This window comes from Nuphar pumila, chromosome 3 (genome assembly GCF_984573655.1).
Source record: "Nuphar pumila chromosome 3, dmNupPumi1.hap1.1, whole genome shotgun sequence".
Taxonomy (NCBI): domain Eukaryota; kingdom Viridiplantae; phylum Streptophyta; class Magnoliopsida; order Nymphaeales; family Nymphaeaceae; genus Nuphar; species Nuphar pumila.
The window spans coordinates 21,925,632-21,997,720 of NC_143251.1; the positions used below are offsets into that span (position 1 = coordinate 21,925,632).

Here is a 72,089-nt window from a genome sequence, read left to right on the forward strand (position 1 = left end):
TAATTAATTATTTTTATTTTTCAAGGTAATAAAAATTAATTTTTTGTTTAATACAAAGTTTTCTCCCGTTCCCTAAGTTCGACCCAGATTCACTACTAGTGTGAGTCAGTTTTTATCATTTGGTGTTTGGCTTGCATAAACCGTTTTCATTAAAAATATCTTTTTAAAATCCATTTCATAAAACTTACACCACTTACTAACATAGTTGTGATTCTCTATTCCAAGTTATGATCATGTTATTGCATAACTGAGATTATGATTATGTTATTCATATTGTTATTGTATAATTGAGATTATGATCATGCTATTCATATTGATATTGCATAATTTAAACTATGATCATGTTATTTCATATTGTTTACTTGATATTCCATTATATGATGCTAAAGCTACATGATGATATGATTGTCCTGATGCATGTTATGATAGATATTTTGATTACTTATCATGATGCATCTTGTGTAAGTTCGTTTACCAGCTCGCAAGAGTTTTGACCCTGTTTCATGGGGCGCAGGTGACGAACAATGATGGGGTATACGGCGAGACCATGATCCAACCTTCCCTAACTAAGTTGCCGATGTTGAAACCAGTTGTTGAGTGTTTCATTTTAATGAGATATTTTATGAAATATTTGGGGATGTGTAATATTTAAAACTATTTGAGACTCATAGAATGATATTTATTTCCTCTGGTTTGTGAGATGGATCTCTATTTCAAATTCATAACTCAGTTCTATAACCCGTCAAAATTATCTGACTTTTAAAACCTAAATTATTTCCACTGTGCTATTTAAAAAAAATTAGGGTTATTAAAATTTTTGAGGCATTAGAGGGTTCCTCCTTGGCCACACCGGTGACCTTCTAATGGCTTTCTTAGTTCATTTATGAGGGTAAAAATGGTTTCACAAGCATCGTACCATGAAAGTGAGGAATCCCTAATGGATTTCAAAGTGTGCCTCCAAATGACCCAAAGGATTTGCAAATTTCCTAAATGTTGTGAAATCTACTTTTACAACCCTAAAAGTCATTTTCAAAAAAGAGCCTTTAGGGGTTCTTTTGTTTCACCCAATTTACACATGAAAATGAGGGTTCACCTATGAAACCCTTCATTTTCACACGCAAATGAAACAAATTTGCCAACATTTTTCTATAGTGCCTACAGTCATCAGGGGTTTCTTTTCACGGTGACCTTGCTTTTACTATGTAAATTGATACATACCACTTCCCCCTTAAGTATGCATTTTTCACATATGGGATGACTTTTCTATCATGGAATGCCTTTCTCGTGGAGTCTTTTCTTATTCTTATTGGTGAAAATGAAACAAATGAGCCTTTAGTATTTTGCCTTAACCATTACCCATGTTGGACATTTAATACCTGATAATTACTACATTGTCTTGAAATTATGGGAAAGATTGAAGGTGGAAGACGAGAAATAAAGAGATTGTCTAGGAATGCTGAAAAAATGAGAAATAAAGAGATTGTCAAATATGGTAGCTGGATTATTCCTATGGTGGCACTTTCCCATCCCACTAGATGTTATTCATCCAGTCAGCTCATCAAAAAGGGCAAAATAAAAGAATACCAATAATTCATCTGAAGACTAAAAAAAATACAAAAGGGAAAGAATTTTTTTTTTCTCCTCTTCTTACTTAACAGACAAACAGACAGCCCCTGGTTTTATAGGCTATGTCACAATAACACGACACGTACAGAGGCATCTCATCACGCCACGTAACATGATAAGTGTCTAATGCTATTTTATGGATTTTAATCAATTGACTAGTTTTACTATTGGTACATGAATATTTATATATTAAACCTATTAAAATTATTTTTGTCCTGTCTGTCTGACCATTGGTAAAAGTGACACATTTGTGTCTCCAGTCCGTATTGCATCCATGTCCGTATCCATCCATACCCACGTGACATAGGCCAAAGGTGATCCAAAACTTAGCAATACAGCCATCAGTGCAAAAGCCACGTTGCATGGTGCATGTGGAGAGCAGATCAAGTGATTTGTACACAAGGACTTCTTGTGGGATGAAGCAATGGTGACACATCATTGCTTCATCCCAAAAGTAAAGTGATTTAGCATCTCCACCGTCTATTGCTTGGCTTCATCCCAAAAGTAAAGTGATTTAGCATCTCCACCGTCTATTGCTTGGACGGTAAGGATGCCAAGTTGACATCTTCACCGTCCATTGCTTCATCACCTGATCTGCTCTCTCGCTTGTGGGCTATGAACGGGTCAAGTTGGGTCGGATCAGGGCAGGTCCAAATCTGGATGTGAACCACATGTTAAGTTGCCTACTGGGAGCTTATCAGGGGGTCTAAACCCAGACATAACTCTGTGTTAGTGGTCAGATGGATGTGCTTAAGTTCTACTTCGGCCTCAGCTGAAACCACCAAATCGTTCTCGGGATAATTAATTACACAGTCGCCATCCGGATCCAAAAACTCAAAAAATATGTCGCCATGTAAAAAGGTAGAATTGGATCGGGACAAAGCCAAGCACTGCATGTTGGGTTCTCATGTTTCCAACTAGGGGTGGCAAAATCTGACCCGACCTGCCAACCCGCTTCTTAGCCGGGTTAGAGTTTGGCTTAAACGGGTTCGTGTTGTAAACGGGTCGACCCGCCTAACCCGTTTATTAAACGGGTCGTGTTCGTGTTAAGGGTATGCCAACCCACCAACCCATTTGACCCGTTTAATAAATGGGTTAGGCGGGCACGTCAACCCGTTTACACGAACCCGTCAACCTTCAACCCGTTTATATATATATTTATCTAACCCTAACTCCTAACTTTACACTTTAGTCACCCACCTAACTCCTTCCTACCCAGCCGCAGCCAAGAGCCTGAGACCTCTCCTCTCCATCTCATTGCCATCACCGCACAGGCGCACACCACCACCCTCTTCTCTCCTCCCTCTTGTTCCTCCTCTTGGTTTGGCACCCAAGAAAAGTAAGTCCAACATTTCGTCTCTCCTATTGAAAGCACCTTGTTTTTTGATCTTGAAGAAGGGGTTGGAATAAGTAATGGGTACTTATTCTCGTTTTCTTCTATGTTTTCGTGTCATGTCGACCCGACCCGTTTATTAAACAGGTTAACCGTGTCGTGTCGGGTTACCCTTTAATAAATGGGTTGTGTTCGTGTTTTGCCACATCCGACCTGTTTAATAAATGGGTCATGTTCGTGTTGAGGTATTCTGACCTGCCAACTCGTTAACCCGACCCGATTGCCACCCCTATTTCCAACACACACACACATATATATATCACCGGACTTGATTGTGCTGCTGCACGCGAACAGCAGCAGAAATGGCTTTTGTGCTCAAAAGATCTTTAACAGCAATCACAACCGCAGCTAAAGGCCGTAGAGGCTACCGCGAAAAAACTTGTATGGCATTTAACAGAAGTCACAGTCACAACCACTACTAAAGATCTTTTTTGAAAAAAAAAAAAATTGGCCGAGGTTTGGCCGACCTTCCTGTCTCACAAAAGGGTGTTGGACGATAAGACCTTCCCTGTATATGTGCGTGCTACTTAATCTTCAACTATAGACGCATTCATCATTACTTACTAAAAAACAGAGTTTTTGATTGAATAGATTTGGTGAGAAACCTTGATTTCTATCTAAGTTTTCATGCAATTTTTTTTATGACTACAAATATGTATTTAAACATGAAAAATACCTAATCTAATATATGTTTTTACTAAGTAGGCTGCAGAGAATATGTCAAAGTTAGAATTAAGCAAATACCCAAAACTTTGTCTTTTAAAGCTGTTTGGGATACTTTACCAGATAAGACTATTTCACTAAAATTTGTTTGCCAGAGTGTGAATTAGGTATTTTTGAAGTTTTTTTTACAAATCTGACCCTACAGATTCATTTGGCATTGTCCATTTTGCTAGGAATCGACTGTTAAAATTGCCCACAAAAGCTCGAAAATTCGAAGCCATCGATTTTCAAGCCTTAAAAGATCTTGTTTGTGTCGCAATTGGCAGATCCAAGAGCTGGTCCCCATAAAACCAAGTATGTAAATAGCATCTGTACCGTGAGAGTTAAGAAAAAAATTACAGAAAAACTACCTTTGATAGTAGGTTTTCAACATTTTAAGGTATCTTTAATGCCGACACCCTCCATGTTAGAGAGATGGCCTGGTTCTTAACGGACTCAGGTTTGAAGAGCAGCCCATGACCCTGTCCATTAGCCCAATGGACCAATGTGAAGCAGGTCGGGTTGGGTCGGGCTCGACCCGGCCCAAACCCAATTAATTAGTACAACTAATTAGGTAAATAATAAATAATTAACAAATTTTCATGTAATCAACTAATTATTTTTGTAGTTTTCATAAAATTAATGCAACTAATTAGGTAAATAATAATAGTTATCAAGTTACATACAAGTAATTAATTTTTAAAAATTTTATATTATTAATAATTAATAAATAATAAATAACTCAGACCCATAGGGCCGGTAGCCCGCAGGTTGATCCAAACCCGGCCTATGTGTATAACAGGCTGGGTTTCGGTCCGGTAGCTAACGGGTTCAGGCCTAAATCCTTGACCTAAACCTGGCCCATGGTGGGCCAGGTCGACTTGGCCCATCGGGCTGCCCCGACCTGTTGCCCACCCCTACTTCCTACTTTGCATCTCCCCTCTTCTAGCGCTGCCATTAAAGTCTTTCACCTGGGTACGCTTTAATTAACTTTAACATTTCCTCATTTGAGGATATGGCTAACCATTAATCTCCATTACTACCCTAAACTAGATTGAATCCACAAAATACATGGATTAACATATTTAGGTTCAGATCCAGAACCAATTGACAGATTAATGGCTATGTCACGATGACATGCTATTTTGGGGCGTGTCATGGGTGACACGTGACACGCGTTGGATAAGGTCCATGACACATACAAATACTAATTTAATATTTTAAAATATTATTTTATCACTTTCTAATAATATTTGAGTAAAATATGTTTCTTATATGTTAAAAATATCAAAAAAATAGCTTCCTACTGATTAAAAATTCAAAAAATCCATGTCGCAGTATCTTATTTTTGAAAAAAAAAAATTGAACATGCACGTTGAACTCGACTATCTTTGTGACATAGTTTATTAATACAAACTTGTTTATACATCTTATAATAGTTTGTTTCATAATTATTTTTTAAGTTTTTTAAAAGAAAATAATTATTACCAACATATTCATCAGGCTGTAATGGCAAGAACATTTTGCCAATAAAAAAAGGTTGTAATAACAAGAAAAGAAAAAAAATGAGAATCATACAACTAATTATTGACCTATTTGTTTTGGATCTTTGAGACTGACTGGGTCCAACATATGTTTCAATTAAACTCAAGTCTAATCCAGATTTTTTTTTTTATTTACATAGAGAAACCACTTCAAGATCATAGACCTAGCCGTGCTGGCTGTGTCTGCCATACTTATGGTCACTGTCCTAGAAGCATAAAAACTTTGGTGGGCTTACCCCTCGCTCCCCAGAGAGTCGCCACACTTTTGCTTGTGCAAGGGGTGATGCCCATGAGATTTGAATCTAGTCTACCCGCGTAACGGCCTAGGCCTCATCCCAATATGCAAAATCCCTTTGGGGCAGTCTAATCCAGATATGAATTTGAAGATAATCCAACATAGCAAACCTAAATTCTAGCTGGATACAGGTTTCATTACTATAACATCCAACCCATATGCCCATTTAAAATAAGTGAGGTTAAACTGGCTTCAAGCTAGGCGTATACACTTACCCAACTCCTACCCAGATCCAGTTACACCGAACCATATTTGTTTCAATCCCACTTGATTTAGGCATCATTAATTTTTCGGAACACACAACATGGTTTAGATCAAGTTCAAAAACCAAGTTAATTTTTACTCTCTCTTTTTTATATTTACACAGAGAAACCTCCCCAGGCATAGTGACAAACATTTTAAACCGCAATTTCTCGTTTTTCAAAAACTCGCGAGAAATTGAAATTTTTTCATAAATCTTGCATTTTTTGGGCAAAATCTCGGCAATAAAAAAATAAATTTAAAATATAAAATTTATTTTTTATAAGAAAATATTAATAAAAATTATTTAAAAAATAAAAATACACAATTTTTTGCGATAAATAGCCGTTTAAAACGGAAATATCACATTTAAATCACGGTATTTATGTTTTTTCATTAATCTCATGATATTTTGAAAATCTCAGAGAAATTGCTGTTTTAAACTTTCAGGCAATTTCTCGCGATATTATTGCGAGATTTTCATAAATCTCGCGATATTTGTCACTATGCCCCCAGGATCAGGATCAGAGACCCAAACGCGCTTTCTTTGCCTGCCTTACTTATAGTCGCTGTCCTGACAGCGTAAACTGTATGGGCTTACCCTTGCTCCCAAGGAATCGTCACGAGACTTTTTTTTACTCAGTCAACTTTTTTGTTATTACATGGAGAAACTAGAATCGGGCTGGGAGATAAGCTGCTTCAGCTTTCTGGCAAGGGATGTATACTCCGAGTATCGAACTCTTGATATTCTTCAACTTGAATGTCTTAAATGGAGCCACCTAGCCAGGTGTACAGAGCTCTTGTGAGCAAATTTAACACCCACTTAAACATCATTATATATTCATGAGAATGAATTTATTACGAACATGTCATAAAAAGATCTTTCATATTTTACATCTGCTTTATTTTTTATCATTTTACTTCTATCTTTTAAAAATTTGTGGCAATCCACTTTGATCAGACCGATCTATAACTCACTTTATCAGCCGATTAGCTTGGCATGTTTTATTATATTTTGTACATTTTTTTAGTAATGGAGCCCACAAATATTTAAAAAATAAAAACTAAATGGTTTTAAAATGGTAAATATTCAAAAACTAAAGCCGTAAGTGATTTGGCATTAAGAATAATGAATAGTTCAGAAATTAAAAAGTGAACTGCTTGTCATTAAATGGCAAGTGATAGCAATTTAACAAGTAATTCAAAAATAAAAATTGAATTAAAGTGGCAAGTAATTTAAAACATTAAAAATAATTAATTAAAAAACAAAAAATTTGAATTACTTTATACATGAAGAGTTGTTCAAAAAATTAAAAATAAAAACATAAAAGTGATTTGAAATATTAAAATAATAAATAATTTAATTAATAAAGAAATGAATATTCATTTGAAATTGGAAAACTAAAAGCATCAAGTGATTTAAAAATATGAATACCATACATTAAAAATTAAGTCACTTTTCATTAAGTGATTTAGCAAAAATAACGAGAAATTTGAAAATTAAAAATTGAATTGTTTGCCTTTAAATTGTCAATGTTTTAAAAACTGAAAATCGAAAATGCCACCTATATAAAAAAATGTAACATTTTTGCAATTAGTTAAAATTTTTAAAATTATATTGCTTGCCATTAAGGGTGAAGTGACTTAAAAAATAAAAAATATAAAAGTGATGAATTATGTAAAATATTAAAGAATGCCAAGTATTTGAAAATTACATTGAATAAAAAATAAAAAAGTTAAACTAACATCCATCATAAGCAAATAGTACTGTGTGCTCTTGTGCACGCACACTTTGTTAGTACGTATAGGGTCACTAGAATATGTGAACCTGAGCATGAACTAGGCATTTTTGACACATTTTTTGCAAATCCAACCCTGCGTACGTGTATTAGGCATGGTTAATTTGCTACAAATCTACTGTTGGATCATGTATTTTTGATGAAAACATATAATTTTTAGATGCTTGAATATTTATGAAAAACCTGAGCCATTGGTTTTTAAGCCTTAAAAGAACCATCTTATACATCATAATCGGATAATCCAAGAGTCTGTTTCTATAAAACCTAGCATCTAGATCACACCTGTATAGTGAAATTCAAGAAAAAATTAAATAAAAAACCATAAAAATATTGGTTCACACACACACACACACACACACATATGTGTGTGTGTGTGTGTGTCAGAATCAGATTATCCAAGAATTTATCCTTATACAATCAAGTGCATGGATCACATATGTACATTCGAAATTAAAAATAAAATGAAAAAAAACTTGAAAACCCATGTATCATGCTTTCATTATATATATATATATATATATATATATATATATATATATATATATATATAGAGAGAGAGAGAGAGAGAGAGAGAGAGATTTGTTCCTCCTACCATCCATTACGGTTTGGGCAGTGCTGATTTTCAATATTCCAAACTACATTTTGCAAATCAAACCCACAGGTGTGCTCAACATGATTTATTTGCTAGGAATCATTTATTGGATCATGTATCTTCAATAAAAAATATAATTTTATAAGCTTCAAAATTTATAAAAAATCTAAATTGTTGATTTTTAAAGTCTTATGGAGACTTATTTACATGTCATAATTAGATGATTTAAAATCTGAATCCTACTAAACAAATCATATAGATCACATCTATAAGGTCATATTTTGAAAGAAGAACTGAAAAATAAAAATTAAAACTATCCACACCCTTACTTTGTAGGAAGAACCATCATTATATATATATATATATATATATATATATATATATATATATATATATATATATATATATATATATATATATATATATATATATATATATAAAAGGAGGTGTTAAGCTTTTTATCATCCCATTGACGAGTTTTTTTTTATCAGGACCACCCCTACAGTATCACTGTCACAGTAGAATTTAACTACCAAATTTGGGTAAGATTGGTATATATAATTCATCAATGCAAAAATATTGAACAATAAATGAAGAAACACATTAAAGAAAAGTATTATTATATTATCTACTGATTATGAAGCCCCAATTCTTGACTAGAAAGAACACAAAGAAACCTCCAGCCATTGGATAGAGCTTTTGGTTCTTGACCCAAGAGATGAGTTCAATATAGTTCATTTACTAGATAATATAGTTCATTTACTAGATAATGCGCTTCTAATCAAGTGGTATAAACACATGATTTTCTCTATAATGAAATTTTAACACATTGTGAACTATTGAATTTTGAAACCTTAAAAAGATCTGATTATATAATGCAATCAGACAAAAATCAAGAAAACATGATGGAAGAGGTGTTTCTAGTAGAGGGTACATAGATCAGGGTGGCCAATATTTTCACACACATTTATTTATTTATTCATGTATTTACTACAGTTGTGGACCAGAAGACCCTTGCTGAAACTCAGTGGGAGGTGGTTCGACCAAATCTGACCTCATGGATGTGTAGCCCATATAGTAGGAATCGACCTTTGAATTGTACTTATTTCATGTAAAAATATGATTTCCTTTTCGGTGTGAAATTTTGGTATATTGAAGGTTATTGATTTTTTTACTAAGTAAAATCTGATATATACATTGGAAAAACAAGGATCGAAGGGTTGGTTTATACTAAACCAAACATATAAATCACATCCTTATATGTGAAAAATACTAACAAATATAAAATAACAATTTTTTCACTAAGGGATTCCGTACATATGAGAATTGCATATATATATATATATATAGGGTCAGACTTTTAAAAAAAACCTGAAAACCACTAAACAAGCTTAGTAGGTACAAAAAGCATAGGCATTTCTCTCTCTCTCTCTCTCTCTCTCTATATATATATATATATATATATATATATAGGATCAGACTTATAAAAAAGAACCTGAAAACCCCTAAACAAGCTTAGTAGGTACAAAAAGCATAGGCATTTCTCTCTCTCTCTCTCTCTCTCTCTCTCTATATATATATATATATATATATATATATATATATATATATATATATATATATATATATATATATATAGTGATGGGTAGGTGCGACCACACATATGTGATCTACATGCTTGATTTTGTGGGAATGGAGGTTTTACGTTGAGTAACAGTAAGATAGAATATATGAAATGTTGGTTTAGTAAGCAACGAAGTAGTGATGAGAGTGTAGTGAAGCTTGGTGAGCAAGAAATAGCGGTGGATGACTGTTTCAAATATTTGGGATCTATCATTCAAAAGAATGTAGAAATTGATGGAGATGTAAATCATAGGATTAAGGTTGGGTGATTAATGAAATGGAAAAGTGCAACTAGAGTGTTGTGAGATCGTAGAATGCCATTGCGGTTGAAGGAAAAGTTTTATAGGACGACAATTAGACCTGCTTTACTATATGGTACAGAATGTTGGGCTGCCAAGAGACATCATTTTCAAAAAATGAGTGTAACTGAGATGCATATGCTTTGATGGATGTGTGGAAAGACACTAAAAGATAACATTCGGAACGAGAAAATACGTAAGAAGGTAGGCATTGCACCCATTGAAAATAAGATGAGTGAGAATCTTTTACGATGGTTTGGGCATATTCGGCGAAGGCCTAATGATGCTCCAGTTAGAAGGATGGAGAAATGGAAAAATATATTAGCTAAAAGAGGTCGGGGTTGGACTAAAAAGACTTGGATGGAGATGATAAGAAAGGATATGAAGGCTTTGAACCTCATCGAGGATATGACATTGGATAGAAATGATTGGAGGAGAAGGATTCATGTGGAGGACCCAAAATGATTTTCTTTTTGGTTCATATCGCCGACCCCAATTGTTTGAGATGAAGGCGTTGTTGTTGTTGTTGCTGTGGATTTTTGGATTGTACGATTCTAACAACAAGTTAGATTTTTATAAGATTCAAAAATCAATGGTCTAAAATTTTTAAAAATATTCAATGCTTAAAAAATCATTTTTTTTCTCAAAAAAACATTATCCAAGTCTGATTTTTTAGCAAATCGATGTGGAACACATGTGTAAGGTTAGATTTTTGAAAAACAACCTGAAAACCCTATCCAAGCTTGGTAGGCATGTTGTAGGCACAAAAAGCGTCGGGCACCTACCCATTTCTGTATAATATATATATATATATATATATATATATATATATATATATATATATATATATATATATATTCCTACTAATTGGTAAAAATCATGCTAAACACGTCTTTGGTCACATCCAACATAAGGCGGTATCATGGTTTATAATCATACAATGATTATGAGTATGATTATAAACCATTATACCTTATGTTGGATGTGACCATAAAGACGTGTTTAGCATGATTTTTACCAAATACGCAGCTTAATCAAATGATAAAATCAATTATGTTTTTGAACCATGATACCACATGGTGGTACATACTCCTGCTTGCATGAATTTAGATTCCAAATGTCAGATCTGACCATACAGGTGTGTTTAGGATTATGTATTAAACATATTAGTAGGCTTAATCATCTTTAGTACATTATTCGATTAATTTTCATGGTGGTAAAAAATTGATGGTTCACAATTCACGAAGATGAGGATGCTTTAAAAATGACTCAAAAGGCATCATAAAAAGAACTTTAGGACATGAAAATAGTAAATAAATCCTTCTAATCAAGATCCAAAGGTTAGTTTTTACTTTTGGATGTTACATCTATGTAAGTCAAGGGTGAACGATCAGTTATGGTGGTTACCAAAATATACATACCCAATATATATATATATATATATATATATATATATATATATATATATATATATATATATATATATATAGAGAGAGAGAGAGAGAGAGAGAGAGAGAGAGAGAGAGAGACGACCATATCATCAAACACAAAGTGTTTAATGACGATCGGATGATTTTCCGCCGCTGATCCTGCATGATCAGCAACGGAATACCTTTTTTTAGCAGCAATCACAACTATCATTGAAGCACAAAATTGCACAAAAAAATACAATGGACGCGCTGCGTGCATTCGACGATATGGGCTACTATATATATGGGGCTTTATTTGCTAATGTCACCATTACCTACAAAATGTTTTTTTGTTTTCATTTTTTTATTTTTGTTTGTTTTTCATAAAACCAACCTTACAAATGTGATCTACATATTTCTCTCTCTCTCTCTCTCTCTCTATATATATATATATATATATAGAGAGAGAGAGAGACGACCATATCATCAAACACAAAGTGTTTAATGACGATCGGATGATTTTCCGCCGCTGATCCTGCATGATCAGCAACGGAATACCTTTTTTTAGCAGCAATCACAACTATCATTGAAGCACAAAATTGCACAAAAAAATACAATGGACGCGCTGCGTGCATTCGACGATATGGGCTACTATATATATGGGGCTTTATTTGCTAATGTCACCATTACCTACAAAATGTTTTTTTGTTTTCATTTTTTTATTTTTGATTGTTTTTCATAAAACCAACCTTACAAATGTGATCTACATATTTCACTTAGTATGAATAAGCTTTTGAATCATTTGATTACAACATGTAGGTAAAATGTCATAGGGCTTAAAAAATCAGAGGCTAACAATGTGCAATACTTTCTCGGGTTATAAAATCATGTTTTTTCATCGAAAAAACATTATCTCAAAGCCGATTTCCACTATTTTGAACATGTTGAATCCATCCATATGAGGTTGGTTTGGATCAAAACAACTTGTGCATAATAGATCCAAATTTGTTTTTATGTAATGGTGTCATTACTGAAACATTATGATGTATATAGGAAAAATATTTGCAACTAATGAAGGTAAGGAACTAATGAACTATAAATCATAGGTGCAACCGTGCAAGTTATATCTACTGAATCTAACTACATAGATGTGTTTAGCATGATTTGTTTGCTAGGGATCAAGCCTTGAAGTGTTTTTCTGATGTAAAAATGTGATAGTTTGAGTGAAACTAATTTTGGCAGATTGTGTGCCCTTGATTTTTGAACCTCTTTAAAAACCTAGTTACTTGTCATAATTACATGATTCAAAACAAGTTTTCTACTAAACAAACCATGCATATCACATAAGTAACATTTGATCTACAAAAATTTGGAAATTTTTGGAGAAAAAATATTTTTACTCGTTAGTTCTTTAACTTCAATAGTAGCCTATATATATATATATACTGTAGACCAGCTACTTTTCCAGCAAACATGAGCATTATGCTATCTTTCCAGCGAGGTATGTGGAGCACTACTTTTAATCTATTGATTAAAAAAAAAAAACGATCATGCAAATCTTTAGCTCAATCGTGGATGATAAGGACAAGGAGGGTGTGATGATTAAGGAGGGTGTGACGATGATAATCATCATAAAAGTTAAAGCTTAGCTGCAACCTGATTCACCTAACACACTTTTTTCCTCTCTCTCTTGATAATCATCATCAAAGTTAAAGCTTAGCTGCACCCTGATTCACCTAACACACTTTTCCCCTCTCTCTTGATCTCTCTCCCTCCCTGCGAGGCGTGACACCAAGGGAATCCGGCACATGGCAGTTGAGTGTGCTTGGCCCACTACTATTGTTTCTTGTTGAGTGCCAAGGCCATCTCATTTCATTTAAGGCCAGTTGAAAATCCAGAAAGAAAGCAATCCAAATTGCCTGTTGAAGATCAGCCTGGCTTTTTATCCAAACCAAACACAACCTAATCTTCCCATTGTAAAGGTCACTGTCACAAGTATAAACAGGAGTTTTTAAAAGCATGTGGATGATGCTAGCAATGCTTGTTAGTGGACCCACGTTTCATGTGAAAACATGGGCCCCTCAGTGATCACAAAGCAGTTTTTAAAACATAATAGGTCCAATTCAGTGGATACATATCAGATTTTCCCGAACTTTGCTTTTTAACATGGTGTGTAAATATATGCTAAATAATATCTGTATAAAACCTCCTATTATTAGGATAATTATCTGGTGCCCACACCCACACAGTGTCAATGATCCAAAACTCATAGGTGTGGGTTATTGACTCAATTTGACACCATAGATGTGTTCAATATAGTCGATCAACTTGCCAAGGATTGGCCCTTTGGATCGTGTTATATATATATATATATATATATATATAGTGTGTGTGTGTGTGTGTGAAAACACTTTTGGCAGTTGATTTTTTAATTGCCAGAAAAACCTGTTCACACATTGGAATCCTGTAGGGGTGCCAATGGTCGGGTTTGACCCGAAACCAGCCCGTACCAAACCCTATAGGGACAGGGTTTGGTAATAAATAAGAAGGTCCGATTAATATATGAATTGCGTTATGGTTTGTGAAATTTCATGCTGGACCCATGTTCCGACTAAAATCCGCAATTTTTCAATGTAAAATGATTAAAATTTTTTTATTTTACTGGGTATGGTCCGGTCTGGTTCATGTAATCCTTATAGGATCCAGGTACTATTTCTCTTATATTGGTTCCAATTGGACAGGGTTGAGGTCTGGGTTTGGTTCGAGTTCTGAACCAAACCCCGACCCATTGACACCTCTAGAATCCACCGATCTAACAGCCGTTTCTCACAGAATATGCAAATCGCATCTACTGTGACACATCGAGTCGAAACAATTTGCACCTGTGAATTTTCGACTCATTGGCACTGCAAGCCCGTGCACACCAGAGACTTATCCCTATTATTAAAGCTTGAAATCATGTGCCGGGGGATCCTGTTAACGCTTATGTGGCCATTCAAAGATCAGATCATTCCAAAGCGTAAGAACTACACTTGATCAAGTGATGATGCACCTGGAATGAATTGGATGGTATGTTTTGCACTGCATCTGATGTTCAAAGGCATTAAGCAAGACCGGGAATGCATAAATAATCAGTTACATACAATACAAGCTCTCCTAGTTCGTAGACCATGCATGTTTAGTAAAAAAAAAAAAAAGAACATGGAACGTCTAGCTCATTGTGTCCTGGACGACTTAGGAAATTATTGGTACCCCACCCACATGGCTGTCAATGAAATGTGGGTCCAAGAAGTTCCCTTCTGATCACGTGACGTGATGACTTCTGTAGATAAAAACAGCGAATCGAAAAGCAGCATGTCAGAGAGTCAGGAGTAACGCAAATGTAAATTTTGATTAGTAATTTAGTATTTGATCTGGAATTCAACGGAAAATCTCTAGGGAACGTAAAAGCTCTGAATTTTCACTTCGCTATATACATCTCATATCACGAGTAAAACAAAAAAGCAACTCTCTTTTCTCAACTCGGGGTGAACAAGATTCTCAGCAGCACGGTGCTTCTCATTTTATTACAGAAAGTCCATATACGGCAGTCATTCCAAGCGTTTCAAACCAAACATCAAAGATTCGATTCATTCTCCCATCATTGTAACTCAACAACCACTGGGTAAAGAGTAGAGAATGAATCAGAGCCCCCTTTCTTTTTATCTGGCTGGTCTATCTTGCTTACTACAGAACCATGTTTCTCTCTCCTCTAGCCACCAGCTCAGTAGAAATGCATCACCTTCTATGATGGCAGGAAACTCATCAAAAGCCAAAGGGAGAGAAAGACTAGAGAGGATAAGGAAGAGGAAGTACAAAAGGAAAGGTCAAGCATGGAGGACATGAGCGGCGGTGGGGACCAAGGTCTTGAACTGGGGAGGGCCCTCCACGACCTGCCACTCGAGTCGCAGCCCGGACTTGTCCCTACTCAGCGTGCCCACCGCGACGGTCAGCCCGCTCCCAACGACGTAGAGCCTCCCCTGGGCGGCGGCCAGCGCTAGCGGACGCCTCACCTCCAGCGGCACCCCACCCCCTCCAACGTACTCCCAATCGTCCCTCTCCTCCACGTACGCCTTCACCCTCGTCCCCCTGTGCTCCGAAACCACCAGCAGCCTCCCGTCAGCCACCACGCTCGATCCCGTCCACCCTTCCCTCATCCCCACCCTCATCTCCTCCCACTCGTCCCTCTCCGCGTTGTACACTCCGCCCCTCGGCAGGAAGTCGAACGGCCACGCCCACCCCTCCGTCACGTACATCTTCCTCCCCACCACCGCCACGTCGTACGGCGAGAGCCTCGACACCGCCGCGCGCGTCCACCGGTCGGTCGACGGGTCGTAGGCGTCGGCGCCGGGGTCGTCCCCGACGACGACGATCCTCCCGGCGACGGTTGCGGCGGAGAAGAAGGACCGGGCGGTAGGCATGGGGGCGGAGGGGGACCACGAATTGGTGGCGGTGGTGTACTTGAAGAGGGTTGGGACGGGGGAGTCGGTGTCGGCGCGGGCACCGCCGAGGACGAAGAGTGCGCCACGGTCGATGAGGGAGGCGGAGGCAGAGGAGGGAGGGGAGAGGTGGGAGCAAGGCGGTGCGGGGAGTTGTAGCCAGAGGGAGGAGCGGGGGTTGAAGGCGTGGCAATGGAGGGCGGCGGTGGTGGAGGAAGGGTCGAAGCCGAGGACGAAGAGGTAAGGGAGGGAGAGGTCGAGGGTCTGCTTGGAGAGGGAGAAGGAAGGGTGGGAGATGGCCCTGTTCCACGAGGAGGAGACTGAGCGGGCGGCGGTGTGGTGGGGGAAGGGCAGGCGGAGCAGGCAGAGCTCCGCCACGTCGTCGGGGAGCCCCGGGATGAGGGATGGCGCCTCCAGGGGGACGTCGGCTTTGGCGTTTGGGAAGTCCGAGAGAGGGAGCGTCATCTCTTCTCTTCTTCTTCCTCCCCCTTTCTTCTTCGGAATCCCGACCTCACCTTTTTCTTTCTTTATTCTTCCTTTCTGCAATTGAGCAAACGGAAAGCAAAGGATGGTTAGAATTGCGGAATTGGTGCGCTTTAAAAGAAGAAAATGAGATGAGAGAGGGCTCTCTCCCACACATCAAAAAGCAAATTAAGCAACGGAAAGTGATAGGTAACCGCTATTTGGCGTCAAGTTATGAACCGGTTCGATTCGGAGACGCTTGACTCCGGTTAGCTTTGAGGCTTAACTGGTTGCTGGGGTACGGGAAAAGGCTCTTCTCTTACGCATGAGAAAAGAGTTTCTTGGGAAAGCTTTTCAATTGAATTGTTGCGTTTTCTAACACATTAAGATGAGAAAAACAGTAAAAAAAGTAGGGGAAACGAAATTCCGAACCAAACATAAAAAAAAGAGATGAAAGCACATGGCTAACCCAGTTTATTTAGCGATCATTCTTTATTTGGCTTCTTGGATTTGGTTTTGAGACTTTACTGCCGCCGTGAAAAAAACTGATTTAAAAAACCGAACAAGACCAATCGAATTTTTCTTTTTTCAAACCGACTCGCTGTGTTTGATATCATGGAGGAGAGGAGCTCGAGGCGGAAACGAAATACTAATGCCTCGAAATCTCTGAGAAGAAATGATTAAAGAAGCCACGAAGAAGATAGAAGCTCCACAATATTTTAATCCAAAGGAAGGCAGATCTACAAGAATGCTCCCCTGCCCTTTATTAAATTAACTTAAAGAAGATTTAAAAAAAATATACTTTACAGTCATCTTCTAATTTTCCTTTACACTCTTCCCCCTTTTCACTATTCATAAAGTAGGAAACTCTCTCTCTCTCTCTCTCTCTCTCTGCCTACGCGTGTGATTCATTCAACGAAAGAAAAACTAGAAGAGAAAGAGTTGAAGGAAAGCCTACTGTTTTGGGCCAAAGATAGGGAGAAAGAGCAGCTCTCCCTTCAACTCTCTGCGGCCTGCGCGTCTACCTCCACGCCCTCCTCTCCTTGTAGAAACCGCATCTACTCTCTCAGGGAATTAAGGCGGGTGAGGATGGGCTTAAAATGGAAAAAGATGGGAGAATTAGGAGCAACGCGACAAGAGCATCCGCAGTCGCCGGTGGATCTGATGTAGCTTCGCGGGTTTCCCGCCTCGATTCCCTAGATCCGGGCTCTGGCCCAGCTAGTGGGGGAGAGGGAAAGAGAGAGTTGCCCTTGGGCAAAAAAATATATAACAATAAAGAAAACGGTCTAAGAACAAGGAGCAACGCGACGACAAGGGGGATGGGCCGTTGATCTGAGGTCTGTTGGCCGGTTTCCGGCTGGGAATCCCAAGATCCTAACTCTGGCCGAGCTGGGATTTCGTTTTCACAGAGAGATATCTAGAGAGAGAGATTCTGGTTGGGGAGACGATGAAGGGGTTAGGGGGTAGGGGAGTGTTACTGGTGGGTTGCTGGTTGGGTTTTTGTAGGCGACTTGTTGGGCGGGGATTCCGTCCCCCGATTCACCTCTCTCTTTCTCTCTCTCTCTCTCTCTCTCTCTCTCACAGACCCAGTGCAGGCTGCGTCTGCGATGAGAAAAGGCGGCCGCGATAGTTACCCTTTTGTTTGTTTTGTGGTTGTGGTTGCTCTCTCTCTCTCTCCTCGAGTTTTTTTTAAAGAAAAATTTACGTATAAGAGCCTCATTTGTGGTGAAATTACGTCTAACCGCTTAAGATTTTAAACTTTTAATATAAACACCTAACTTATTAAGCAAAATGGGTCTGAATCAGCTCATTTCAGATCGGGTCGACTTTTAGCCGATTCAAAACAAGGGTCAATTCGAACACCCCCCCCCCCCCGAAAATCAACCAAAATTGATTGATTTTTCATTGAATTAGTTTTAATTTTAAATGGGTAATGTGTTTTATTTAATGGGTTGTGATGCTACTTTTTTTCTTGAAGAATGGGAAAACCACTTTCAGGATCAGGGACTTGGTCGCACTGGCTAAGTCTGTCATACCTATGGTTGTTTTCTCGACCGTGTAAACCCATGGCTCAGGGAGGTTTATCCCTTGACTTTTATAGCTTGCTCTCATTAATGCAAGGAGTTTGATACTTATGAGAATGAAACCTAACCACCAAGCTAGTGGCCAAGGCCCTTCCACCTCACCAAACTTTTTTGGGGATGGTTGTGATGATGCTTTTAAAGTATCATCTTTATGAATGTTGTCAATATTGCCATCTATTATTTTTATTAATTTTTCATTTATTTTCTTTATAATATTTTATTTTTGTATTTTCTTGAGTTTTGAATAAAAATCAAATTTTAAATGCTCCAATTAAAAAACGATTTGATTCTTTCATTTTTCTTAAGAAACTGATTTACCTAGTAAACCGATTTTAACAACAATGCTTTCCATTAACACCTTGAAATAGCAACAAGCTCTACTCGTCAACCCATTTGAGAAACATTCAATGTGAAATTGTAGAGGATTACAACAACTTCATGGGTGTTAATGGGGGCCTACTACTTTGGGAAAACTCCATAACTCATCATATCCTCCATCAAATGGAGAGAGAGAATCAAAGGGACACGTACATCCATTATTTTAATATTTGTAATAATATTAATGTTTTTGAAATATTATTTTAATTATTAAAAATATTTTATTATTAAAATATCAAAAAATAGTTTTTATTGAATTTTTTTTTAAAAAACTTCAAGCCCTCTTGTCCTATTTTCTAAAAAAAAATCAAACTTGGGAGTCGAACCCATATAGGGATGGCAGTGGACTGGGGGAAAATGGGACCCCGCCGGTATGGACCGGGGATGAAGGGCATGAAATGGGGATGGAGGCGGGGATGAAGGTCTAAATTCATCCCCGTGCAGGGATGGATTTACACTCCCCCCCCCCCCCCCCCCCACACACACACACACACACACACACACACACACACCACACCCCATCCCATCCCATCCCCGTTAATAATATTACTAAAATACCTAAACCTAACTAATAAAATTACAAAAAAACCACAATAATATATACTAACTTACTAACCCTAAATCGTGTTGCACCATGTTCGTCGGCCCTCAACTCTCTCTCTCTCTGTCCACCATCGACGACCATCATCATCGGTGACAGATTTGTCCACCAACGACGATGAAGGTTTTCCATCACCGTTGGTGACCATCATCGCCGGCCCTCTCTCCGTCTACCATCGATGCCAAACACATCCATCGCACTCGTCTCAGAGAATAGATCGGGACCAGCCATCACCTCCATCGCACTCGTCCACCATCGGCGCCATCACCTTCTAATGACATCAGAGTGGGGTAAAGGTTACAAAGGTCTGACTGCATAAACACGTTTGGTAAAAACCTTTCTCTTATTTCCTTATTTTTCTTATCCCATGTTCCCTTTTCTAAATTTGTCTTTCCTTCCACCAAAGTATTTTTCTTCATGCCATCAGTCTTCTTTTTTTCATCACCCTCACTCTTTCTATGCAGATACACTGCCCTTCTTTCATCCATGTATTGACATTTCCTATTGCCCTTTATAAATGCAACTCGTTCCTACCTTTCTGTACTACCATTTTTTTTTCATAGTTTTTTTGAAATTCTGTTATTCTTAAAACTTTTTGTGTTTCTGCTACTTGAAAATAATAACAGTAAGCCTAATATCATTCCTGAAATCACTGGGCAGTGCCGGGGTGGGGACGGAGATAGGACAGGGCAGAGGCGGGGATGGGGATAATTAGTTTGAGACGAGGCGGGGGTGGAGGTCCAAAGTCCCCCCCACCACGGGGATGGACTGGGGATGAAGGTTAACTTTTTGAGACGGGGATGGATACCTTGTAACCCTCCCCCCCCCCCCCCCCCCCCCCCGGTGCACTGCCATCCCTAAACCCATATCACTTGTCCAGTATGTTAGTGACATAGTAGGTCCAGGGATATTAACTTTTCGGGTTCAGGTAGGATATCTGTATGAATCCAAATCCGTTTAATCTGATTTTCGTAATGACGCCATGGAGATAATCACCCCCACTAATATTTGGATTCATATTCAGCTCAGGCTTGGGCTCCTCGTCATCAAAATACAGTGATAGTGATAGACTGGAACTTGGAAGTAGCTAGGTGGGATTTTAAAGATCTCGTGAGACTATTGAGATTTTTCATGGCATGTGAAAATCTTACCAACAAATCACGTGATTTCAAAAAGTTTTTAGAAATTTTTGAAGCAGCTTTGCTTTGGGCTCTAACAGTCGGACTCAAATGAATTAAGGTTCCTTTTTCAAATCATGATAACGGAATAAAAATTGTTTTGCACGTGTCTTTGAAAATATGAAATTATGTTTTGGAATTATATAAAATAAAAATCAATTGAACGTGTTTTTAACCTGTTTGTAACGTGCCGACTGATGCACAGTTTGACAAAATATATATCGTGCCAAGTCCCCTTCGCAACGTCATGATAGAAGATAACGGTTCCGATGAGGCATATTTTTGGAAAAATAACTTGTTTTTTACGACGTGATCTTGTTGGACTCGGACAGTTATGGACTGCCCTGAGTTTTGGAGAGGCCTAACTCACTAGATCTGACCTGTTTCTCATGAAATTAACCATCTTCTTGCATCATCATAATTAATGTCAAAGATCAGGGCCCTGGAGTTTTCTCGGCAATAGAAATCCAAGTGATAAGCACATGAAAATAAAACAAAAAATAACCGTATTGTACAGCAAAAATGACTTGTTTCCTGAAATACCTTGCAATTTCTGAAATCCGTTGACTGCCTAAAATCGTAAATATTGTTATTTTTAGTACCTTTTTAGCTTCTGCAATTATCGTTTTCGGTGTAAATTTTCTCTATATGCACATTTCTTCCATCTTCACCAAAAACGCCTTAGTCATCACCTCAGCCGATGCTTAATCTTCATCACCCTGTCAAAAACCAATCTTTGATGGATCCTCCGATGGTGCATGTATGGCGAATTATGTCGCGATTAGAGAATCCACCACTTGGCAGCGAAAAATGATCTTGGTTTTCTGATGAAAACTCAAACCTCGAAACCTCGCAAATACCTGAGTTACCGCACATTAAAAATTTGTCAAATTCGCATAAAATAAGTATGAGCAAACTTTTTTTAAAACTCGAACCGACAAATATCGCAAATACTTAAGTTACCTCGCATAAAAAATATAATAACATTGCATAAAAAATCTGTACATTTTTCATTTAACTTGAATTGACAAACCTCGCAAATACTTAAGTTAACTCACATAAAAAAATATAATAAAATCACATAAAAAATCTGTGAAATTATTTTTAACTCGAACTGACAAACCTCACAAACACTTGAGTTACTTCGCATAATAAATGAAATAACGTTAGATAAAAAATCTATAATTTTTTTAACTCAAACCGATAAAACTTGCAAATACTTGAGTTATCTCGCATAAAAAATATAATAACGTCACATAAAAAATCTGCAAATTCTTTTTTAACTCAAACTGACAAACCTCACAAGCATTTAAGTTACATTGCATAAACAATTTACAAAAATTACATTGAATAAGTATGAGAGAACCTTTTTTTAAACTCTCAAACCTCCAAACATCGTAAATACTCGAGTACTTCACATAAAAAATGTTTAATTTGGCATAAAAAAAATTATGAAATTTCTTTTAAACTCGAACTGACAAACTGCGCAAATACCTGAGTTACTTCGCATAAAAAAATCTAATAACATTACATAAAAATCCATAAAATTTCTTTCAAACTTGAACCTCCAAACTGTGTAAATACCTGAGTTACTTCGCATAAAAATTTAAAAATACACATAAAAAAGTTGTGCTTTTTTTTTAAAACTCGAACCTCCAAACCTCGCAAATGGTTGAGTTACCTCACATAAATTTTTTTACTAAATTTACATAAACTATGTGTGAATGAACTTTCTTTTAAACTTGAACCTCCGAACATCGCAAATACCTGACTTACTTCGCATAAAAAACTATAGGCAATTCACATAAAAAGTATGTGAACTGTCTTTTAAACTCAAACCGACCCTTGGTCTCTTTTATGCTATATAAATAGTAGTAGCCAAGACATCACATATTCTAGGGCTCGCATTCTAGTGTTATTTTCGCATAATCTAGGGTTTTCTTTGTGGTCTCCAAAATAATTTGGCAACTATTTTTGGCGTTTCGATGACCTTTTTTTGGCGTTATGGCAATTGAAAATCCTGTGTCCATGAATTATGTTGTCCTTCTTCCATTGTACCATGAAGTATGTGAATGTCTTGAAACTTGGAGAGAAAAGGTCATACCCTCACCGTCTTTGTGTTAATAGTGCCTGAAACAAAAGTTTCTAGATGTTTACCACAGAAAATGCAAGACAAAAGTTATGCCTCTATAAGAAGCAACCGCAAACACCATCCGAAAAAATGGATGAAGGGGTTGTTGTCATAATGATGTCTCTTATTCCCGAAGCATTTAAGGAGGGGGACTAAGTGAATGAGCATTTGTTTGGGCCATGCACTCACTTGGATGCTGAAGATGTAGTTGAGTTGCATTCTCCCCTTATTGAGAATGTAGATGATAAAAGAGTAGAGGATGAACCTAAGCAAGGGGAGGATCAAATTGCACAATGGTCAGATGCTTCTCAGTCAGGGTTGGAGGTAGTTGTGCAACGGGAGGACGCTTCTCAATAAGGAGAGAAGGCAGCTCAGCAAGGGTCAAAGATATTGCAACAAGGGGCAAATGTCGAGAAGAAAGTGCAAGCTCCAAGGATTTTCTCGAAGAGGGAAAGGTCTGATGCTTCTGAACAGGTGTTACAAGCCGATGACAATTGCATGTACCACTTCTATTAGTTTGAAGCACGACAATGGTTTCAAGCTCTCTCGGAGGACAAGAAGAAAATACTTGATGGTATACATTTATAAAGTTTCTTCAAGATCTCACCAAGGAAGATTAGTCACCCCCTCTTAAAGGTCGTGGTGAATATTTGAAATCTAAAAATTAATACCTTCTTATTTGGAGATATGCATATGACCATCACGTTGGATGATGTGGTACGAATCACTGAATTGAAGCATCACGGGGTGACAATGAGTGGTCAGTGGTGGGAAAATCTAGGGATGGCAGTGGACTGGGGCAGGGTGAGGGGGTACAAGATCTCCACCCCCGCCCCTCTAAAAATTCTGCCCTTTATCCCCTCCTCCATCCCCACACGGGTTTTGATTTTAACCTCCATCCCTGTTTCATGTCCTCCATCCCCGGTGCAAACGGGACGAGGCGGGGCAGGGCCCCATTTTCCTCAATCCACTGCCATCCCTAAAGACTATTTTAGCATTTTACTAACTGGGATCGAGGATGAGGATGGGGACAGGGACGGGGACAGGGTGGGGCAGGGCAAGGCAGGGTGGGGAAAAGCATAAGTCCATCCCCACCTCCATCCCTGCACGGGTTTTGATTTTAACCTTCATCCCGGCCTCCATCCTCGTTTTATGTCCTTCATCCCTGGTCCAAATGGGGCGAGGTGGAGCAGCCCCCATTTCCCCTCGGTCCACTATCATCCCTAGGAAAATCATAAGCAGTTGACTACCATGGTTTTAGGAGCGAAGTATGGTGCCTTTGAAGAAAAAAGGCTAAAGTTAGCATGGTTAAGGAATTACCATGACCCCACAATGGCGAGAAAGATGAAGGACAAACTACTGTGTGCTAGAGGAAAGGCTGGTAGTACCTAGGAGAAGGATATGAGAGCATTCTTGCTCTACTTCTTTGGCACAAGTTTATTCATTGACAACTGTGGACGTCAATCCATTGTTTCTATGTTAATTTGGTGGCGATCTTGGATCGCATCGAGGAATACGCATGGAGGCAGCTACTCTTGCACACCTTTATACCTCTTTGAATAGCGTGAAGGTCAAAAAAGTAAAATTTGCCAACATGTTGGTCTTATTGGAGGTAGTTACTCTTTTATTTACTTAAACTGTTGTTGTAAGCTAAAATATTAGTTATTTAGTTGCATTTTATATTTTTTAATGTAATTTACTATGTTGGTATGTGATAATCCTTATATGAATCTTTGTAGGTTTGGTTATGGGAGAACATATATGTTGGAAGGCCCCTGAGAGGTCAGATTGCCCATAAATTTCTACGTCTCGCAATGTGGAGACAAAATATCAACGAAGATGCACCTTGTTGAAGGAAGTCTTATTATCATATGGTTGTGACCAGTACTTCAAGAAATTACAAAAACTGATGAGGATGGATGTAAGTATATTTTTTGTTAAAATGTCATACATGTTTTTAAATAATGCAATATATGATTAACCATGAATGAAATTTCATTAGGAAGGTAAAGTGGTGCCCCTATGAAGATGTGGGTAAGGAGGAGGAAAACTAAGATGTCATTATGCAATCAAAGGCTATGGTGAGAAAAGATATTTCGTTGCACAATATGAATGAAGTGGAGCACCAAATGGCCAACCGAGTGGTTTGGTAATTTGGCTATGTTCAGCAACGAACCGATGGTCCTGGTGCAGTTAGCAAAATTGTCCCGATAACAATCAAGGATAAGTCAAACGATTACCCTACCCTATTTCAATTGAAACTTACAGACTAGTACGAGAGCGACCAAGACATCCGTTTGTCTTCTATCATAGTTGCTGGTGATAACGAAGACGTAGCTTCTCATCATGATGAAGGTAGTATCTCTGAAAGGAGAGCCGAGGAGGAGAAAAAGGAGGAGGAGGAGTGTGGCCAAAAGCGCAGAAAAAATGCAAGTGGAGCAAACACTCAATTGGCTCTTGCGATGGTAGAGATCAGGCAATTAAAGGATATGCTTGCTGCAAATGATGCTGAAATCAGTGTGCTGAAAGAAACACCTGTTGTAATCTCTTCAGCCATTATACAACATCAAGTTGTGGTCATAGAAAACTACGCTAAGGTGAATGAGCAACTATAACCACGACTGAGGGATCTAAAGTAGTGATTTTTATTTTTGATTGTTTTGTAAATCATTGAAATGAAGTTGTAAATACTTGAGTTACCTTGCATAAAAAATGAAATAACATTGCATAAAAAATCTAAATCTGCAAAAAAAAAATTAACTTCAACCGACAAACCTCGCAAGTACTTGAGTTACCTCGCATAAACAATTTACAAAATTCGCATAAAAAAAGTATGGGAGAACTTTCTTTTAAATTGTCGAACCTCCAAACATTGCAAATACCTGAGTTATAGCATAAAAAAATCTTAAATTTGCATAAAAACTTTGCAAAAAATTTTTCAAACTCGAACCGACAAACTTCGCAAATGCCTGAGTTACTTTGCATAAAAAATGTAATAACATCGCATAAAAAATCTGTGAAATTTCTTTTAAACTTGAACCTCCAAACTATGCAAATACCTGAATTACTTCACTAAAAAAATATAATAACTTCACATAAAAAAGTCTATATTTTTTTTTAAACTTGAACCGACAAACCTTGCAAATACTTGAGTTACCTCACATAAAAAAATTATAAAAATTGCATAAAATAAGTGTGCGTGAACTTTCTTTTAAACTCGAACCTCTAAATATCGCAAATACCTGACTTACTTCACATAAAAAATATAATAATGTCGCACAAAAAATAGTGATTTTTTTTTAAAACTTGAACATCTAAACCTCGCAAATACTTGAGTTACTTCGCATAAAAAATGTTATAATATCATATAAAAAAGCTACAATTTTTTTTTAACTGTAACCTCTAAGTTGCGAACAATAACCATTATTTGCGAGGATGAGTAAGTCTGCAAAAAACATTTGCAAACAATGATGAGGAAGTTTGCAAAAAAATTATGATTAATGACCAATATTTGCGATTTTCTTCTTAACATGCTAATTTTCTACATTTTGCTCATGTTCTTATTACGAAACATTAAACCTAGAATGAAGTTAAATATACAAACCTAAAAACATCCAGAATTTCAAAACGTCACAAAATCAGTCAAAATTATATCTAAAACATAATCCAGAATTTAAAATGCATTCATTATTTATCTCTTCTTAAATTTTATTTTATAGTTGTTTCTGATCACATGATCTTTCAGAAATTCACGGTAATGCTCGACATCATTAAACCTTTTTCCAATAGCAACCTCTCAATCATTGGACTCTATTGATAGCCACTAAAATTATTCGCAATCGTTAAGTCTTTCCATATGCAACTATTCATACAACTGAGATGCCTTCACATCAAAGATTGTCAACTGCTCTTTTGTGAAAGAGAACTCATCTATCGAGAACATAGTAAACCTAAAACATTTCTAAAGCCCAACAAATGTTCATAAAACTCACACAACATACCAACATTTAGGCTTCCCATATATCATTTGAACATCATTGATGGGATGCAGATCACTAGAATTGAGATGCTCACGTGGTTTCACATCCTCTCTAGTGATCCAATGTTGATGTACACCCTCAATTGTTCGTGGAAGTTCTTCATTGTATATAGGTCCAACATTTATATTCCTAACTAGTTTGAGCAACTGCATGTTCTTGACATGTATGACATTATTATCATTTATTATTTGAGACAGTTACTTGTTTGGTTCATCAACATCATTTACTGTTTGGGACAATTTGATGTTCGATAACACACTGACCTCAATAGATTGTTCTACATCCCTTCTAACTACTTCTTGTTACACAATGTGAACCACTAAGTAAATGTTGCCAATAAATAGCATCACTTCTACATCATCGTCATCAAAAACATATACCAAGCCTAGTTCATCGCCTATAAACACAACAAATATATATACTAGAGGCTCATTACACTACAAGAAAAATGTGTATTAGCGATAGATGCTATCCATCGCTAATCCATTACAAAATTCGTCGCTAATGTGTTGAGCGATGGATAGCGTCCGTCGCATAACCCTAGTCGCTAAACTGCGGCAAAATTTATCTGTCGTCAATCCATCGCTACTTAGCGACGGATTCACAGCGGATCATGTCCGTCGTGAATCCGTTGCTAAATAGAGACTGATTTGGTTATGTGATGGAATTTAATCTGTCGCTAATCTGTAACGAGGGATACGTATATATTGCCAATTTAGTGACGGACATTAGCGATGGCTTAAATTCCATCGCAAACCAATGACTGATTTAAATTGGAGATGGAGTAACGACGGATAATATCTGTCGCTAATCCATCGCTAATTTAAAAAAAAAAATTGAAATATTCTGAAACTCGAGAAAAATTTATTGTTATACAATTCATATAACCTGCTTATAAAAAACAAAGTACACATAAAAAATACATATACAGGTGAAACAAAATTAACACAAGTTCTAAGTTAAACAACCAAATACAGTCCTTGCCAAGTTATAATGAGTTACAAGTACGTCAAACAAATTAAACACATGAATCTAATCCTCGCCAAGATTCTGGGCGTCATCCTCTTCATTTTCTCGATCTGCCCCTCCCTTCATGCCTCCATCAGCTCCTCTATGCTGATCATCTCTAGCATCCTATAAGAGAACCAAAATGTTAGTATTTATAAACAAAATATAATAAAATAAATTATATGCAATGAACCTAATCTAATGCAACAAAGTAAATGGCTGAATGACACGTAGACTAGCAATAAACTAAATGACATTAACAAAATTCAGATATGTGTTCTAAGACTGGAAAAAAATGTATAGTGATTCAATCATGCAGATATGTGTTCTAAGGTTGTCAAAGAACGTCACAGTGATTCAAGCATGCATATATGGTTTATAAGGTTGTCAAATAAATGTGTTATGTATCACAATCATGCATATATGTGTTACAAGGCAGTCAAAAAACTTTCATAGTGATGAAATCATCCTTATATGTGTTCTAATGTTGTCAAAAAACTTTCATAGTGATTCAATCATGCTCATATGTGTTCTAAGGCAGTAAAAAATATATATATTGATTCAATCATGCATATATGTGTTTTAAAGAAAATTTTATTGTAATTCAATCATGCATATGTGTGTTCTAAGGCAGTAAAACAATTTCATAGTGATGAAAGCATACTTGTATGTGTTCTAAGGTTGTCAAAAAACTTTCATAGTGATTCAATCATGCATATATGTGTTCTAAGGTTGTCAAAAAACTTCATATTGATTCAATCATGCATATATGTGTTCTAAGGTTGTCAAAAAACTTTCATAGTGATTCAATGATATGTATATGTGTTATAAGGGTGTCATAAAAATTGTATAGTGAATTAATCATGCATATATGTGCTCTAAAGGTGTCAAAAAAATTCATAGTGAGGCAATCATACATATATGTATTTAATCATGTATATACTAGCTTAAAATCTAACGACATAAAATAAATGACATAAATTTTTATACCTGACGGGCACCAGAACTCATGTTGAATGCAGACGAAGTTTCCCTGTCCCAAAAAAAGTTGCACAACTTACTATGGACAATGTTGGGAATGACTTCATTTAAAAAGTACTGCATTTTTTTCTCAAGACGTTCACAGACACCATCTCAAGACATAGAAGGGTCAATCGGACGTTGGGAGTTGATGCGGGTGGGAGAACTCTGAGAGCCATGGCTGCAAAAGGCAATGACTGTTGTGGTGTTAATGTTACTCCCAAACTCAAACACATGACCCTTTTTGGGTTCATTGGTTGCAGTCACCCATGCTGCAGGATCAAAAGGCAGATGCTTAGCAGAGTCATCACCATATCGCTCTACCATTTGTTGCTCGTATGACTCCTACAAAATAATGAATAAAATATGAATTAAGAATTAAGAATTACAATGTTTATTAATACAATAAATACATACCGATGTCGCTCTCGCCTTCTCTGATATAAAATCTCTCGTGCTCTTATGTTTATGTGTTTCAACAAACACATCCTTGTAAGGCACATTGTCTCCTTTTTCTGCTTCCTGCAATGTTAAATGATAAAAAAAATAATTAATAAGTATGCATAAATACTTGTAAATTTGATTATATATATATATATTGATGAGTTATCATTTTCTACTGGTGGCTCCCAAAAGTCTTAGATTCACCTGTGTGTAGATGGGCATCGGGCATCTTCGCTCGATTTTGTGCAGCCTTTGTTGAGCAATTTCAAAATTCATTGATTGCCCACTTGTCGCACATGCCCTCCCAATAATCTCTCCTGATAGTAGAAGGCCCATGGCTCTTCCACTGCAATGGATCATCTATCCCACCAGCTATTTTTTTTGTTGCAGTCTTCACATTGTGCAGTATGTCAGCAAATTGATTGGCAGCCACCTTCTGCCACACTACCCTCATGTCTTTCTCCTTGTTCACAATCGCGAAGCGATGGGAAGCCTACAAATACTTTCAGAAAGTTAGCACACATGAGTATAACAAAAAATTAAGTATGCAACACATTAGTTATGATAAACGATTGTATACCATGAATAAAGACATTTAATTTGTCCAACACCTCTATCGAGTACTCTTTCCATTGCGCGATCGGTCCTAAAAGATGGTGCAGTAGTGACTTCTTAATTTCTCATATTGCTTCTTGTCATATCATTTGTTTAGCTGTCCTCGAAGACATATACAGTCGTTGCAATCTAGGGGTGAGAGGAAAGTAGCGGAGTGACTTATATGACACTTCTTTTGACCCCGTGCTACCATTTCTCCTTGTCTTTGGATTGAACCGAGGATGCCCACATGACGGACATGAGCTATTATTTTCTTGATCTTTGAAATATAACATGCAGTGATTTGGACAAGCATCTAACTTTTGATATCTCATACCTAGAGCATTGACCATAACCATCGCACGATAGAGATTTTTTGACAATTTCTCATCTTTGGGCAACATACTCTTCACAATAGAGCACATACGGTCAAAACATGATTGACTCAAATTATACTCTGACTTTAAATTCAGTAGTTGAAGAACTACAGACAAGAAAGTGTGACTTTCGCAACCATTCCACAGTGGCTTCTCAGCATCTCTAAGTAAGTCATAAAATCTACTAGTTGCATCGTTTGTTGCTTCTTCCTCTACTCCAGTTAGTGCATCACAATGTCTCATAGCAGAACCCATTTCTGGTCCTGCAACATCAAATATCAAATTCACATATGGATTATCGTGCACCACATCCACCCGTGCGTCAAAATTATTTCAAAATTCTTCACCATGAAGCGTCCAATTCTGATAACCACTAACAAAACTCTTCTTGTATAGGTGATGTCTAACGCCATGAGGTTCTACAAATTTATTGTTCTTACACATCGTGCAGGGGCATTTGATCCGACCGGTGAGATCCACTATACTGATACTTGCCGTTGTGAATTTAATAAAACTGTCAACAACATCCATATATTCATGCGACACCTCATTATCAATTAATTTACGGTACATCCATTCACGATTCGTAGACATTTTGTCCTATAATGTTACGAATATTATCATCACCAGTTAAAAGAGAATCATAATAATGCTATGATGAAAAAATATCTAATTAATCTATTAATTCTTGTTTGGTGATTGTTTATGAGCAATTTTTTTGTTTCAGTTAATGCATAAATTTTCTTTTCTTTTATAATACAAACATGCTTAACATAAAATCCAATTCTATGAACTATTATGCATGCATTGATAATTCAATATTTTCGTGGGTAACACCATCATATCATATTTACATACATCATGAGGATATTTAGAAATATGAAATCACATTCCATAAAATGATACATTCATGTGAAACATGTTTTTATGATATAATTTCACATGGAAGGCATAATCAAATGGAAATTAACATTGCATAATTTCACATGCAAGCATGGATAAAGTCACATCAAACATTGCAATACATTCAAATCATTCATATCAAAACAATATCAAACATGTATCTGCAGCAAATGCACTCTAATATCCCGCTAACTACTATCATGCCTAGCATGGAATCAGAACTCCAAAATAAGAACACTTATATTTTCATACATTAAAATCATGCTCAGCATGATCTCCAAACTCCATCAAAGCAGTCCTAGTTATCTAAAACTAAGTGAGTGTGTGAACAAAAAAGTGTTGCATCCAAGAAATTAAATAACATGTGATGCGCTTGAATCACTTACCATGGGTATTTACCGTTTTGAATTTTACTTGTTTATTTTCGCATAGCATTTTAAGCTGCATGTGATGTTTAACATTAAGCAACGCACATTTTGCTATGTTACGCACCAGCAATGAATATTACACTTGCCCGCCAAAGACAAAGACACAAGAAAGTACCAACCCATCAGAGCAAACACAACAATAAAGGGCAGATCCCTCTGCCATTGTTGCTTAAACAAGGACAGGGGGCGAGATTCCCCTGCCGAAAAGTACCAGCGGCAGGGGTGCGGGCCCCCCTGCCGGTCGAGCTAACACAACAGCAGGGGGGAGGATCCCCCTGCCGTTGTTGCTTAAACAAGTGCAGGGGGCTTCGCCCCCTGCAGGTAGATCCCCTTGCCACTGGAAAATACCATCGGCAGGGGGGCTCCTTCCCCTGTCGACCAAGCAAACAGAACGGCAAGGGGGGCAGATCTTCTTGTCGCCCTTGCTTAAACAAGGGCAAGGGGTCCGTCCCTCTGCCAGAAAATAACAACGGTAGGGTGGGCGAATCCCCTGCCGCCCTTTCTTAAACAAGGGCAGGGGGTCCGCCCCCTGCCAAAAAATAAGAGCGGCAGGAGGGTGATCCCCTACCGCCCTTGCTTAAACAAGGGTAGGGGGGTCCACTCCCTTGCCAAAAAATAACAGCGGCAGAGGAGGGGGGGGGGTCGATCCCATGTCGTTCTTGCTTAAACAAGGGCAGGGGGGTCCACCCCGCTGCCGAAAAATAACAGCGACAGAGGGAGCGGATCCCCTACTAGAAAATACCAGTGGCAAGGGGGCGGGTCCCCTACCGACAAGTTAGAAAGAGGGACAGAGGAGAGGCGTGGGTATGGGAGGCAAGCTCACCAACGTACTTTCCTGTCTGTGGGTCGTCAGAGGGCGGGGCGGTCGACGAAAGAGCAGGGGCGAAGATGGTCGGGGCGATCGCTGGAGAGCAGCATGAAGGCGGTGGATGAGGCAGTTGTCGAATAGCGGGAGGTGGCCGGGGCGGTCGTCAGAGAGAGGGAGGTGGCCGGGGCGGTCACCGGAGCGCGGTAGGTGGCCTGAGTGAGCAGCGCGGGGGCGGTCGATGGAATAGCAGGTGCGAAGAGGGCCAGGGTGATCGCCGGAGAAAGGGAGGTGACCGGGGCGGTCGTCGGAGAGCGGTAGGTGGCTGAGGCAAGTAGCGCGGATGAGAGAGAGAGAGAGAGAGATCAAACACAATTTCGTGCCCTAGATGGGCATTTTACATCAAATATTAGCGACAGATTAGCGAAGAAACAATTCTGTCGCCAACACCGATGCTAATTAGAGATGGAATAATATTCGTCGCTACGTTGTCGCTAAGTTTTGGTATATTTTGTAACAAAATAATATTTTTCGCTAATCCATTGCTAAGTTACAACGAATTAGTGATGGCTCATTTTCTCTCGCTAATCTGTTGCAAAATTGCGACGGATTATTTTTGTCGCTAATTGACATTTTTCTTGTAGTGTTAACTCTTTACTATGTCCTGTTTTTCAAGACAACCTAGCCATGAATTCATTAAAGCTAATGTTTTTATGGACCACTAAAGATCTCCAACTACGATCATCAGCGACACGGTAATGCATTTTAGCAGATACTGAAGTCATCTTAACTACCTAAATCAACCACATGAAATATACGTCTATTGAGAATAGAATACATGCAACAACCACTCTACAAAACCAACAACTCACATTAACACCTTGTGTATGGTCAACCCAAGCCCTAATACACATACACAAAAAAACCAAAAATCAAATAATAATGAACGAGCATCTTCAAAAAAATAAAAATATTATTTTTTTATGTGATAAAGTATCTTCAAAACAAATACAGATCTTCAAAACAAACATAGTATATTCTTTCAAAAAAAACCCTAAACTATATATGTAGAGGAGATTTTGGGGTCCACAGGTTGGGGATCACAAAAACTCACCTTTCAATCTAAGAAAAGAAGTTGATGGGAAGAATATCGCAGCCTCATCAAAATTACCGAAAAAGTCGTTAGAGATAAGAAAAACTCAAAAATTGTATGGAGGAGATTTTGAGGACCACAAGTTGGGGACCATGAAGAACCCTAGATTTTGTTCTTAAAAAGAAGCAAAAATTTTGAGATGTTGTTACCGGGTCGAAAATAACCCTGATCGGTACTAGCATCTCAATCACAGAAAAAAAAGGTGCATGTTTTAAATTTTAAAAGATATTTCATAGATTTTTTATACGATGTTATTTCATTTTTTATACAAAGTAACTCAAGTATTTACGTAATTTCTCAGTTCGAGTTAAAAAAAATCATAAAGCCCAACTAAAATAAAAAGACTCTTTTATTGAAAGAGTGAGCATGAAAATGCTTAAGACATAGAAGGGATCTCACCCCTATTTATACAAAAAGAGAAGGCTGAAAAAGGAGCCAAAAAGGGGGGGGCTCCCAAAGAGTCGTTGGGAGCACTGTTGGGGGGCCCAACGACTCTATTGTGGGCCCCCTTTTGGCATGAATCCAAGAATAAAAAAGATAAAAAAGAAAAAAGTGAAAAGAAAAGAAAGAAAAAAAGAATATTTAGAAAATACATTGTTTAATATGTGAAAAGACTATAATACCCCTATTGGGTATTATAGGCTTATACAGATGATTTAACACAACTAAACCCCTCAATAGTGGGACTGGAGCTGCTAATCAGATACATAATACAAGAACATTAAACATCTAAAATAAGTTTAAGAGGATGTCCAATTAGAGCACATGCAACACTACTCCTTATACATAACCAATTACCAATCAATTCCACCCCGCCCTGCTCCCCCTCAAACAAAAGGGAAAATCTCTCGTAGTTACATAGATCAGAAAAATAGACAATAAAAACTAACCTGAATCAACCAAACAACATTTGCACTATAAATCTCGTTGTTAACAAACCAGCTTGCTAATTGGTCCCATTCACTCTTTTTCCTCCCATAGATTGATATGCTATACTCAGCCATCTATGACATGTCAAATGAGATCGATTAATAATTACAATTTTCATTAGTATAATATGATTTCCTATTAGCAAAACAGATGTTTTAGAACTACTGGAGAATTAATAAAAAGGAAAACTACCCAAAAGATATTGAACATGTGCCAACACAAACATACTAGTATTCATGTGACTCATACTCAAAACTGAAGTGCATTTGATGACAAGAAACTATCAGTAAACAATTTATTAAGTCCATGATAGCATGTGATGTAATAATAGTTTGTCATGTAATCACAGAATAAAGCAACTAAAGAATTAACTGCCATGAACGTATGGTTATTTCACCACATACATTTAAGTTGTTACTCCCAGATAGAATCATCATGGTTTCCATGACAAGCCTCAAAGCAGGGTACTCCATGGTTTGAGACACACTTGAGCTGAAAGGCTCCCTAAGGTGCATGGCAATAAGTCAGTGGCAAAATCATTTTTCTAACATTATGAAAATGGTGAAATTTTTCACTCAATGCAATTCATTTTCTGTTGTTATATTGATTTTACAGTATGTTCTGAGGGCTTTATACTACTGTTAACATGGGGAAATTATAAAAAAACATAATGTCAATAGAAAATGAAAAAGTAAAAACTTACTGGAGCTTTAATCCAGTCTATATGAGACATAAATGGAAATACTTGGATTCTCAAAGCAGATTGAGGTTCTTGTTTGTGGTGAAAACATGTTTCAATTAAGGGAGTTTTGCTCACCATCATATGTGTCTTGCAATCTTTGCCTCAATGAACTTGAGACACTGATAAGTCAAAAGCATATCAGCCAACTACTAAAACCAAGGGTATCATCAAAGACACATGATCTATGAGTGCTTCAAGGAATACTGAGCAACTATCTGATATTCACAAACTTCCAGCCATGTTTCTGATATTTTCTCACTTCTTGTTGCCCATCCATAAGCAAACCAATTAAATGAGATGTTTCTTATTTGATATTCAAGATAAAAAGTCTTAGAAAAGAAAAACAGACACGAAAAATTGAATATGCTGCATATAGAAACATACTAAAAGCAACATTAGCAGCAAAAAAATACAGAACAATTGAGAACAAATAGAACAGTTTTAAGTACAAGCACGACCTGGTATTTGCTTGCTTCAAGATCAGACAACACTTTCTTTGTCAATTCAGCCAAAAAACGGCCTGAGAATGTGTTAAAACATCAATTATATATACATGTTTATACATACATACATATTAGGAAGAAAGAATTCTGATGACAAGACAATAGAACATGATACACGAAAACATATTTCAACTGGCAATAAATTTGCAAATATAAGAAAAAGGGATTCTTTCATCCAGTTGACTATATTATATGAACATATTCGACAGAGATACTGTTGAGATGTGTTTTGGATCTGGGTTTCATGCTCCAGTTCACGCTCTAGTTTATGTATTTTATTTCTTGATGTATATTTTTTTGTTTTACCCCTTTTTATGTATTGTTTTAATTGTTTGTTATCAGAGATAATTCTGTCATGTAACACTACACACTTATTATATGTTACACAGCCTATGTAGTCAAAAGCACTAGGCAGTGCCTAGTCGGTGGACCCCTAAAAAGACTAGGCGGGACTAGGCAAACTAGCTGGTACCTTAATTAAAAAAAATAATATATAAAAAATATGCAAATGAACTGCTAAAAATTAGTAAGCAATAGACAAAAAAAAATGTTGAATACTACAAAACCCACCCAAATATGAAAAACAATTGAATAAGCAAAGCAAACAACTATCAACAAATGCCAAATAATTTAAAAATAATCTAGTTTCTTAAAATAAAGTGCTAAACTAATTCAAACATGTATCCAACATAAAATTAATCAACAACAAATGCATGAAGCTATCGTCAAATGCAGAACCTGTAATAACCTCGATTTTTGACAATTATTTGTTTAAATTTATTTGAAAATAATGAGTATTTTTCTAAATTTGGGCCTGGGATCCAAATTTTGGATCCAGGACCCATAAAGGGATCTTTATGTATACTTATCTCGTATAAACTTATATGTATATATATAAGTGAAATAATTTAAATTAATTGAATTATTCACGTGATAACAAATTAAGATAGTGCGTAGATGGGTCCGGGATCCACCTTATGGATCCATATACCCATATATATATTTTAATATATATATATAATCATAAATAAATAAAATTATTTTTTAAGGAATAATATTAGTATAAAAACTAATTATTTAGGGTTGGATCTGTTGTTGGACCCAAAGGGATCCAACATGTGGATCCAGAACCCATCACGGATCCACGTTCCTTGTTGATCTAGCGCTACAGGGTCAACCTGGGACCACGCTAAAGGTGGATCCAGCGAAATCGCGGGTCGCGGGGCTCGGACCCGAACCCGACACTTTTTTTTTAAAGGGGCCCGATTACTTCTGCAGAGCATCAAGAAGGGAAGGGAGAGGAGGTTATGGAAGTCGTAACCAACCCCCTCCGATTTTCTCGGAAAAGAGGGGGACTTCGGCTCGTTAAAGAGGAGATGGAGGGGGAGTCTCGCTCTCTCACCTCTCATCTCTCATCTCTTCTTCCCACTTCGTCTCTCTCCCTCTCTCTCTGTCAGTGTGCGCACGCCGGAGGAAGGGGTTCTGTTGCCGGTGAACTCCGGCTACCCGCAACCATCACCGGCCTCCTCGAGCACCCCCTATCACGGCAGTGAGTGGAGCGACACCAGCTGGCCCTGCCCTCGCGACTGTAGCCTCCAATCACCAGAAAACTCACCGGAGAAAGGTACGGTGCTTCTCTTAAAATTGTGTGAGGAATCGAATATGGATTCGATTCCGTATACTGATTTGCGATGGGAATCTATGGAATGCCCTTAGAGGGTTGTTTCCCTTCAAGAACCTTGAGGAAAGGGCGGACCATGAATGGTTTCCCATGACCCTATTTACTCCCCTTCTTGCTCGCCTATTTTCCTTTCATTTGGTTGAAAAGGGAATTACTGTGTATGGAAATGAATTTACAAAAAAGGAAAACTGACTGTCTTTCTTGTTGAAATCTTGGTTGCTATCTAAATTAAATTTCGTTTGGGGTATCGTATTCTTGGAATTGTGTTCTTGGCACCTTTTTTGTGTTGTTTTTGTTTTCCAACAAGGAAAAACACAGGTTGGGCCATTAAGGTTTTGTGGGTAATGGCCGACCATGGAATGTCTCCCATGGCCCGAGTCTTTTTCCCCTCTTATTTCTTCGTCAAATTCTCGGTTCTTGTGTTTGAAAAGAAAATGTTGTGCATGCTAATGAAACCAACTGATCTTCTTTGTTGTTGAATTCTTGGATCAAATACATGATTCCAGACTTGATTTGTATTCGTTGTCTCCATTTGAGTATCGTATTCTTAAATGGGATGTACATGCATATGCGTAGATAAAAGGGCCATATAACGACCATGCTTGGATTGGGTCATCAAGAATCAGAAATTTGTTCCAATTGTCTATGATTGTTTCTTTATTGGCACTTACTGTCATACTGTGATATATCAAATATGAAGACAGATTTATTAGGTGCACAAGTATATCCTTGTGTGCAACCTATACACATGACAGTGTAAGATACGAAAGAGATGCAGTATGAGATTTTGGAAACCTAACTTGGGTTGCCATCAGATTTACATAAGAATTGTTCATTTACCAGTGGTTCTAGAATAATAAGGCAATGAGGGTGTAACAGGAAACTGCACACATGAGTGAACTATACTTTTTGCAGTCCCATTCATATTCGGTGTAGTGTGTAAATTGGGCGCATTTGTCATGTTGGCTTATTGAATTTTTGGTTTGTTTTCAAAAGCTTATTGAGAATTGACTGCCTTCGTTGATGTGTTTTAAGTTACCCATTTACAGAAATCTTGGATATTTTCACTGATATTTCAGGTTGCTCATTGACAGAATCTTGAATGTGTGCACAATACTTTCGTTAGGTTGTCTATTGATAGAAGTTGGAATATCTTCACTTATATGTTCAGGTTTCACATTGACAGAATCTTGGACATCAACCTAATATCCTATAGCCTGAAGATTATAAGCATATGATTACATGTTGACCGATATGAATCAATTTTTGTTGGTCCATATTTAATAGATGTTGTGTGTGATCTAAATTCTGATCTGAACAAAAGAAAAGTTTTGGAACCTACCTATCCCTATGTGTATGTCAAGAATCCCAGACTTTGGGACTATGCTGGAATGTTTAGCTAAAAGGATGGGGGTCCGGGATTGGTAAGCCCGACCATCTTCCCTAGCATATGCCAAAGCTTACACTTATGCTCAGTAATTATGTAAATGTTATTTTTGCATTTCATGATACTGGTTGTGTAATCATGAATGTGAGCATGACTCAGTTAATGATATTTCTTCTTGAGCATGTATATTTGATGAATATGTGAAATTTTACATGTACACTCACACACTCAAAAGAGATATGCATTAGTTAATACACGTATATGATGTAGGTACCACACAATAAAAATGCATATAATTGAGAAATGACATGCATATGGTTGGGTTATATTTGCATGAATGCACATGCTTTTGGCACTTTGGCCTAGTGTTATGAATGAAACACCACTTTGGTTTTATTATGTGATGCATCAATGGCCTAAATGGACATCACCGACCTAGAGAGTCGTGGGTTTAGTTTCTTTTCACATATATTTTTTACTGCATCACTTAACCACATAAGTTGGTATGACACACTACTACACTGTTCTAGTTGTCCTCACGGACTGGAGTCCCGTAAGGGTCCCCACGAGGGAGGATGCGGGTGTTCACTTTACTTTTGCATATGGTGTTGCAGACTTAAAGAATTGACTTTAAAAAAATATATAAGAAATAAGAACAGTGTAATATATTGTAACTCCCCAAAATTTTAACCCAGATTTTTGAGGATATTTTTTTTTTAGTGAAAACAAATAAAAATCCCAAGGTTAAGCATTCCAGAATGGTACAGGAAGGTAAAAGCAAACCACACCATTTATTTTTATTCCAGTAATAATAGAATCAAATATCAGAGTTTCAACATTATGAGTCTAAAACAAAATCACATCTGAAAGTGAGTAGGACCTCCCAGGAACAAGTAAATCAAGTATTGATCGATGCATCATCCCACAATCGCTCATAAACTCTACTCTTCACCTGAAAATTGATAAATTATAGGAATTAGACTACAACTGTCTAAGTAGGAATTTCAGTAACCTTTCTTGTAGATATATCATGTGTTAAATATGTGATGTGGGTGTCGTGGGTGATTTTCAGCATATATAAGATGAAATAAAGAAAGCTCTACAATAACAGTAACATTTATATCAGTTAACTAACAACCACAACATTTGTAGGAATAACATTTGGTTACATATCAACATGATTTAAACAATCTCATATATTATAATTTCTAAATTATACTGCAGGTAAAGAATTACATTCAGGAAGGAATATTAAACTGTAACTACATGTTTCAATCCTACTACTCAGTGTGATACCTAAATTGCACTAATTAATGTTTATCTTTATTTATCCCGTGGGTACACGCGGGCCGAGTCACCCGTAACGGAAGAGAACATTCGGGGGTTTATTATTCAAGGGTGTTTTATGAACCTGAACGTTCTAACCGAAACTGTAATTCCTAAGGGAGCAGCCAGTGACCGAGAGAACCTCCCAAAGTCCAAAACCAAAACAGGATGCATCTCTAACTTCTGCAGAAGTACAAAAAGCTATCACCTAGGACATATTGGTAGTCTGGGTCCTCCAACTCCAAGAACTAAGGACCAACGAGTTATTTTAGCTTGAAACAAACAAACGCATGTCCCCAAAGTTTTGTACCACCTACCCTTTCCAAAGTAAGTCTGAATCTGAGTGGGTGGATCTTTTATTTCTTTAGTTTACCCCAAAGCACAGGGGCCTTGCCCCAAACTGCTGCCTACTATCATATTAGTAGGTCCCAACCTTAGTTGTTTTATCAAGACATACCCATCCCAAATTTTCTTTTCATATTGATTATACAAACCCACTCAGAGTGCTCCGGTACCTTTAAACCAGTCAAACACAAATTAATATTTATGTAAGTGTTAACCTCTTAAACACGAGAGCCATGGTGAAAACCTTCAAGTACCAGGCTTGGCGATTCATGTGCTAGCATTAACCATAACAATTACACATAAGGGAAAATTATCCTTATTCATCTATCACTACCATGGTTTACTTAACCTAAAGAAGTGGCTTTCTTTGTCACGAACATCATTAACTTAGCTCTGTCATTTATAAGCATCAATGGAGATATAAAATTTAGTGAAATGATGATTGTCACATTCACAAACCCACTATTGATAATTCATTAATGCTAGAGTGAATTTTCATGCATATTGTTTACAAAATGTTATAGGCGAAGCAGGTGTCTCATAACTATCTTGAAATGTTTACAATTAGTTGGAACTAACATATGCTGTCTATATATACCACATGTAAAAACATAGCATTTTGATGTATGTCACAATATAGGCACATCTAGTACATTCTGTAAGGTCCATGGCTTATTAAAGTAGTTGAGTATATCTCACCATGTAAGCTCCAATGTTGGTAGTTTTCTACTTTCAGGATTCAGAGTACTGTGTTTATTGCTGTAGTTGTATATTTCATCATTTTCAGTCAAAATTTGAGAAGCCTTTGACCCATATATGCATACGTTTGCTGATATATATATTCTAGCTTAACCGTGGAGCTCTCTTCCGTGACACAAACGCCCCCCTTGAAGGTTGTTGATATGTGTGAGAACTGATGATTTAGTTTCGTGGGCGTCTCTTTTTTCCTTAAAATATATATGCCATATGCTACGCTTGAGAATCTGATTAGATCCAGGTAAAAAAAAACTGTCCGAATCAAAACTTGTTTGTATAACTGACCTGATTTCATTATGAGGATTCAGTTTTTTATATCAAACGACATTAATTGGATTCGGGTTGGTCAGATATCCAACCCAAACCCAAACTGCTGACATCCCAACCTAACCGGCAAACGGGCGAGGGTTTCAGGCAAGAATAAAGCTCCAACTAAATGGAGCGAGGGCCATTTGTTAGTCGGGTTTAAAGGGCCTTGCCTGAACTCAACAGTAGCTGGGTTGAGCTTTTTAATGAGCATCGATTTAGGCAAAGCAGATCCAGTGTTTGTGCTAGAACACATTGTAAGGTGTTGGTACCAACTAGGGAGCCAGGGATTGACATCAACCCAAGCCATGATCTCAGCCTCAAACTGAAATTGGAAATACAGTTGGCAAAACCCTTAATGTCCCCCTTGACACCAGGGAGTAAACCCAGCTTCAACCTTGCGGCAAGGGACGCCACCAGCAGGTTTCTAACTTGTGACTTCCTGTCAACTTGGTGACATTCACAAGTCGCCTCTACCAGATGAGTGGAGGGCGTAAGATGAATGCCACTGTTATACTAGGGGTTGCACTATCTTAACATGAGCCCGATCGTTGAACTTTCTAATACAAACAAAACCACTAATTTAAAATATCCAAACTGCCATGATTCACCTCAGATATGGAAATTCAGAGTTACAATCTCAAAAATTAAGTGCACAAAATTAAAGAACAAGGCCTCACCCTCATCCCAATGATCTGCCAAACTAACTTTCATTCTTTCAAATCCTAGCCACACCAGATCAGCCTGTTGATTTATTTGCTAGATTAAGTTAATAACCTTTTAAAAAAGAAAAAATGTAAGTTAAAAATTTGCTAACTTATAGACAAGTTCATAATGAAATGTCTGACCAGAGGCCAGCTAATGTGCCATTGGTAAACCCCCCCCCCCCTAGACCAGAAAAAAAGAAAAAGGAAAAACCAGACTGATAACAAGAGGAAGCGTCTCACATCCGGAACCCAGCAAAGAGTTTGTATTTTCTTGATCTTATTCTGAACGAGAAACAGAGGATCACTAATAACGAAAACTTCACAAAGAACCTCCAAAAGCTTATTTGAATCTTACACTGACGACACTGTATACTATAGGTTTTATGTACATATACAACAAGTGCGAGTCCAACAACAGAATAATGGGCTATTGATACAGTGAACAGGAGGATCGCTCCTGAGCCCCACAAAATCAATAGCGTAGCTATAGCTAGAACCATTATTAACTACAAGCAATATTAAACTGAAAAATAACTGGAGCGATCAGAGTGTTCACTGCATCATATATACATTCTTGTGCATCGAAAAAGAGGCCATCTGAATTCAAAGGATCACAAGAATGAAGTGTCATTCTCTTCTCCATCATCAGTGAGCAACCAACTCAGGTATTCATTCCCATTATCCAGCACCGAGCTCAAGTCCCGGGAAATGACTCTTTTGGTCAACAGAGTCTCTACCGTGACAGCCTCCCTCTTCCTTCCACCTCTAGGTTTTGATAGGAACCTCTCATCAGATTCCACAAAATCCTCCTGTAGGGATCACAAGCACGATTACAGATTCAATATAGGGAGTAATCATAGTACACGCTGATGATGCTGAACTAGTGAAATACACTGAACGTATGAAAAGCACTTGTAAACAATTTTCATTCAATGCAACACAATTGGAATGAATGAAATAACAGAAAAGAGAGCTCTGAAGCGATGATGATGCCAAACATCATCTTGGCACTAGAAAATCTTACGGCAGTTCATGTTTGGGGATTAGATATTCAATACATTTGGCAGTCACTAGGTCTAACAACAAATTCTCAGCAAGTTATCAATTTGTTCATCCAACTCAGAAAATGGCTAGTCAACTACAGTTTCAAATGTAGCAACACAAGAAAGAGAAGGTTTTATCCAAATAAACACTTGATGCTAAAAAGTTATTTAACTTATTTCCAAAGAAAAAAATGGATAAGAATGAACAAATTGTCCTGGACTGTGACAAGCAGAAAGAAATTAGCACACTTACATGTGTATGATCACGGAAGTGGGTTTGCTCATGGTTTTGCCTCACATGCTTGTATGCGAATTTGAGTCCACAACCATTAACTCTGCAGGAAAACCGCCTTTCCTCGAGGTGGATAGCCTTTACATGTTGCTTGAGATTGGATGTCTGCAAGTGCATTAAAAATAAAATAAAAAATGTTACCATCATTCCTTTCACAAAGAAAATATTTTGTTCAATTTTAAAAAATAAAAGGTTGAAGGTTAGCACTGTATGGTACTGTACATTTGAATAAGAGTGATGACAATTCCTTGCAGTGCACTTGATCCTGTCCACAACCTTTTCTGAACTATGGCTACACATGTGGCGCTTAATGTTTTTCTTCAGCTGTTCCGACCCACATATTTCACAAGGGATATAACGATGACTTGATTGGATATGTTCCTTGAGGCATTCAGTGTTGGAGAAGTACTGCCCACAGCCAGGCTCAGTACAGACAACCTGGGCATACTCCAAATTCACTACAAATATGAATATAAACAATATTTGTAAACAGAAAGCTATATATTTTCAAGGAACAGGCCGATAACTATTCTCTAGAAAACAAACCAATAAACCGATTCACAAAAAAAGAAAGTACAAAAACATCACGTATTTGGACACATACATCAAACACCAGGAGAACCTAACAAGGCAATACCAAGATTAGGAAATTTCTGCACGATATTCTCCAATTATATAATATAACATCATCTAAGAGACGGATAATGTATGGTCCCAAGCTGCTTCATATTAGGAGCTTAAGCATTAAGATTTTATCCACCCAAAAAATGGGAAGATTGAAGATAGAAACTGAGTTACTGAAGGCTCAAGCAATAAGCTTAGCATGTGAATCCAAATGTTTCTTCAACTTAGATGCATACTTGAATATCTTCCCACAACCACTTTCATGGCAAACATGCTGCTTTGTCTGTTGAGGTGGAGACTCATCACTGTGTAGCTCTTCCACATGCCGTTTCATATTGGCCTGCATGCTAAACCTTTGGTTGCAGTTCTCCACAGGGCATACAAACGTTTTTCCTTCATGTGTCAAAAGATGGCGGGTCAAGTGATCTTTCCTTCTGTAACTGCAGTGACAGCCATCTACAGGGCAAGCAAAGGGACGCTGGAAGAAGCACAAAACAACAGAGTTCCCTGTCAACATTAGGTTTCAATCTGATGGCACAGATCAGCGTGTGCTTCTTAGATGTAAGAGATCATCTTGATATTACTGGATGTCAACGTAAATTGGTGGTAGTTTACACATGCAAGAAAACTACCATATAAAACAGAACAGATCGTATTGGATGCAGTAACATCTAATCATTGTTTCCCCTTAGAAATCTATATGACAAGGTGAAGGCATAGAACTATAGAAGTGCATAGAACATATAGGAAGGAACAGAATGAAATGCATGAGCAACTTTCAACAAACCTGAAACGACAACGTGAACAAGGCGGGAAAATCATACAGCTTGATGGAGCTTCTCAGGAGGTCACCCACCCTGGTACTGGTCCATTCAAGATCAAAATCACCACCTTCGCATTTTGGAGTTCTTTATATGGGATCCAATGCTTCACGCTTGCAGCAAGTTTTTCCATTCATCAAATTATTCTCGATAAATCCACTAAACAGCAATACAACCCAAATGCTAACCTGAAATGCATAACAGAACGGTAAATTTTGGGTACTCTTAGGAGATTATTATTTTTCCTTTCAATATAGTCCCCTTAGCAGAAAATGCAGTACCTATGGTATATTGTACAATACAGATTAAAGAAACCATCTGTTTGCAGACTAATCCCTTCATAAATTTAGACAAAATAAATAATCACTTCCACCAAAGTACTCACTGAAGCTAAGTCAGCCCTAGGGTAGGCAACATCAGACATATGAAGGCATGAAATTTAAATGGTTTCACATTTTTTGTCCTCATGGCAAGTGGTCATGTATAGACAATAAACCGTTATACCCAATTTTAGCAAAATATAACATATAGAATCTCAGCAAACGTTAAAATTATATTCCACTAAATCAAGATTTACACAGCCTAATGTCGTTTCCTTGTGAGGACTTCTATGACCACAATCCACATCTTACAGTAACAGATGGCGATTTACTTGCGGTAACATAATCAAAAGAAAACCAACAAGATATCATGCACGAGATTGATTCTTACAAAGTGGTTTGCCATCAAATAACTTTTGTCAAATCATACTCAGAAGAGATGTGAACAATGATGTACCTCGAGAGAATGGCTCTGCAAATGCTGTTTGAGATAAGCAGGCTTGGTGAAGCTCGCCCCACACTCCGTGCAAGTTGTTTGCAAGTGCTTCTGTTCTTTTTCTTCTTCTTCATCGTGTTTCTTTTTTTCCATTTCATCCTGCACATAAAATCAACAAGTTAAATCACACACACATATAAAGCGGGGAGGGGAACCATAAGAAGAAGAGAGAAGAAGAGCAAAGGGATTTACCTTGTGATGAGAGAGGACGTGGGAAGCAATTAAAACTTTCTTCGATCTATAGATCCCGCAGAACTCACAGTAATAACGCCTAATATCCCTAACCACACCAACCTCTCCTCCTTCCCCTTCCCCTTCCTCTTCTCTTTCTCCCTTTCCTTCTCCTTGTGCTTCTTCAGTCTTACGCTTCATCTCGGCTGTAACGCCCAAAAAATCCAGAACTTGTAACTTTTAGAATAGTTTAGAAAGCTTTAAAATCATACAATAATTAGAGTTTAAATAGTACTTCAGCGGAAAATGATATTTTTAAAACCACAAGTCAATGAACCTTGAGCGCATTACAACGTAAACTTTCTTTGTTGAATCTCGCACAACTATTGAAATCAAATGGTTTAGAAATGAAGTTTCAATAATTGAGAATTTGTTCATGGGATTTTGCAACTCATTATATTTGTTGAAACCAAAAAAAAATTTACTAAAACAGTTTTAGTAACTCAAGGTTTAATTAAAAGAGAATTTTTGAAATACACTTCATACCAAATTTATCAACATGTTCTCAGAAGCGAAATGTCAGGGAAAGAGCTCTATCTTGATCTCATCACGCCATCGCAGACTGTATTACCTATCCATTACCTGCCCATAAAATGGGTCAGTTTCACTAAAAATTGGTAGGTGCACAGACAGGACAATATAAAACATAATTAAGCAGAATAATTTAATATGTCAAGTAAGCAGACAATTAAATAGCAATTTGCTTTCAGCAGAGTCATGAAGCAAACTATCATAAGCACAATGCTAAAATTATTACAAGCATTTTACTGGCACAAGTAGGCTAACTATTACAAGCAAAGAACTGCATAAGAAATTTAACTAGCAAAATACAATGCTTCATCAACCACACACACAATTCCATAAGTATTGAACATGTTGTACACTATAACTTTCATACGCGCATAACTCAACAAATTGTGTGATCAGATTTAAATTATGTTTCGATATTAACTGGCCAAGTGGGTACGCACAAGGCACGACTCTAGAAACAGCCTAGACTGATCCAGGGGTTTATTATGCTGTGTATTTTATGATAACCCGGATAGCTGACTGAGTCCGCACCTAAGGCGACGGTCGGTGACCAAGAGAGAAATCCCTAAAGCAGCATAAACAATGGATGCATCCCGAACATGAAGAGCTACCACCTAAGATAATTATGGTAGTCCTCTTTCCCTAACTTCGATGACTGAGGAAGCCGAGTCTTTTGCTCGTAACTGTCATTAATGGCTTGTCCATCGAAGTTTTTGTACCTTCCCATCCTCTCTCCAGACAAAAGTCAACGATTTGAATGAGTATATCAGGGTTAATTAACTGAAGACTCATTCTACATACTCTGGTCTTTCGACCAAACTCGAGTATCGTGCCGGTGAAGGCAGAATCATCACCTATTTAGGTGATCTTAGCATTTTGTTATTTGCACTCGTCAAGGTTGCCACAACCTACGCATTCAATCATCGCAACATAAGAAGACATACTTGCCAAAAAGTACGGTCGTACTTGTCAAAAGTACGACTACGATGAAAGGAAAATGGTTCCACAAAAGAAACCCCAACAGATATTATCTACAAAAGAATCAATACAACACAGTTTGACAAGATAAGTCTTGAATTCACTTCAACAATATTTTGCATATTTTATGATGCAAGGTCGTCTTAGATTTCTCATCCTATCAACAAAGTACTTAACATGTTGTGCATGTCTAAAAGTACGCTATATTGAACAAGGGAGGTGTGTGGGCTTCTCAAAAGGAACACCCAACACACAACTTCATAACGATCCAAAGAATATAGGAGTGCTCATTTGGCATGATTCATCTTTAAAAGTCATAATGCCACATTAAGTCATTCACGCAAGGCACAACACTATCAATCTTGCATCCAAAATTTATCTTAGTATCGACATGCGACGCTAGATTGATAAATGAAGAATGGGTCCTTCAACAGAACCCCACTTATTCATAGGCTCATGCCCCTGATCGGGGTTATTCGAATTGGGTCGCAACTCGAATCGGGGTTATAAAATATTTCTCCCAAGTGTGTGGACCTGAGAGGGCCCAAATGTGACTTCGCAATCCGACATGACTTAAAACTTAACTTTGGAAAAGCTGTGCATTTTGAGGAGCATTGGGTTTGCAAAAGGAAATCCTCTTTAAAAGAGTTGGTGCACGTGCCATTCGTATTCATCCACAGTGATTTTGAAATACAATGCATGAATCATATAATCAGGATATTGCAAGAATTAAAACTATATGAGATGCATCCTAATCTAAGCAGGAAATTAAATCTCTTATTCCAAAATTACACCTAATTGTTACATTGCTGACATAAAGCAAATATATATATATATATATATAGTTAAAAGAATCAGCATCCTCCAGATTTTCTTTGCAAGTGAGAATTGGCACAAGTAATACAATATATAGAGAAGGGAAGGTCTCACATTAATGGCAAAACACCTACGATTATGTATAGGTTACAATAGAAATGCATAATTTAATGTCTAAAGCATGAATGGAATGCCTCTGAAAATGCCTACATGCAATGCTTAAGCCAAATGGGAAATGTACATATGTAGTCCTAAATGATTGGAAAATGAAAATATATAGGAGATTTCATTTACTTGGATGTGTATGAGAGGAATATATGAAGACATATATATATATATATATATATATATATATATATATATATATATATATATATATATATATATATATATATATTCCTGGAAATCCCTCTGAGAATTAAATATGCATATATGATAGGCATGCACCATACGCACTGCCTGAATGGAAACATGCGCCATACGCACTGCCTGAATGGAAATGAATGTTTATGTTGGATGATGCACTATTACATAGCTAGATAAGGTAGATGAAAGAAAACGAAAAAAAAATCAAATGGCAAGGGGTTGTGATGAATGGATCAAACAAACAAACAAAAAAATAATACAACATTGGACATAAACTACAGCAGATGCAAACTGATACAAACCTCTCAGAACAACCAATCTCAGGCCGTAACAAGCGAAGCTACAACAGAACATTCAACAGTAGTCAATAAAGGGGATTGATGGATGATGACAGCATATCAGACTAATGTCAATCAAGGTGGTTTTTAAACACAATCAACTGATGAACTATTAGTGCCCATTGTACCCTTTCATGTAAACTATTTTCAGTATGAATGATCACTGCCACCCTGGGTTATCAGTAAAAATGCTGACGATACTGCTGACACAGATTTATGATGACATACGTTTAAGAGTAGAAAAAGCACAAATAAGGCAGGGAATCACCAATGGGTTTCCACAATACATCCATGATGTATTAGGAATGAGGATGGGATAGAGGCTAAATGATGATAATGAAACACAAATATATATATATATATATACGTGATTTGCAGATGCATAAGAAAGAGAACTTAATGAATACAAGATATGAAAAATGTAGATACTGTGTTATGACAGTAGACTGAAATGACAAAACAGGATACAAAGGAATGGAATATTTAGCTTAGCCACTCATAAATCTCTATTACTTGAATAACAACATACAAACAATAGGTATGCATCATGAATTTAATTCAGTTAGATAAAAATAAATAAACAATGAAGATGCATATATGAACTGTATATTAATGTAAAGGAAATGTTACAAATGGAAAGATAAATCTTACCTTATCAGACAGATTTAAGGGAAATGACTAAATGTAGGGATTAAAGAGACATGTGATGGATGCTTGGAAAGGGGCCGAACAAATAATGGGAATAATCAGAGAGACTGAATTTCTGTATCCTTAAATTACTTCCAGCCAAAATAAAAATAAAATAAAATTGAACTCTATACATTAATTACTGCAAAAATAGAGTTAATTCTTGTGGAAAATGGCATAATAGGATGTAAAACGTGATAAATGATATGCAAGAAATTGGCAAAACACACACAATTTTTTTTTAACTGATTAGATACAAGATGCAAATGATCTAACAGAGGTAGTATGCTTATGGAAATAGAAAACGTGATTAGGCGTCAGGTGCTATGTGAAAATCACCAACAACTGCAAAGGAAATGAAAGATCATCATAAACGAATACATTCAAACAACATGACCACCGTTAAACTAAGAAACATAGAGAGAATGAAAACAAGTACGTTAAAGCAGAGATTAGACTATATGATGCATTGTAGCCTCAAACACAATAGGCCTCGATACTCTTGCAACACATGTAGCATTGATGCTGCTATTGGCAGCTCAATGATACACAACATTGCGTTTGGGTGAACAGGGAAATAAGAAATGGGAAAACATGAAGATCCAAGAAAACGAAATGGGAAAAGGAAAATAGCATTGATCAAAGAGGGAAGTGCTTACCGTGAACCAAAGGAGTCAATGCTTCCCTGTATATTATTGTTGCAAACTAATCTCGCAGATGAAGTGATGCCCTCGTTGTCTATTGAGATGAATCGAGTTCCTCCACGGAACTGGTGTTTCAGGGTTGACTCTTGTGAATCAGTTGAAGGTAGGCTTCCTCTAGTTGATCCAGAGGAGAGCCAACAGAGAGAACCGAAAAGGGGAATGAAAGAGGATCTGATAGGGAAGAAAGGAAGAAGGAAAGTAGGGGGAAAGAGAGGAAGAGGCTCCATATTCAGGACCGACTACAAGAAAAAAAGGGTATTTCTTTTGTGTGCTTTGCAAATCTGCTGGAGTCCCTTGATTTTGCGGCTTGAGGAAGATGAAAAATAGGAAAATCGTCTGAACGAGAGAAGAGGGTTCCTTTTTAATAGCTTTTCAGAAGGCTTTTTAGAAAAATTCGAGATTTTTGAAGCTTCGTAACAAGTTTTTGAAATCATTTGAAATCTGAAAAATTGAATTTTGAAAACTTTTGAAAGTTTGTCGTCTTCAGAGGGGAACAACTTCTTTATCTGAAGAAAATTTGAGTTCATTTTTATCTAAAACTTAGGTAAAGTGAGGGTTTCACGGTGGCACCATTTGGGGCTGAAAAAGTAAAAAAAAAATGGATAAAACGGGTATTTTAAGGTGGCATCTCCTAAAAAAAAAATTTGAAAAAAAGTTTTGTTTTGATTTTCTTTGCAAAGGAGTTCTGGTGTGGCGCCACCCATGCATGGGTCCATCGGTTTATTTTGTACCATAAATAATACTGAAAATTGAAGAGAGGATTTTATAAATTGGTGCCACCTTTGGGTGGGCCCCGCTTGAAAATAAGAAAAATACCTGAGAATTTGAGTGTGACGCCACTTCAAGGCGGGTCTCACGTCATTTCGTTATTTGAAATCATAAATAAAATTCTTTTTGGGATTTTTATAATAGTAGGCTAATTAGAAAATACGAGGTAAAATTTGACTTAATTACAAGATTTTAAAAGGAAGATGGACCTTCAGGGCAAAATATATATAAAAAAAAATGCAGAGATTTTGTAAAGAAATTTAAAGTCTTTTTGCAAAAGTTTGAAATAAAATCTTCTAAATTTAAAGTTGTGTCCCCTTATTTCCAACTGACGAAATTTTAAAAATCAATATCAAAACTATCCAGATTGTTTTCTTGAGAGAACTTTTTGTAATTCGGAGTCTTAGGGGTTAAGATGAGAGAAACTGACAATTTTGAAAAACCCAGGGATTTGAAATCAATTTTGAAAGAGTTAAAATTTGAATCTGGATTGATAATTTTGAAAATCAGGAATTCTGAATCTCGAAATGACATGTTGTGCAGTGAAATGATATGAAATGCTCATGTGATGATATGCAAAGACATGTCTCATGAAATGTCACTCTGAATCAGGAATTGGAAATTCTAGCTTCTTGTCAATAGTAGGATTTTGAAAATTTTGCAGTTTAAAAATATTTCTGAGCCTAAATAGAGAAATTTTGAGAATGAATTTTTGTAAGGTCTCATCTCAGAAAATGATCATTTTGCCCTTCTGATGATCTCAGAGGATAGATCACGATGACTGGTGGTGGTATCGAGGAAGGTGAGTGAAAATTTGGTGTGTTTACACAGGGGTCCTGTGGGGCCTCCAATGAACACCGAGGGAGTGGGAGGGCGCGGCAGGGGCCGTGTGCCGCTTGTTGGCCTCCCAGCAAACCCACAAGAAGAAGGAAAAAAGGGAGGGCACGACAGGGGCCATCAGCCTCCCGGCGAGATGACAGCGAGGGAGAGAGGGAGAGGAGGAGGATTAGAAGACTGGGGGAGGAGAAGGGGGAAAAGGCGTACCTTTGAGGCCGGCGGCGGTGGTCGTAGCGGCGATTGGACCAAAGGGAGGAGGCATCGTGGTTCGCAGAGGCATCAATGCGAGGAGAAGGAGGCTCGATAGGGAGGCATGCCCCCACTGCCCTCCTGCGATGCTTTTAAAGAGCTCGTGGGGGGGGGGGGGCGAAATTTGGGGAAACCCTCAAGGGTTTCCCTTATCTGCCGAAGGGGTGGAGCGGCGCGGGTGAGGTGCGGCGCACAGGGGAGGGTTTTCTTTTAAAACCTTCACCCTGCGTCGGGTTTTAAAACCCCAACGAGGACGGGCCTGGGTCGGGTCCCGACCCGGGTCCGATAAAAAAAAATTTGTGTGGGTTTTACACGGCCGGATAAGGGTTAGGGATTCGAAGAGCAAAGAAAAAAATGCAGAGAGCGAGAGGAAACACAAACGTCAGGGTTAGGTTTATACAGAGGTGGCAATCGTGTCGGGTGGGCGGGTCGACCTGACGGGTTGGCGGGTCAGCATACCTCAACCCGAACCTAAACCGTTTATTAAATGGGTCGGTTGTGGCAAACACGAACCCGGCCTATTCAATAAATGGGTAACCCAACACGACCCGCCAACCCGTTTAATAAATGGGTTGGGTCGGGTAAACAGGTTCATGGGTTTGCGGGTTGGCGGGTTGACCCACCCACCTAACCTGTTTATTAATTGGGTCAGCCGGGTTGGCGCGTTGGCATACCCCTAACACGAACCCGACCCGTTTAATAAAAGGGTTAGGCGGGTCGACTCGTTTATTAAACGGATTCGATTTTTCCAAACCCGAACCCGCCTAAGAGGCGGGTCGTGTCAGGTTTTGCCACCCCTAGGTTTATATAGTACTCGAGTTCCACGTGAAATTACATATAGCGTATCCTTCTTGTAGTAATTACTTGAATTGTAACCCCGTTTTTTCCAACGTTAGCGACAAATATCTCGAGATTTATAATAACTTGCTAAAATATCGCGAGAAATTAGCTGAATGTAAAAATCGACGATTTTTTAAGATTTTTTCATCAAAAACGTAAATATAGCATTTTAAACAAGATATTTATGTTTTTATCAGATATTTATCGTAAAAGAAACTATGTTTTATTTTTTATTTTTTATTTTTTATTTTTTATTTTTTATTTTTTATTTTTTATTTTTTATTTTTTATTTTTATTTTTTATTTTTTATTTTTTATTTTTATTTTTATTTTTATTTTTATTTTTATTTTTATTTTTATTTTTTATTTTTTATTTTTTATTTTTTATTTTTTATTTTTTATTTTTTATTTTTTATTTTTTATTTTTTATTTTTTATTTTTTATTTTTTATTTTTTATTTTTTATTTTTTATTTTTTATTTTTTATTTTTTATTTTTTATTTTTTATTTTTTGTTTTTTGTTTTTTATTTTTTATTTTTTATTTTTTATTTTTTATTTTTTATTTTTTATTTTTTATTTTTTATTTTTTATTTTTTATTTTTTATTTTTTATTTTTTATTTTTTATTTTTTATTTTTTATTTTTTATTTTTTATTTTTTATTTTTTATTTTTATTTTTATTTTTTATTTTTTTATTTTTTTACTTTTATTTTTTATTATTTTTATTTTTTATTTATTTTTTATTTATTATTTTTATTTTAATTTTATTTTTAATTTTTTATATTTTAAATTTGTTTTTTTTGTCGAGATTTTGCTGAAAAAATGAGACATTTAAAAAAAAATTACCCAATTTTTTTGGTTGCTGAGATTGGCGTTTTTTACTTGTGTCACTATGATACGAGGAACAAATGGATTCTAGTCGTTTATATATCCAATCTACCAAAACCCATGCAATTTTATTAGATGGGACTGAGACTTATTGTTGGGGACCTCACATTCATGGATCTCTAGAGTTTTGTCTGCCCCATATTATACTCAAATCCTCAAACAGATGATACAAAACTACAACCCATGTCCCTTGTTAGAATTGTATAGGGTCACAAATGGACCAGGTCCATTCAAATCGCATTATGAATGTTTGGCTTCATTGTTGGAAAATTGGACATCCACATTGAGCATGGACCTAGTGGAGTGCAGTAGGATCTCCATGGATAGGCAAGTAGGCCAAGGTCCCAACTATATGCCATTTTGTATGTATTGGGAGCACTGAACAGTGGAACTCACCCTTCTAGACTAATAGTCATCAAACCCAAAAAAAAAGTCCAACCATTTTTAATTTCAACTCCCTTATGACTACACATTTTGATCTTAGTTTACGATCTACATCCTAAAATAATAGGTCAAATTCAAATTAGAGGTCAGACAGAATCCATTCAACTTGCACTCTTGCGTTAAGCATCCAAATAAGCCCAAAAGAACTTGATAGATGATTGGGGAAAGGTCCATCATGAGACCCAACCATTACCCTTTGTCTTTGAGCAAAGCCTAACCTCTAACTAGAGATGGCAGTGGAATGCAGAAAATCAAAACTTGTGCGGGGATGGACTTGCACTTTCCCCGGCCCGCCACTCGTCGTCCTGATCGTTGCCTTGCCCCACCCCATCCTTATCCCTGCCCCATCCCCAATCCTTCTAAAGATGACAATGGGACGAGGAGGAAACGGGCCCCACCAACCTGCTTCACCCTGTTTGAAATGGAGGTGGAGGACATGAAACAAGGATAGAGGCGGGGATGGAGGTTAAGATTCAAACCCGTGCAGGGATGGAGGTCCAGATTTTGAGACAGGGCGGGGATAAAGACTTTGTCCCCCACCCCGGCCTGATCCACTGTCATCCCTACCTCTAACGTATGATTTGCATCGCATACAATTAAGTTTTAATGTAAATCATGAAAGGATCACCAACGGGAAGTTACCTTGTTTGGTAGGAGCTATCAGTACACATCACCTTGTCTAGAGAAAAAAAAATCATGAAACGATCACCCCCTGGTGACCTTTTGTATACTTAGCATCTTTCTATTAATGAAATTATTCGAATAAACAAGGGATCCACCAAACCCTAGTTTTATAATTGAAAAAGAAAAATCTTGGTTCCACTTTTAGAAACATGAAGCAAAATTTGTAGGCTTGAACTTGCAACTTCCCAACACAAGGCGACGTGAACTATAGCTCCTCCGATGGTATTGCTAGAAAGAAAAAAAAAACTCACTTCCATGGTATTTCTGCGGTCCTCTAAATATGCAAGACATTTTTATCTTTCTGATAAAGCACAAGTTTTATTTCAATTTGCAGCAATGGACCGCAGAAATCCTGCTCTAGGTATTAGACAGTCTTGCTATACACAGTCCAAATCCAATTTCATCTTGTATCATTTCAACGTCACCTTTTGAGATGCAATCTTGTCAATTTTCGACTAAAAAGAGAGCGATCCAAACCTGGTTTGGAAGATTCTGACAAAAGAATAAGGAACTTCGTAAGCATAAAAAACAAAGCCCTATCAGAATAAAATAAAAATCGATGAATAAACCAAAAAAGGATAGAGTTACAAACATGGCAATACATTTAAATCATTCATATCACATCAATGTCAAACATGTACCTACAGCAAACATACTCCAAAATCCCGCTAACTACTATCATGACTAATATGCTCTCTGAACTACAAAAATAAGAGCATATAAGAATGTGATGTGGTATGTATTACAAGACGTATTTCACTAGCTCGAGTATGATTCATCATCACTTGTTTGACTTTCATATTCTTCTTTCTCCTCCTCCTTTTCGTCATCTTCGTCTTCTTTTTCATTGGGCATCCATCCACTTGGTATATCATTTGGATCACATTCTTCCATACGTGTGACATCAGACAATGGAGATGTGACATGCAGATCATGTGTGACATCGTGACCATAAGAGAAGTCATACATATCATCTGATTGATAGTATTCACCCTATTCAACAATCTTGTCTTCTTGTAACTGATCATACTCAGGGTATAGTTTAGACTTCACCTTGTAAACCGCCCACGTGAAATTACATATAGCGCCTCCTTCTTGTGTTAATTATCTGAATTCTCACCCCGTTTTTTCCAACGTTAGCCACAAATATCTTGAGATTTATAATAACTTGTTAAAATATCGCGAGAAATTAGCTGAATATTAAATCCAGTGATTTTCAAGATTTTTTCATCAAAAACTAAATATAGCATTTTAAACAAGATATTTATGTTTTTATCAGATATTTGTCGTAAAAGAAACTGTGTTTTATTTTTTATTTTTTATTTTTTATTTTTTATTTTTTATTTTTTATTTTTTATTTTTTATTTTTTATTTTTTATTTTTTATTTTTTATTTTTTATTTTTTATTTTTTATTTTTTATTTTTTATTTTTAATGTTTAATTTTTTATTTTTATTTTTTGATTTTTTGTTTTTATTTTTATTTTTTATTTTTAATTTTTTATTATTTTTTATTATTTTTTATTATTTATTATTTTTATTTTTTATTTTTTATTTTTTACTATTTTTTATTTTTTATTTTTTATTTTTTGCTTTTATTTTTTATTTATTATTTTATATTTTATATTTTATATTTTATATTTTATATTTTATATTTTTTATTTTTTTTATTTCTTAATCAAAATATTTTTATATTTTAAATTTGTTTTTTATTGTCGAGATTTTGCTGAAAAAATAAGACATTTACAAAAAAAAAATTACCCAATTTTTTTGGCTGTTGAGATTGGCGTTTTTTACTTGTGTCACTATGATACGAGGAACAAATGGATTTTAGTCGTTTATATATCCAATCCACCAAAACTCATGCAATTTTATTAGATAGGACTTAGACTTATTGTTGGGGACCTCAGATTCATGGATCTCTAGAGTTTTGGCTGCCCAATATTAGACTCAAATCCTCAAACAGATGATACAAAACTGCAACCCATGTTCCTTGTTAGAATTGTATATGGTCACAAATGGACCAGGTTCATTCAAATAACATTATTAATGTTTGACTTCATTGTTGGAAAATTGGACATCCACATTGAGCAAGGACCTAGTGGAGTGCAGTAGGATCTTCATGGATAGGCAAGCAGGCCAAGGTCCCAACTATATGTCATTTTGCATGTATTGGGAGCACTGAATAGTGGAACTCACCCTTCTAGACTAATAGTCATCAAACCCAAAAAAAAAAGTTCGCCTATTTTTAATTTCAACTCCCTTATGACTACACATTTGGATCTTAGTTTACGATCCACATCCTAAAATAATAGGTCCAATTCAAATTAGAGGTCAGACATAATCCATTCAACTTGCACTCTTGCGTTAAGCATCTAAATAAGCCCAAAAGAACTTGATAGATGATTGGGGAAAGGTCCATCATGAGTCCCAACTATTACCATTTGTCTTTGAGCAAAGCCTAACCTCTAACTAGAGATGGCAGTGGGACGGAGGAAACGGGGCCCTGCCCCACCTTGTCCCGTTTGAACCAAGGATGGAGGAAATGAAACAGGGATGAAGGTTAAAATCAAAACTTGTACGGGGATGGACTTGCACTTTCCGCGGCCCGCCACTCGTCGTCCTGATCTCTGCCTTGCCCCACCCCATCCTTATCCCTGCCTCATCCCCAATCCTTCTAAATATGGCAATGGGACGAGGGGGAAACGGGTCCCGCCATCCTGCTTCACCCTGTTTGAAATGGAGATGGAGGACATGAAACAAGGATAAAGGCGGGGATGGAAGTTAAGATCCATACCTGTGCAGGGATGGAGGTCCATATTTTGAGACAGGGCGGGGATAGAGACCTTGTCCCCCACCCCGGCCCGATCCACTCTCATCCCTACATCTAACGTATGATTTGCATCGCCTACAATTAAGTTTTAATGTAAATCATGAAAGGATCACCAACGGGGGTTACCTTGTTTGGTAGGAGCTATTAGTACACATCACCTTGTGTAGAGAAAAAAAAGTCATGAAACGATCACCCCCCTGGTGACCTTTTGTTTACTTAACATCTTTCTATTAATGAAATCGTTTGAATAAACAAGGGATCCGCCAGACCCCAGTTTTATAATTGAAAAAGAAAAATCTTGGTTCCACTTTTAGAAACATGAAGCAAAATTTGTAGGCTTGAACTTGCAACTTCCCAACACAAGGCGACGTGAACTATAGCTCCTCCGATGGTATTGCTAGAAAGAAAAAAAAACTCACTTCCATGGTATTTCTGCGGTCCTCTGAATATGCAAGACATTTTTATCTTTCTGATAAAAGCACAAGTTTTATTTCAATTTGCAGCAATGGACCACAGAAATGCGGATCTGAGTATTAGACAGTCTTGCTATACACAGTCCAAATCCAATTCCATCTTGTATCATTTCAACGTCACCTTTTGAGATGCAATCCTGCCATTTTTCGACTAAAAATAGAGCGATCCAAACCTGGTTTGGAAGATTCTGACAAAAGAATGAGGAACTTCGTAAGCATAAAAAACAAAGCCCTATCAGAATAAAAAATGTCCGACGAATAAACCAAAAAAGGATAGAGTTACAAACATGGCAATACATTTAAATCATTCATATCACATCAATGTCAAACATGTACTTGCAGCAAACACACTCCAATATCCCGCTAACTACTACCATGACTAGTATGCTCTCTGAACTACAAAAATAAGAGCATATAAGAATGTGATGTGGTATGTATTACAAGATGTATTTCACTAGCTCGAGTACGATTCATCATCACTTATTTGACTTTCATATTCTTCTTCCTTCTCTTCGTCCTCTTCGTCTTCTTTTTCATTGGGCGTCCATCTACTTGGTATATCATTTGGATCACATTATTTCATACGTGTGCCATCAGACAATGGAGATGTGACATGGAGATCATGTGTGACATCGTGACCATAAAAAAAGTGATACATATCATCTGATTTATAGTATTCACCCTCTTCAACAATCTTGTCTTCTTGTAACTGATCATACTCGGGGTATATTTTAGACTTCACCTTGTAAACCGCCCACGTGAAATTACATATAGTGCTTTCTTCTTGTGTTAATTACCTGAATTCTCACCACATTTTTTCCAACGTTAGCGACAAATATCTCGAGATTTATAATAACTTGTTAAAATATCGTGAGAAATTAGCTGAATATTAAAATTAGTGATTTTTCAAGATTTTTTCATCAAAAACGTAAATATAGCATTTTAAACAAGATATTTATGTTTTTATCATATATTTGTCGGAAAAGAAACTGTGCTTTATTTTTTATTTTTTATTTTTTATTTTTTACTTTTTATTTTTTATTTTTTATTTTTTATTTTTTTTATTTTTTATTTTTAAATTTTTATTTTTTATTTTTTAATTTTTAATTTTTAATTTTTAATTTTTAATTTTTTTATTTTTTTTATTTTTTGTTTTTTATTTTTTTTATTTTTTATTTTTTTATTTTTATTTTTATTTTTTATTTTTTATTTTTTATTTTTTATTTTTTATTTTTATTTTTTATTTTTTATTTTTATTTTTATTTTTTTTTATTTTTTATTTTTTATTTAATATTTAATATCTATTTTTTATTATTTTTTATTATTTTTTATTATTACATTTTTATTTTTTATTTTTATTATTTAATATTTATTTTTTACTATTTTTAATTTTAATTTATTATTTTTTATTTATTGTTTATTATTTTTTGTTTTTTATTTTTTGTTTTTTATTTTTTTATTTCTTAATCAAAATATTTTTATATTTTAAATTTATTTTTTATTGTCAAGATTTTGTTGAAAAAATGAGACATTTACAAAAAAAAATTTACCCGAGTTTTTTTGGATGCTGAGATTGTCGTTTTTTACTTATGTCACTATGATACGAGGTACAAATGGATTCTAGTCGTTTATATATTCAATCCATCAAAACCCATGAATTTTATTAAATGAGACTCGGACTTATTGTTGGGGACCTCAGATTCATGGATCTCTAGAGTTTTTGCTGCTCCATATTAGACCCAAATCCTCAAACAGATGATGCAAAACTGCAACCCATGTCCCTTGTTAGAATTGTATAGGGCCACAAATGGATCAGGTTCATTCAAATCACATTATAAATGTTCGGCTTCATTGTTGGAAAATTGGACATCCACATTGAGCATGGACCTAGTGGAGTGCAGTAGGATCTCCATGGATAGGCAAGCAGACCAAGGTCTCAATCATATGCCATTTTGCATATATTGGGAGCATTGAACAGTCGAACTCACCCTTCTAGAGTGATAGTCCTCAAACCCAAAAAAAACTCCGACCATTTTTAATTTCAACTCCCTTATGACTACACATTTGGATCTTAGTTTACGATCAATATCCTAAAATAATTGGTCCAATTCAAATTAGAGGTCAGACAGAATTCATTCCACTTGCACCCTTGCGTTAAGCATCCAAATAAGCCCAATAGAACTTGATAGATGATTGGGGAAAGGTCCATCATGAGTCCCAACCATTACCCTTTGTCTTTGAGCAAAGCCTAACCTCTAACTAGGGATGACAGTGGAACGGGGGAAACGGGGCCTTGCCCCCACCTTGTCCCGTTTGAACCAAGGATGGAGGACATGAAACAGGGATGAAGGTTAAAATCAAAACTTGTGCGGGGATGGACTTGCACTTTCCCCGACCCGCCACTCGTCGTCCTGATCTCTGCCTTGCCCCACCCCATCCTTATCCCTGCCCCATCCCCAATCCGTCTAAAGATGGCAATGGGACGAGGGAGAAACAAGCCCCGCCGTCCCGCTTCACCCTGTTTGAAATGGAGATGGAGGACATGAAAAAGGGATGGAGGTTAAGATCCAAACCTGTGCAGGGATGGAGGTCCAGATTTTGAGACAGGGCGGGGATGAAGACTTTGTCCCCCACCCCGGCCCGGTCCACTGCCATCCCTACCTCTAACGTATGGTTTGCATCTCCTACAATTAGGTTTGAATGTAAATCATGGAAGGATCACCAACGGGGGGTTATCTTGTTTGGTAGGAGCTGTCAGTACACATCACCTTGTGTAGAGAAAAAAAATCATGGAACGATCACCCTCTTGGTGACCTTTTGTATACTTAGCATCTTTTTATTAATGAAATCGTTCGAATAAACAAGGGATCCGCCAAACCCCAGTTTTATAATTGAAAAAGAAAAATCTTGGTTTCACTTTTAGAAACATAAAGCAAAATTTGTAGGCTTGAACTTGCAACTTCCCAACACAAGGTGACGTGAACTATAGCTCCTCCCATGGTATTGCTAGAAAGAGAAAAACAAAACTCACTTCCATGGTATTTCTGCAGTCCTCTGAATATGCAAGATATTTTTATCTTTCTGATAAAGCATAAGTTTTATTTCAATTTGCAGCAATGGACCGCAGAAATCCTGCTCTGGGTATTAGACAGTCTTGCTATACACAGTCCAAATCCAATTTCATCTTATATCATTTCAACGCCACCTTTTGAAATACAATCCTGTTAATTTTCGACTAAAAAGGGAGCGATCCAAACCTGGTTTGGAAGATTCTGACAAAAGAATGAGGAACTTCATAAGCATAAAAAACTAAACCCTATCAGAATAAAAAATGTCTGACGAATAAACCAAAAAAGTATAGAGTTACAAACATGGCAATACATTTAAATCATTCACATCACATCAATGTCAAACATGTACCTGCAGCAAACACACTCCAATATCCCGCTAACTACTGGAGAGAGGGAGAGAGAGAGAGACGTAAACAAGGGCAGATCTATCCCATACTTAGGGATGGCAGTGGGGCGGGGCGGGGCGGGGGACAAGGTCTCCACCCCCGCCCCGCCTCAAGATTTTATCCTCCACCCCCGCCTTCATCCCTGTTTCATGTCCTCCATCCCAAGTTCAAACGGGGATGAGGCGGGGCGGGGCGGGGCGGGGCGAGGCGGGGTTATTGCGGGGATATTGCGGAGAAAAGTGGTCGGGACGGGGATGAGGCGGGGACGGGGTGGGGCGGGGAAAAGTGCACGTCCATCCCCGTCTCCACCCCCGGACGGGGATGGATTTTTACCTTTGTCCCCGCCTCCATCCCTGTTTCATACCCTTCATCCCCGGTTCAAACAGAGCGAGGCGGGGCGGAGCCCCGCTTTCCTCCGATCCACTGCCATCCCTACCCATACTGTGTACGTCAGATCTAAACAGACGTGTCCCACCATGTGTACGGACAGATCTGGACAGATCTGGACAGATTTGTCCCATCATGTGTACGGTCAGATCTGACAAGATTTTTTAATGCATGATACGAAATTGTTCAAGTTGCACATAAGATCACTGAAACCCAAATCTCAAAAGAATCTATTTTTTTATTGAATATCAAAATTTATTTCAAATTTGATTTTTTATGGGCTACGAACAGCCTAGCCGAGTCAGTTGAGCATGTTTTACATACTGACACGCCCAACTGACTGCAGACGACTGAGCCATGAGTGCTCTGTCACGCCCAGTTGACTGCAGTCAACTGGGCAAAACCTATGTATTATACCCCTGCCGGTTGCTGCCAACTGGGGGTGGATTCTTATTAAAAAAAATTGGATTGTTTCTCAAACTGCTGAGTCTAGCCAATTGTAGTCGGCTGGACTAATTCATAAGTTGTTGAGCCCAGCCGACTGATGTCGGCTGAGCATATTCATAAATTGGTACAGTTTAAAGAAAAAATAAAAGGAACAACAATATATATATATCCCACACTCAATATATTGATTTTTATATCTTAATAAATATATTTTTATATGTAAATTGCTTAGGTTTATACATATTCAATGTGCAAATTTTTACATGTGAAATGTTTAGATTTTTACATATTACATGATCGAATTACTACATTATAAATATTCAGAATTTCACATGTTACATGTTCTGATTTTTTTTACAAGTTAAATATTCAGATTGAATGTTCATATTTAGGCATGTTGTATGCTCATATTTACACATGTGAAATATTGAAATTTATGCAAGTGAAATGTTCAGATTTATGTATGTTAAATATTCAGATTCATGTGTCTGCCTAAGTCCAGATTATGTATTTTTACGTATGATCGGACTGTCATGCATGTTTTCGTGTACCTGTTAGGCATACTTTTATGTGACTACCATGGATACTATGTGGCTATTCATGAGTATTGAAATTTCACTATGAATATGTGCTCTAGTGTTGTAAAAGGGTCCTCATATGTATGCAAAAATTAACATGAGAGTTAATACAATAATGGCAGGAATGCGCATATTATGAACACTTAAATTGTTGAAGTTGCTTATTATTGCATCATCAATAATCATATGCATGCTTGAATGAAATGCATGACACAAAATATGAAAACAAGATGTGTGTTTCAAGTGTGTGTTCATACACATATGAAATTGTTATACATGTACATTCTTATTATGTGTGCATGAATGTGCATTTATGAGCATGTTGAATGATTGCATAAGTTGCATGCTCATTGTGGTTTTTGAATGTGATGCATGAGTGGTCGAAATGTGCACCACTGTAGGCCATGTGGGTCACGAGCAGGTGTCGTTCTAAGCTTTGTTGAATGCATTGCAAAATTCATAAAATTTATTGGTTTTAAAAATTAATTACATTGTTAAATATTATAACGGGTTGAGGTTTCGTGTTGTGTTTTGCATGTTAATTTGCAAAATGAATATTGTGTAAAGAATCTTTCGTTTGATAAAAAGATAAAAGAGACCAAAACAATGTAATTAATGTTTATTCTTGAATATTCCTTTCACAGTGTGGGAATCCTAGATGGTGGTTTTGGGGAACCGTGAGAATACTAAAACTTTGTGTGTGATTGTGCCCCTGAACTCGATATAGTGGTTCACGTCTCGGCCACAGTTTTAGGGAGTTTTCACTATTTTGCCTTGGGGTGGTATGTAGAAACAATTGTTGTTGGTATACCAAGAAAGTAGTATCAGTGAATATTGATTTTCTTGTTGTTCCAACATTAGATGTTGATTTCTAATGTTCTGATGGATGGTGTTGATTTTTGATATCGGTCAAGGGCTAAGTGTGAAACTCAGTAATAAAATATAAATTATGTGTTAAGCTATAATTGGAAACTTAACTTGAACTTCAAAAATTTATTGTAGCCATTTTGAGTATCTGTGGGTTTTAATGAAAAGTTAAATTAAAATTGTATGCATTTAATAGGGACATGCATATAAAAGAAAACTATGATAATAACTTAATAAGTTACGCATGCATGTGCATTGATATCATGCATATTAATTGTTCTGCATTAGTTCACCATTCTTACTTGTTCTTTATATATGATATATTAGTTATTGCATGATAATTGTTCTTAAATACATAAATGATTATTTAAATTATGAGATGGTTGTTGTTGTATTTTTCTAAAAATGTTATATGAATTTGATTTATGATTTTTTTGCCTATTTGAATTGTTAGAGGAATTCGTACACAATATCTATGATTCTGACTTCGTATTCTTTATGTTTTTTACAGCCTCTGAAGGCCAATGATGAGACTAACTGCTATAGGGAGCCTACGAAGACTGCGTGATTGCTTTGACGTTTTACTTTGAAGCAATGTGGCTCTATTTTTATTGATATTCATTTGAATAATGTTCTCAAATTCTAGTTATTGATGAATAAAGTTGTTTTAGTTGGTTGATGGTTAATGTAAGATCCCTTGTGGTGTAGATTGTGGTTATGTCTATAAGGCTTCGGATCTCTAAGTATGGTTTCCACATTTGCTTTTAAAAAAAAAATCTTTTTTCAAGGGGATGAGTTGGGGTCGTTACAGAAACTCACTTTTCTTTTGGAGGAAGCGCATTTCTCTTGTGCTTTCATTTTGTTTTACACTTGTTTCTCTTTCGCTTCATACTTACTTCTTCCTCATTTTCCCCTTGTGTTCTTTTTCACTTCTCATATACTTCTGCAATCCTTTCAAAACGAATCCTTCTGTTTTTCAACACTCCTTCCCCCACTATTCATTTCACTTCTTAGTAACTATGGTTTGGGTATAAAATGTGTTTGTTTTGATTTGTTATTGTGCAAATTACATAAAATTGTTTGTGTAAACATATTAGCTAGGTACAAACAGGTTTGGGTTTGCAATTTTTACTCAAGAACGGGCCTTTTTCTTTAGAAGAATGTAAATTTTAGATCAATCTTGAACCTATAAGTTTAGAGAGCGGATGAGGTTGTTACTGTCAGAGGTGCCTCTCCATTACAAGTGTGATCTCTACAGCGTTGTTAAAATAGATTCATTTTTCTCCTTTGTTTCATGCAGCTTGCAAAAAAAGTGATAGCTGACAACTCTAATGTAATCATTTCCATCATTAATAAAACAAACATTAAATCATCAATCATGGTGGGAAAGTGTCACGCACAAACAGACTTTAGTTTTTTTCATCATGTTACTTTTTATGTGTAGATCCTTTCGTGCATCCCTTTCATGAAAGCTTTCACATGAGACCTCATAACTGATGGGATTTTAAAAGTTTGTGCTCATCTTGTTGTAAAACTTTTTTATAGGCAGGCCTTACCAGTTATACTTCTGTGTAGACTGTAGAAGCTTTGTCCAACTGGTCTTTGAACTGTCTCTGTGCTGGGTAGATCATTGTTTTGTATAGCAGCATATGCAATACCATATGTTTGATTGATGCATTTTTTGTAGAGCATTTCGAGTCTTATTCATTGGGTATCTGGTTAATCATTAATTTTTTATTTTCTTTCTCTAATTGGATTGCCATTTTTTGGCACTGTTCTTGGCATGAGAGAAGCAACAATTTTCTTATAATTTGAGGTGCATTCTATTGATTTATGCAGTTTGGTGTTATGTTGTGGAATCTTAAGTTTGAACTGTATAGTGATGGTGTGGTCAAATGTATTTTTTACTTGGGGACTATAAGCAATGGAGTAGGATGTGTAGTGAATTGATGTTAGGAAATAAATTGTGAAACTAGAAAGATTGTTCCTTATGTAGAAAGGATTCTTGAACTGCTGAAAACTCCACTTTTTCTATAACACCAAGATTAAAGTTGGCTTTTCTAGATGAGTTATGCACACTCTGTAAGGGATTCTACTTTATCTTTAGCCTTTTGTGCAGTGAAATAAATGAGAATACGTGCCTCCATATGTTGGCATCATGCACTTAGCTACATGATGACTCAGTTAATTGTTGGATTTTCTAGCTCTGAATGATCTTCAAGTGAAATTCTGAAATAAATACTCAAGTTGGTTTTTTGTAAATTGATCGAGTAAAAGTAAAGCTGTTAATGAAATCAGTTTCATTCCTTGCATAATCACCCAGTGTTATTACAATATGCAGCAAAATAGTTCTTATCTGTATATAGATAAAAGTGAGAAGGCTTTTATCTGTTTTCCAATGTTTTGCCTCTTTGAGATATGTCAATGTTACCTTCTATGTATGTATATATTGTTCCATGTTGTATATGACCAAGTTACTTGTACTCGTGCAGGTCTGTGCTGCAAGTTTTTCCCTCTGGTTTTTAGCTAAAATGAATATACAAAGGAATTGTCTTAAGGTGGCCTTAGGATACACCAGCGTATAAAAGTGGGATAGACTGGGACTTGGATTGTGCTTCATAGTGTGATTCCTCAGCTTATCAACTTTTAGGGACAACTGGAGGCATCCCAAAACCTAGATGTTGATCCTTTTCTAAGTTTTCATGGTGCTACACCGTGTTCTTGGGATCTTAATGTTAGTTTCCTGCCAGCTAAAGGTATGCACCCTAGTTTAAGAATGAATGGTAGCTATGTTGGTGTTCTGGTTGACAACAAGCAGAATCCAACTTTTGATGAAGTTTGCCCCATGGTTGCCAATCGAGGAAGTGGGAGCAGGAAAGCGATACGGGAAGCAGGAGCAGGAAGCGAGGCACTTTCAAAAATTTAGGAAGCGGGAATCGTGGGACGACTTAGAAGCGAATCACGAATCGTCTCGAAAGCGACTTAGGAAGCGAACTGGAAGCGACCTAGGAAACGAGGGAGAAGTGAAAAAAGAAGAAAAATAAATAAATGAAAAAAAGAAGGAAGCGTGGGGGAAGTGAGGGGGAAACGTGGGGGAAGCACGCTTCCCATAAACCTTTTTTTTGTAAATAATCATGGTGCAACTACTTGGACAAAAAAAAACTATATTTTATCAAGGAACTGACATTCAGATTTCAAGATTTTTCCATCATATCTAAGTAGTGTTTCAAGGGATTATCTTAGATCAGTAAAGTTTGGAGTTATATGCCATTGGCGATGCAGTTGTGTACTGAGTTCCATCTTCTGAGGGTGAGTTATAGCCCATGAATGTATCTCCCTGAAGGTGACCTCATAGATTAATATGCTATTGCATTCCCAGATAGACATGTGCATGCACATGCACATGCACACAACACACACACACACACACACACACACACACATAAAGGAGCTTCAAGATTATATCATTGTATGTCGTATTGCTCCCAAAAAATCCTTACAAACCTCCACGAGCCTGCCACCTACAACATTCCAAGTTCCATTCTTCTGACATGGTTTTACCCATCTTCCTAATAAAACTTCATTACAATCTATCGCATTCAAAAGGAATACATTCTATCCCAGCTATAGCAAGGATTAGTACCATTTTTGTAACGCCCCAAAAATCCAAGACTTGTAACTTTTAGAATAGTTTAGAAAGCTTTGAAATCATACAATAATCAGAGTTTAAATAGTATTTCAGCGGAAAATGATATTTTTAAAACCACAAGTCAATGGACCTTGAGCGCATTACAGCGTAAACTTTCCTTTGTCGAATCTCGCATAACTATTGAAATCAAATGGTTTAGAAATGGAGTTTCAATAATTGAGAATTTGTTCATGGGATTTTGCAACTCATTATATTTATTGAAACCAAAAAGAAGTTTACTAAAACAGTTTTAGTAACTCAAGGTTTAATTAAAAGAGAATTTTTGAAATACACTTCATACCAAATTTACCAACATGTCCTCAGGAGCGAAACGTCAGGGAAAGAGCTCTATCTTGATCTCATCACGCCATCGTGCCATCTCAGACTATATTACTTATCCATTACCTACCCATAAAATGGGTTGGTTTCACTAAAAACGGGTAGGTGCACAAACAGGACAATATAGAACATAATTAAGCAGAATAATTTAATATGTCAAGTAGGCAGGCAATTAAATAGCAATTTGCTTTCAACAGAGTCATGGAGCAAACTATCATGAGCACAATGCTAAAACTATTGCAAGCATTTTACTGGCACAAGTAGGCTAACTATTACAAGCAAAGAACTGCATAAGAAATTTAACTAGCAAAATACAATGCTTCATCAACCACACACACAATTCCATAAGTATTGAACATGTACACTATAACTTTCTTATGCGCATAACTCAACAAATTGTGTGATCGGATTTAAATTATGTTTTGGTATTAACTGGCCAAGTGGGTAGGCACAAGACACGACTCTAGAAACAGCCTAGACTGATCTGGAGGTTTATTATGTTATGTATTTTATGATAACCCGGATAGCTGACTGAGTCCGCACCTAAGGGGACGGTCGGTGACCAAGAGAGAAATCCCCAAAGCAGCATAAACAATGGATGCATCCCAAACATGGAGAGCTACCACCTAGGATAATTATGGTAGTCCCCTTCCCCTAACTCCGATGACTGGGGACCCTGCGTTGGGTTTTAAAACCCCAACGAGGGCGGGCCTGGGTCGGGTCCTGACCCGAGTCCGATAATTTTTTTTTTTTTACGTGGGTTTTACATCCTACCCCTCTTAAAAGAATTTTGTCCGCTAAATATCATTAAAAGATTATATACAACAATCTAGTTCTTAGTTAATCGCTGTTAATGAGGATGCACTATATGTGTGAGTGATCCGAAACATGTATGCTATTAAAGTAGTCAGGACAGCACATAATAAATTCCTGAGAAAGGTTCAAAGCCAACAACTCGATCGAACAAAATGTGAGTGATTTTGTTAATAATTTATGTCTTTGCAAGAGTTTATTTGGAGTCACATCAACGGTTTGGCAGAAGACTGTAAGAATGTTTATTTGTCACCTTCTACTAGATTCAATACGAATGAAGAGACACAACAAGACATTGCTCTAGTTTGTTTACGTTCCTTGAACGAGGGTTTCTGTACTTTATCATAATCAGGTTGTCAGTATTTGTAATGTTTGGAGGTTTGAGTTTAAAAGAAAGTTTGTTCACACTTATTTTATGCGAATTTTATAATTTTTTTATGTAACGTAACTTAAGTATTTGTGAGGTTTATCGGTTTAAGTTTTTAAAAAAGTATACTGCTTTTAAAAGAAGTTATTATATTTTTTATGCGAAATAACTTAGATATTTATGCAGTGAGAAGGTTCGAGTTTGAATAAAAATTCATAGATTTTTATGCAATGATATTAGATTTTTTATGTGAAGTAACTCAGGTATTTGCATAGCTTGTCAGTTCTTGTTTAAAAGAAATTTTGTAAATTTTTTTACGTAAATTTAAGATTTTTTTATGTGAAGTAACTCAGGTATTTACGATGTTTGGAGGTTTGAGAGTTTAAAAAAAAATCTCTTGCACTTATTTTATGTGAATTTAGTAAATTGTTTATGTGAGGTTACTCAAGTAGTTACGAGGTTTGTCGGTTTGAGTTAAAAAAATTATAGATTTTTTATGCAAGGTAACTCAAGTATTTGCGAGGTTTGTCGGTTTGAGTTAAAAAAAATTATTGATTTTTTATTCGAGGTAACTCAAGTATTTGCGATGTTTGTCAGTTCGAGTTTAAAAGAAAGTTTGCTCGCACTTATTTTATACGAATTGGGTAAATTTTTAATGCATAGTATATCGGGTATTTACGAGGTTTTGAGAATCGAGTTTCCATTAGAAAACCCAGACCATTCTCTACCGCCAAGTGGTGGCTCCTCTAGTCACTGCAGAATCCGCCATACCCACCCCACCAAGGGATCTGCCAAAGACTGGTTTTTGACATGGTGATGGAGATTAAGCTTCGGCTGAGGCGTCGACTGCTGACGATGGAGATGACTAAGGCATTTCCAGTGGAGATGGAGGAAATTCACATATAGAGGAAACAATAGGTGCGAAGGCTAAAAATGTCCTAATAATAATAATAATAATATTTACGATTTTTTACAGTAAACAAATTTCTGAAATTTCAAGGCCTTTCAGGAAACATATCATTTTTGTCGTATAGTACGACCATTTTTCGAAAATAAAAGCCCCAAAAGGGTTTGGGGTAGTGGGATGGAGCTAGGCCGGTAGGCTAGTGGTCTAGGTTAAAATCTCATGGGTGCCACCCCTTGGGCAAGATGAAGTGTGGCGACTCCCTAGGGTTAAAGGGAGCTCACAGAGTTAAGTGTGGTAGGCAAAGCCAGTGTGGTTGATCCTAAGGGTGGTTTTCTGTGTAAATAAAAAAAATAAAACAAAAAATTTATTGACGACGACTAACCTGCTTAAGAATGAGGTCACTTAATGGGCCTCCTCCTAAACAGTAAACCCAGGGTGATTACCCTAACCTCCAAAGGACACCCACCAAGCAAGCCATCGATATGGTTTAAGGGAGAATCAATCCGGAGCAAGATGGAAAAAATACAATGCTAGCGGGCATAAAGTCATGTACCCGAAAAAAAAATATTCAAGTTATTAGTTCAACAATAGTTTTAATTTTTTACAGAGAAAGCTGGGGTTAGGAACTTAGGCAACCATACCATTTGAGGTTCAAACTTGCGACGTCCCAACACAAGGTGATTGTGCACTAACTGCTCCTGTCAGACAAGCCGAGCCTCTCTTGGTTAGTTCAACCATAGTTAGCAAAACTCTACTTAAAACTCATTGTTTTAAATAAAGCCTCGGCTTGTTTGGTAGGAGCTATTAGTGCAGTCACCTTGTGTTGTGACGTTGTAAGTACAAGACCCAATGGTAACTGTTGAGGGTCTGCCTAAACCCCGCATGCTTATAAAACAAAAAACAGCAACGGGGCCTCTGCTTGTCTGGCAGGAGCAGTTAGTGCCAACCACCTTATGTTGGGACGTTGCAAATTCGAACCCTAATGGTATGGTTGTAGAACTGGTAGGGGTGTGCCTAACCCCAGCTTTCTCTTTAGAAAAAAAAAAAACTAGCTATTTTGAGAGAGAAATCTAGAGCAAAAAAATGCACTAAACAAAGACGCTCTTCAAACAGCTCTAACATGGTTTCAACTTTATTGAATATCATATTCGACTCACAGTTGGCTTCGGATTTGAAATCCCAAGGTTTTTATACCTCATTTTTATTAGATTATATTATAGCTATTAAACTCGAACCAATTAAACTGTGATACTATATCAAACTCGTATCTATATGGGTCCAATTGATTTGGATTTCATCATGGCCTCGTTGGTGTTTCTTCTTTACCCTATTCTCCATGCTATGACTAATCGGATGATGAATTCATCAGATCCAGATCCAATTAAGATCGGATCTCCACCAGATCGTTCCAAGCACTGTCATGAAATTGAGCATCAGTTACAGCTAGAATCCATCACAAGCTGAGTCAACTTTGAAACGACACAGTGTACCATTAGCCTATTTTCTGCTCCAAGAAAGTGATGTGAGACCCACATGGATTTGAGGGCCCACCAACTATGTGTTTGAAGTGGACCACTGGTTTCAATCAATGCTGAATGCTAAGAGTCCCACTAGATCAAGTGGGTTAAGGAATACTTTTTCATGTGTTGTATTATTGCGGGTAAACTCTATTAATAATAGAGATTAAGGGT

The 72,089-nt window shown here is 36.9% G+C and overlaps 1 protein-coding gene and 2 pseudogenes across 3 annotated transcripts; all 3 read right to left on the reverse strand.

The window, feature by feature from the left end:
• Positions 1 to 14,894: 14,894 nt before the first annotated feature.
• LOC149842256 (F-box protein AFR pseudogene) lies at positions 14,895 to 17,932 on the reverse strand (annotated as a pseudogene). Its single transcript, XR_016430767.1, has 2 exons — positions 17,421 to 17,932; positions 14,895 to 16,540 (listed from the first exon to the last, which is right to left on the reverse strand). The product of XR_016430767.1 is annotated as an F-box protein AFR pseudogene (transcript).
• Positions 17,933 to 42,632: 24,700 nt separating this feature from the next.
• LOC149842257 (transcription factor IIIA-like) lies at positions 42,633 to 44,076 on the reverse strand. Its single transcript, XM_090001342.1, has 3 exons — positions 43,847 to 44,076; positions 43,586 to 43,729; positions 42,633 to 43,098 (listed from the first exon to the last, which is right to left on the reverse strand). The coding sequence occupies exons 1-3, from the start codon at positions 43,922 to 43,924 to the stop codon at positions 42,901 to 42,903; spliced, it is 420 nt and encodes a 139-aa protein (XP_089857468.1). The 5' UTR covers positions 43,925 to 44,076; the 3' UTR covers positions 42,633 to 42,900.
• A 353-nt stretch (positions 44,077 to 44,429) lies between these two features.
• On the reverse strand, positions 44,430 to 46,257 carry LOC149842258 (transcription factor IIIA pseudogene; annotated as a pseudogene). The gene is made up of 3 exons (XR_016430972.1): positions 46,078 to 46,257; positions 45,847 to 45,984; positions 44,430 to 44,726 (listed from the first exon to the last, which is right to left on the reverse strand). The product of XR_016430972.1 is annotated as a transcription factor IIIA pseudogene (transcript).
• Positions 46,258 to 72,089: the final 25,832 nt, after the last annotated feature.

What these genes read in the sequence shown, in the direction of transcription:
- LOC149842257 (XM_090001342.1), bottom strand. Translation starts at nt 43,924, where the DNA reads ATGTGTAGCCATAGTTCAGAAAAGGTTGTGGACAGGATCAAGTGCACT. An exon ending in GTCATCACTCTTATTCAAAT is followed by an intron (nt 43,730 to 43,846) that starts GTACAGTACCAT and finishes ATGCACTTGCAG; the next exon opens with ACATCCAATCTCAAGCAACA. An exon ending in ACTTCCGTGATCATACACAT is followed by an intron (nt 43,099 to 43,585) that starts GTAAGTGTGCTA and finishes TGATCCCTACAG; the next exon opens with GAGGATTTTGTGGAATCTGA.